Raw genomic sequence first — 72,089 nt, 5'->3', positions numbered from 1 at the left:
TTTATGTTGGGACAGCATGTGCTACTGACTTAAGTGTATTTTTCTTTTCCCTTCTTTTTTTTTTTTTCCCCCTGGTCTTAAATAGTGTTAGTTTGTTTAGGCAGATGTAACAAAATACCACACACTGGATGGCTTAAACAGAAGAAATTTATTTTCTCCCAATTCCGAATACTAGAAGTCCAAGATCAAGGTGTCTGCAGGGTTGTTTATTCTGAGGCCTCTCTCCCTGGCTTGTTGATGGCCCTGTTCTGTATTTTCATATGGTGTTCCCTCTGTCTGTGCTGTCTGTATTCTAATCTGCTCTTCTGGAAAGGACACCAATCATACTGGATTAGGGCCAACATGAACCAACTCATTTCAACTTAACCGTCTCTTTAAAGGCCTTATGTCTAAATATAGACATATTGTGAGGTGCTGAGGGTTAGGACTTTAACATATTAGAGTTCTGGGGGGACACAGTTCAGCCCATAAATAAGACAGTATAGTCAGTAATAGGGAAAATGCATGACTTGGAAAAGGCCTTAAGATACTTTTCTTTACGTAGTCATCATATTTTAATTAAATAGTAGTTCCATCAAATTAATCCTTTGGAATTCATTTTATTACAATAATTGGAATGTTCATTCTTCATCATTTTAAACAGAATCACTCTGTTTTCTTTGAAAAACCAAAAATGGTGGGATAGATTACACATTGCTTTATCATTTACAAGGAGCTTTCCTATATTTATTCTTTTTTGAGTCTAGCGACCCTGTGAAATTGGTACTCATAAAAATTTAGAAAAATATGGCTAGGTCTAAAACTTATGTCTTCCTATTCTTCACTCAAATGGCCATTTAAAAGGTCTCACTGTGATGTCCAGGCTGGTCTTGAACTCCTGAGCTCAAGTGATCCCTCTGCTTTGGCTTCCCAAAGTGCTGGGATTATAGGCATGAGCCACCACATCCAGCCTAATTTAATGTTTTATTTTACTTTATCCCTAATTGTGACTGCTTTAGTTTAAATTTGCATTTTAAATTATGCTATACGTGAAAAAGAGAATAGCAGATGGAAATTTACGTGCGTGAGAATTTGGAAGACTCAAAAAATCAGCATAAATTGTAAGGGATTTTCTAGAAGGCTGACTTAGGCCTGAGCTCATCATTGCACAATGCTTTTTCAAGTACTGTAAGCATGGCTGCCTGCATCTATAAAAGGTAGAAGCAAGGTGAAATTAAGGAAAAAGGATAGGCTTATTTTGTAAATAGGACCAAGCTACCTTTCTGACTACTTACATTAGCACGTAGTTTATAATCAGACTTTCCTCAGACTCCAATAAGTTATTTTAAAGCTTTTCACAATGTATAAAACTTCAGATGACTCCCAGGAGGATAGTGACTATGGTCAACTAAAATTCTGTATTCACTCTTAATACTGCAATTAACGGCAAAGCCACATTTCACAGGATCAGAGGCAAACATATGACATTCCTTCTCCTCTTCGGGGGATATCCCCAAAGATCCATCACTCAGCTTGATCAAATTAACTGAATCATTGTTCCACTCATTGAGCCAGTGTGTTCATTGCCTAAAAATTCATAACTGTGCCAGCTGTGGCTACCACTATTATGGTGTGTTTTTTCCTGTTGGCTAATACCATGCTTTTCAGTGAGCAAAACTGTAAGATTATAATTGAGTTTGTCTTCAATTTAGGAAAATTCTTCATGCTTATTTTTTCATGTTGAAATCCCTAAAGTACTATACCTTGGGGATAAACTCATGACCTGGCAAGAATAATGAGCAGAAGCATCTTTAAGAAGGGAATCTAAATTTATACTTCATGAAGTAAGAAGGAAACTTCTGGTTAAACCTGCCTCTATTTCCTCATCCTCCTGAAGTCACCCCTCAAAAAAATTAAATTAATAAATTTACCGATCTTTTACTATTTCTAGAAAATAATCCATCAATATTGGTAAAATTAATTTTTAAGAAAAAATGCATTTTATCTTGGGACAACATGTGCCACTGACTTAATTATATTTTTCTTCCTCCACCCCCTTTGTTTTTTTTGGTCTTATATAGTATATTTGTTTGGGCAGTTGTAACAAAATGCCACACGCCAGATGGATTAAATGGAAGAAATTCATTGTCTCCCAATTCTGAATACTAGAAACATGATTTTTTTTAAAAAAAGAACAAAAAATAAAACAAAAATGAAGAAAAAGAAAGACGATGAGAAATTTCAACAAAATTCTGGAGATAGAAAGCTGATGGAGAGTAGTGCCCAGTAAAGGAAGCTATAACCCAGTGCCTATATAGAAAGTTATCTACAAGAAACATCCTTTCTTTCCTTTTTCTTCTGTTTTCTTTTTAGTCTTATTTGCCCTCCAGACACCCAGAAAGGTTTAAGACATGGAGACACAACGTGCTGGAATGTTGTAGTGAGGTTTGCTGAAAACAACGAGAATGTTTGAAAGTGGCTAGGTTTCCAGATTTTGTCTCCTGTCTCACAACCCTAAGCTAACTATTTTTTTCCCTGTTTTCTCCTGACTTTTCACTCTGCAGGATACCAATGTCCTAACCTCTAGTTGAATTATTAGATATGAGAAGCTCTGGAACAGGGGCATTGGTCAGAGTGAAGTACGAGCAGGGAAAAGGGACTGAAGCCAAAGGGATTAAGTACAAGTTTTCATAGTGATTATTGGAACACCAGCCCCATTCCTCTACATTGCTCCTGGAACACAAGCACTAAGAGAGAATGTGATGGTTAATACTGAGGTGTCAACTTGATTGGATTGAAGGATGCAAAGTACTGATCCCAGGTGTGTCTGAGAATGTTGCCAAAGGAGATTAACATTTGAGTGAGTGGGCTGGTAAAGGCAGATCCACCCTCCTTAATCTGGGTGGGCACCATCTAATCAGCTGCCAGTGCAGCTAGAAAAGAAGCAGGCAGAAAAACGTGAAAAGACTAGTCTCCTAGTCTACATCTTTCTCCCGTGCTTGATGCTTCCTGTCTGCAAACATCAGACTCCAAGTTTTTCAGTGTTGGGACTCAAACTGGCTCTCCTTGTTCCTCAGCTTGCAGCCAGCCTATTGTGGGACCTTATGATCCTATGAATTAATATGTAATAAACTCTCCTTTATACATATATCTATCCTATTAGTTCTGTCCCTCTAGAAAACCCTGACTAATACAGAGAAGAAGAGAATTCTTCTCTGAGGAACCAAATGACCGCTAAAGAAAAAGATCTATTAACAACAACAATTATAACAATATACTGTTTACAATTTCACAGACAGAGGGTTCATTCTTACTGTAGATCCTAGCAACCTCAGCATACAATTTTCTTTCCTTATTGAGTCAAGAACTTTCACCTTTTCATCTAAGGGACACACTTAAAGGTTTCTCTTTGGCATATCTGAATGGCCAGCATCATTATGCTTGCTCTTTGGGACAACTGTTAAGTAAAATAAGGGTTACTACAACACAAGCACTGCAATACTGAGATAGCCGATTTGACAACAAAGAAGGCTACTAAGTGATTAACAGGTGGGTAGTACGTGCAGTGTAGATACGGTGGACAAAGGGATGATTTGTGTGCCTGGTGGGAGAGAGCTGGATAGCATGATACTTAATCATGCTACTCAGAATGCTGTGCAATTTAAAACTTATTATTTCTGGAATTTTCCATTGAATATTTTTGGGGTTGACCATGGATAACTGAAACTGTGCAAAGGGAAACCATGGGAAGTCGGGGAACCACCCTACTTTATTCTTTCTATTCTCTTTCTGCAGGGCCCACAGGGACTCTCATCTCTTCAACTTTCTATGTGCCTGATTCATTACTCTCTTTCTCTACAGAATAGATGTCTCTGTGTTACTTAATCAAACCCAAACATAGCCATTCCAAGGTCAACTTAAGTGATCTCCCTAAATAATTCAAAATTGCTGACTAGGATTTCTAAATTCCAATTCCAAATGCTTGCAAGGGAGAATCCGATTGGCTCAGCTTGAGCCAATCAGCTGTGTGAGAGGGTGTGTGTGTGTGTGTGTGTGTGTGTGTGTGTGCGCGCGCCCATGGAGGATGTCATATGACCTAACCATTTGCTCTACCTACTCAGCTCTCTTGATAAGGACTCAAAAGGTTTCTTTCTATCCCTAGCCCCATTTCCCAACAAAGTGGACACTCAATAAATACGGAGTGATTGATAAAGATTTCAAATGAGGTGGAAATGTGAAAAGTGTAAAGAAAGAATGTATGTTTCTCTTCTCATTTTTGAGTAACTTTTTTTTCACATGTATGCCTGGGAATTCTAAATCAGGGGTGTAACAGGAACCTCCTGGTCCCATTCTATTTTTTTATTTCCTAGAGATATTCCCACAATTGACCAGCATTTTAGGCAAAAATGATTCCCTGGTGCTGTGAGTTGTTACTTAATTTTCACTGTGGCTACCAGTGGTATGAGAAAAGAGTCTGTGTCATGGGAAAGGTTTCCAGAAGTTATTGTTCATGAGTTTGTTGCTTTGCCTATTATTACAGAACATAAAAATTACACATATATTTCCTGCTATATAAAACCAATTCTTACATCTCTATCCATTTTATACTGTATGCAGGCAAACAATAAGGAACACAGTTAAGATAATGAGTGATGGGCTGGAAGAAATATATTAGATTCTAAAATGCAAGATACTTGAACTAGCATGTTAGCCCCATTAAAATATCATAAATATTCATTTCTTGAAAATTGTCATTTCCTTCTAAAGTTGAAAACAATTTTAAATTACAATTATGTTAAATGACACTCATATCTTGGCTTTCCCACCTAAGGATATTAAGGGAAAAATTTCAAAAAGAAGAGTGAGAGGAAAACCCCTGTGTCTTAGCAGGGTTTATCAGCAGTGTTTTTATCGGTTAAAGAGGTTTCATTTTAGGTTATAATTTGTGGCAAAAGACATGAAACAGTGTGTTTACAATTTCATTTCATTTCAAGTATTCATAGAAAAGATAGTTTAGAGTAGGTAAGTGGTTATTTTATAAGGGTAGGAAACCATTTGGGCTTCCTGGATATCTGGCTGAAAATTCAAGACAACTGTCTTTAGATTTTACAGATATAAAGTAGGTGGATTAAAGTGCGGATAAAAATGTAACTAATAAAAATTACCTTTGCTTCTTCTGAAATATTATTTCAAATATACATGAGACTTCTATTTAACAGTCACCAATAAAATATTACACAGTTTGCTAGATCATCTTGTACTACAGCTGAATGATGAATGGAAAAGAAAATAGAAATCATTCATGAAGTGATGACTTCATTGCAGTGATTATTTTTAACCACTTAAAATTTATTTTAAATGGTTAAAACATTCATGTTTATTTTTAACCACTTAAAAATCAGGTAATATGTGCTTTCAGATATTGTCACATTTAATCTTCTTACGAACCTTCTGAGATAGGTATTATTACCTTCTATCAAATGTGACAGTCAAGGATTTATGCAAGATCACATTGTTAATAGCTGATGTAGCCAGAAATCAAGTCAAAGTTTCAGGATTCTAAGAATATCAGTGTTTTAGTATGTTGGCTACAATTGAAAAAATAACTATTTCAACACAGTTTCTCTTTAGCAGTAACTGTGAGAAATGGCATGTCCTTATTTTTGTTATGTATTCATTCACATCATTATTTGCATGCCTACAATTTCATTTGGGTGTCTATTCCTTAATGACAATTTCTTCAAAAACAACTGTCTCCTTATAGGCTTGTCCACTGGTAATTCAAAGATATATTTCAGAAGCTCAGCTACATGAGTCTTTCAGCAAAATACTTTTATATTTTACTGATTAATATTATAATTTTTCTTCCTCAAATTAATCATTTCTTTCTATCTTCTCACTTAAAAAACCTGCCTATTTAAGTTAGTTTCATGTAAGTAATCTTAAACGATCATAATTTGAAGCTTTACAGAAAAACTCTCAACATCAGACTAGTGCACTCTGGTTGAACTTTTGTTTTTCAGTTAATTGTGCTTAGTGTGCAGCTCAGGTTGATAATCTTGTCTGTGTTGACACTCAAATATCTACTCATTGATATTATGCTGCCAATTATAACTATTTTCATAAGTGATAAACCAAATTTAGCTCCTGATAGTTCCAAAATATTTAACTACTATCATTAACACTTCTCAAAAAATGATACCAACATCATTTTTGTTTTTCATTTCCTAGCATTTTTAGAATGAGAAAACTCATGCTCAAAATTAATGGTTTAAGATGTTACTTGTGTGTTTATGAACTAAATGACAACATGCAAGACCACTTTATATTTTAAAAATATATAATCTGAGTCTTCATGTTCTATGCTCATGTTAAAACAGGCTAGATTTAATAGCAATCATAAATACCATTTCTATTAAATTATTCCTTAAATTGGCCAGGTGCGGTGCCTCACACCTGTAATCCCAGCACTTTGGGAGGCCGAGGCAGGCGGATCACAAGGTCAGGAGATCGAGACCACCATGGCTAACACGGTGAAGCCCCATCTCTACTAAAAGTACAAAAAATTAGCAGAGCATGGTGGCTTATGCCTGTAGTCCCAGCTACTCGGGAGGCTGAGGCAGGAGAATGGCGTGAACCCAGGAGGCGGAGCTTGCAGTGAGCCGAGATCATGCCACCGCACTCCAGTCTGGGCAACAGTGCAAGATTCCGTCTCAAAAAAAAAAAAAAAAAAACTTCCTTAAATTAACAAATTAGGTATTGCCTTAATTAGGGCAACCAATATATTAAAATGGATTATCGCAAGTTTGATTGAACATGTTGTATATTTCAAAAGTGCTATATTCTTTTATTTTCAAAGAATTCTGATGAGGCAAAAAACACTAGGTTAAGAAAAGGCATAATTCTTCTTGAAAGTCTGCAGTGTATAGAGCTCTATAATTCATGAGATTTGTAACTTTTCTTCCTGTATATGAATGTTGTTTGATTTACTATTTTACTGAGAACTTTAGCTGGGAAATTTGCCAGCAAAATTATTTTATAACAGAAAATAGCATGCTTTTTTTTCAACATGACTATTGTAAAAAAATTGACTGAAACTAGACTGTTAAGGCCTCTTTCCTCTTTTTTCCTAAAGAAAGTAAAGAAGTTACGATATAAAGTAAAATAAAAATATGGAGAAAGCATAGATTTGTGAAAGGACAAGTCAGATTCAGAAATTTCTCCTAGCCTAAAGCATTACAACAGATACTGCACGCAGGCAGAATTTTTTTTTTTTTTTTTTTTTTGAGACGGAGTCTGGCAGTCTGGCTCTGTCGCCCAGGCTGGAGTGCAGTGGCCGGATCTCAGCTCACTGCAAGCCCCGCCCCCCGGGTTCATGCCATTCTCCTGCCTCAGCCTCCCGAGTAGCTGGGAGTACAGGCGCCCGCCACCTCGCCCGGCTAATTTTTTTTTTTGTATTTTAGTAGAGACGGGGTTTCACCGTGTTAGCCAGGATGGTCTCGACTCGATCTCCTGACCTCGTGATCCGCCCGTCTCGGCCTCCCAAAGTGCTGGGATTACAGGCTTGAGCCACCGCGCCCGGCCGCAGGCAGAATTTTTAAGGGAGTCTCCTGTATCATCAAGGGTCTAGATTACATCATCATTGATTTAATCTTTTCCATCCCCTAATTTTGATGGTTTTGCTTTCCCAAAGGCTGTTGTAATTTATCCCATGAGTTCTCAAAATAAGTAAAATTTAAAATAGAAACACTGCTTCTGTGTTATCTTTATTGTCTTTGCCATTTCTTAAAACCACACCTATTTATAGAGGTAACAGTATCTTCTGCTCCAGTTCCAATGAAAATGCTTTTTATATATTCACTATTTTGTCACTGAGATCAAGAAGAATTTTTGCAATTTGTAAAATGAAAAACCAGTAACACATGTACTGTGCTTTAGTGTAAAACTTAACCAAATGGATTTTGCTGAATGCATGAGACAAGAGCCATATCCAAAATAAATTTGCCAGAAATGGTTTGCATCATGAGATACTTCAAGTATAATTTTATTTTTCTTCTTAGATCAGACTTTAGCAAGCCTTCCCCAAACGTTTTAAAAATAAAAAAATTACAGTAGTTTGTACTTCCTAATATGTTCACTTCTTCAGAGATTTACTAGGAAAGAGAAAAAATTCTTGAAGAGGATAATGAGTCCCAGCTGAGAATCATGTGCCAAGATGCTCAGTGACTCTTTTTCTTTAAAGACATAGATAATGAGGATAGGAAACAAGTTTTAGTTAGTTGGAAGTGTTTCTTTTTTTTTTTTTTTTTTTTTTTTTTTTTTTTGAGACGGAGTCTCGCTGTGTCACCCAGGCTGCAGTGCAGTGGCCGGATCTCAGCTCACTGCAAGCTCCGCCTCCCGGGTTCACGCCATTCTCCTGCCTCAGCCTCCCGAGTAGCTGGGACTACAGGCGCCCGCCACCTCGCCCGGCTAGTTTTTTGTATTTTTTAGTAGAGACGGGGTTTCACCGTGTTAGCCAGGATGGTTTCGATCTCCTGACGTCGTGATCCACCCCTCTCGGCCTCCCAAAGTGCTGGGATTACAGGCTTGAGCCACCGCGCCCGGCCTGGAAGTGTTTCTTTAAAAAGAAATTTAACATCTAGAAGTTGCCACCTTGAAAACAGATGAGCTACCATTTCAAATTTCCCTAATTTATCTAGTGGAAGGGATTTAAGAAGTTGTCAGCCATTCTCAAAGCCATGTGGTGCCAATCTAGGTAGAAGTTGTCACTGGTCTCTGGTAAAAAAAAAGTTAAATTTCCTCTATTGCAGGGACTGTTGTGTAGTGAATCCTTACAACTCCTTTGGTGTTAAATTATAATATTTTTTTACTATACTTTTAGTTCTAGGGTACATGTGCACAACGTGCAGGTTTGTTATATACGTATACATGTGCCATGTTGGTGTGCTGCACCCATTAATTCATCATTTACATTAGGCATATCTCCTAATGCTATCCCTCCCCACTCCCCCCTCCCCACAATAGGAACCAGTGTGTGATGTTCCCCTTCCTGTGTCCAAGTGATCTCACCGTTCAATTCCCACCTATGAGTGAGAACATGCAGTGTTTGGTTTTCTGTTCTTGCGATAGTTTGCTGAGAATGATGGTTTCCAGCCGCATCCATGTCCCTACAAAGGACACAAACTCATCCTTTTTTATGGCTGCATAGTATTCCATGGTGTATATGTGCCACATTTTCTTAATCCAGTCTGTCACTTTTAAGATGAAATGATGTGAACTAAATTGTAGCTGTTACTTTTAATGTCGTCGCTTAGCAAAATAAAAAATTGGCAACCTTTATTTTTTTCTCTTCACGCTTTTCCTTAAAATTTTACTGGTTCACAAAGCCCCCTAATAAGTGACCACTGATTTAATGGTTCTTCTTTGTCTTTACACAAGTACTTATTGAAATACTCTGGCAAAGATCGTCAGCATGACATACAGGTGTCAAACAGAAATGAGAGTTTAGTGACCGACACGTGTAATAATTATAATTGATAAGATGGGTGTTTTTGGAGTGAGGGAAGCTGAGCATATGAGAAGGGCCCATAACCCCAATCTGGGGAAGTCAGGTAAGGATTTCTAGGAAAGAGATAAAAAATGTAAATAGGGGTATGTTGTCCTCATGACCCATTAACTCGTCATTTACATTAGGTATATCTCCTAATGCTATCCCTCCCCACTCCCCCCTCCCCACAATAGGCCCCGGTGTGTGATGTTCCCCTTCCTGTGTCCAAATGATCTCATTGTTCAATTCCCACCTATGAGTGAGAACATGTGGTGTTTGGTTTTCTGTTCTTGCAATAGTTTGCTGAGAATTTAGGTATTTAGGGTTGGTCCTCTAGCCCCAGTCAAGCCTATAGACTCAGATGACATCTCCATTGATATACCTTGAGCCAGAATCACCCAGATAAGCTGGGAACCGTCTTGAAGGCTCCTATGACAGTTGGCGACCTTGCCTATAGCTTGTTAAATATTTTGAATATCACTTTCACACATGAGTCAGAGTAGCCTGGAAAGAGGTGAAGGCAGCAGGATAAGGCAAACCCCAAACTGAGATTAAATTTTTGTCTTCCCCAAAGAATGGTACCTCAAATAAAAATTGAGCTTTACAGACAACCAAAAGAATGTGAGAAAATATTTACAAAGCATGCATCTGACAAAGGTCTAATATTCAGAATCCATAAGAAACTTAAACAGCTGAACAAACAAAAAACAAGTAACCCCATTAAAAAGTGGGCAAAGGAGATGAACAGACACTTCTCAAAAGAAGACATACAAGCGGCCAACAAACATATGAAAAAAAGTTCATCATTACCAACCATTAGAGAAATGCAAATCAAAACCAAAGAGATACCGTCTCCCACCAGTCAAACAAACAAAAACAAAAAAGCAGATGTTGACAAGGCTGTGGAGAAAAGGGAACACTTATACACCATTAGTGGAAATGTAAATTAATTCAGCCACTATGGAGAGCAGTTTGGAGATCCCACTACTGAGTATATACCCAAAGGAAAATAAACCATTTTGCCAAAAACATACCTGCACCCCTATGTTCATTGCAATAGCATTCACAATAGCAAAGACATGGAATCAACACGGGTACCCATCAATGGTGGACTGGATAAAGAAAATGTGGTACATATATACCATGGAATACTACAGAGCCACAAAAAAGGATAAAATCCTTTGCAGTGACATGGATGTAGCTGGAAACCATCATCCTAAAAAAACTAATGCAGAAACAGAAAACCAAATTCTGTATGTTCTCATAAGTGGAAGCTAAACATTGGGCATATGTGGTCATAAAAATGGGAACAGACACTGGGGAATAAGGGGAAATAAAGGGAATAAGGGGAAATAAAGGGAATAAGGGGAAAAAGGGGATAGGGAGGGAGGGAGGTAAGACTTGAAACAAACAAACAAACAGGCCGGGCGCGGTGGCTCAAGCCTGTAATCTCAGCACTTTGGGAGGCCGAGACGGGCGGATCACGAGGTCAGGAGTTCGAGACCATCCTGGCTAACACGGTGAAACCCCGTCTCTACTAAAAAATACAAAAAACTAGCCGGGCGAGGTGGCAGGCGCCTGTAGTCCCGGCTACTCGGGAGGCTGAGGCAGGAGAATGGCGTAAAAACCCGGGAGGCAGAGCTTGCAGTGAGCTGAGATCCGGCCACTGCACTCCAGCCTGGGCGACACAGCGAGACTCCGTCTCAATAAAAAAAAAAAAAAAAAGAAACAAACAAACAAACAGAAACTACATATTGGGCTGGGTGCAGTGGTTCACATCTATAATCCCAGTACTTTGGGAAGCTGAGGCAGGCGGATTGCTTGAGCCCAGGAGTTTGAGACCAGCCTGGGCAACATGGTGAAAACCCATCTCTACAAAAAATACAAAAAATTAGCAAGCGTGGTGGCATCCACCTGTAGTCCCAGCTACTGGTTGGGGAGAGTGTAAGGCAGGAGGGTTGCTTGAGCCCAAGCTCAGGAGGTCGAGGCTGCAGTGAGTCTTGATCATGCCACTGCACTCCAGCCTGGGTGACAGAGTGAGAACCTGTCTCAAAAATAAACAAAAACAAAAACAAACAAAAAAAACAACAACCACCACCACAAAACCTCAAATTATCTACTGGGTACTATGCTTACCATGTCGTGGCTGGATTCATTTATACTTCAAACCTATGTAACAGACCTGCACATGTACCCCAATTCTAAAATAGAAGTTGAAAACAAATTGTTTCATAAAAGTGCAAATTTTGTTCTTGCACACCTGAGTTTTTGTACTGAGATTCATAACTACTGTGTCCCATGTAACTGTGTCCCAAGAACTGCCAAAGTTTTATTCTGCTGCTTTAATTCTTTAAAAGAGATCATCAGCAGCCCTCTTCTGTTGCAAATATTTTAAAAAGAGACAATCCTTCTCTTTGAAACTTAACTTTACTAGTCACGTGAAGCCTAGGAAGCACTCTGTCTCCACCCATTAGGCACTGATTTCATTATATTATTCCTTCTGGCAGTCCAGAGTACAGACCTCTATTAATTACCTTCCCAGAAAAGCATCTGTGCAGCACAGCAGATGCTAACTAAGGCTGCCTTGGCATTCAAAAGAGAGAACAGCAAGATGACATTGGGGGGCTGCATATTTACGCAGCATTCATATTTCACACCTGTAATCAATTATCTACTGTTGGAAAATACTGATAAAATTTAGCCTTGCTTAAGTTTATTAACAAGCAACCATCAATGATATTATGGCAGCTAGCCATTGAACTATCTAGGGGCATTCTGAGTGCAGTGTCTTTGGAATTTTCTAGTATTTCATGGACACCTTGAGTTCTAGAATTTTAGAAATGCTGCCATTTTTCAGAGTTATACTGTTATTCTTGGAAAGACATTTCTAAAATTCTAAATTACTTGGATATATTTGGCATCTGAGTAAAAAAAGGAAGAAGAAATATGAAGTTCTAGGTAATTTACCAATGGTAGTAGTATTAGTCTCCACCCATAAGAAGAATGAATGATTCCTGATTTATATCTCACAAAAACAAGCCTCTGTGGATTATAGGTATTCTACCATGTCTTTTCTTCAACACAAGGCAACCATTGCTGAGTTATTTATTATATACTAGAAAAAGACATTTTGACTAAAATGGGTAATTCCCATGTCAAATCACTAGTGACTTCTGAAGAACACAGACCCCTACCTCTCATCAACAATTCTTTATCTAATAGTGTTAGGGTAGTGCACACCTAGAACAGAAAGATAATAATAATGGCTACGATGGCAGCCATGAGGTATACTGCTTGAATCTCCCTTCAAAAAAGAATTTGCTGAAGTAGTACAGGAAGTTGACAGCCTCCAGCTATTAAAACCTTCAGGATTAATCTCAGCTTTTAAGTGGGGGCCATGCCCTTCTGGGTAGTCCCCAGCCAATAAATGAGCATGTCACTACACAAGGCCTGGTAATTTCTGTCAATTGTGGGTCTCCTCTAATAGGCAATCTTTGTTCAGAAGCTTCTCAATGAGTTGGCTGATACTCTCTCAAATCTAAATCATGGTCTACGGCTCTTCCTGCTCAATCATTCTTCCTACCTACTTGTCTTACACAGGCATTATATATGCGTCATGGTGTAAAAGCTCTCTATAACCAATTTTGCTTCCTCTTTCTCTTATATTTCATATAGAGTGCTCCCAATAAATCTCTTGCCTTTCTAACTCCATCTCAAAGTCTGCTTCCCAATGGACCAAAATGATACAGCTACTGTTTACTAAGAACCTACAATGTGACAGAATATATCACAAGATATTTGGGGAAGTTATTTAACCTCTCCTAACTGTTCCCTCATCTATAAAGTGGGGTTGTTTAAGAATTAAACAAAATAATCTAGAAAGAGGAATTTGTACAGTTCCTGGTATACAGAAAGTACTCAATAACTGATATGTACATTGAAAATATTATTATGCCAGACTCTGAGGAATTTTGTGTTTGTTACTTGTAATCCTTTTTATAATTGGCAAGTATTATCATGCTTGTTTTACATAGGAAACTAGCATTCAGTGAAATCAGCTTGCTCAAGTTACTTAATGTACATTGCTAGAATGTATAACCTGAGATTAAAACCCATTAATCTCCACAGATGAGAGGAATGTAGATGTATGTAGGCAAAGAATCCATTGCTGTCACCTAGAATGTAAAGGTGCTCCACACCCTCTCTGGCATGGTATGTATAATGTAATTAACATAAACTATTTTGGAGATTCTTTCATAAATTTAAGTCTATTCTTCTAATTTCATCAAATATATGAACTTAGAATCTATCAATGGGTGCTTAAGACTAAGCACTTGTCTAAAACTCAGTTAAGAGGAATATAGAATGGCACTGCTACCCCATGATGAGTATTAGTTATTTTTGTAGAATGGCTCTCAAATTGTGTTTGTCTGATGTTTTCTAATAACTCAATTGAGGTTCTACTTAAAATAATCTTGCATATTGCTAGAAAAATTTTATCAACTGAAACCACCCCCCATCGCACCTCCATCCCCACTGAACACACATTCAAATTTATTTAAAGATCCAAAAGAAATGTGTAATAGAAACATAATGAACAGAATGAAATTAAAATATTCTATTGGTGAAAGAATTTCTAGAGAGGTGGCAGCAATTTAAGTGGCGGCTTTTGAAGCATGTCTCTATTGTTCCTTACTTCAAAGTTTTAAGATAAACAATTTTAATAAAATTTTAAAAATTATGTTACATAAAATTTTGAAAAATAGAGATCATGCTATTTTCTCAGGAGGGAGATGGTGATGCATAGGTCTAATAGAATGGATTTGGGGGTGGGCAGTTTTGTTAGACATTCTGCTGGGAAACTAGTCTTTTTTTCCAAATAAAACCGTGGAGTTGACCAAATAGGCCCTCTCAGGTACAAAAGAGAGTGTGATTTATGATCTAGAAGAGAAGATGACCACATTATGCTCAATGTGGCTATTGTCCTTTAGGCCAATTTAGGCCAAGTAGTCAGTACGACCATAGAAAAAGATGGCCAGTAAAGAAAATGACATTCTGGTCTGGTGACCAGAGTAAGATAGCTGAGAACTACAGGTCTGAACAAATGACTTGGCCACTTGTAACTAGAGTAATGCTACCAAACTACCAAAGAGAGGGACTATTCAAAAATAAAAAATTACATCAATAATAGACTAACATGCATAATGTGACATTCAGTATATCTGCATGAGTTTGCCAGAACATAATTTATTTATTGTGAATAAACACCTTTTTGAACATCTTTTTCAAGTAAAGGATTCAGTTATAGTCCTACTATAGAAAGTAGAGTCTAGATGGTCTTCAGGGACCATCAGGTCACATTAATAGTATTTAGGGACTCCTGGATATTTGGTAACCAAAAGAGATGTTTATGAAAATACATTTTTGCACAAGGAGTTACATTTACACAGATTTATGTGTGTATCAGAATAGAATATGCACTTTGGGGAAACTAAATAAATATCATTTGAAAAAGTAGACTCTTATGTATGGTTATAAATCTCAAAGAGAAACATCTAATTTATTGCCCATGTGGGGGAATTCTGGGTGTACTCTTTCTGGATGTACTTTCCTTTTCACTGTTACAACTATGGCACAGAGGGGTAATTATCAGTTTGTGAAATCTACTGTGAAAGTACCAAAGCAATCTCACTGGAAATGTTTCCCAGAAACTCCCCTTTCCTGTCTAAAATATAACTGGGTATGAAATGATGGCTGGCACATTTAAAAACATATATATTACAAATGATAACAAACTTTAAAAAAAATAGACCTGCCTAAATGCTACAGTTGTGCCAGCAAAGGGGGGACTGGGTATTGATTTTGGGGGAAACATATTAATTATACAATCTTTTAAAAATGTAATAAAAACAATGTTCAGTAGATTCCTAAAACAATTCCATATTAATCTGGTTTTTGGTAAATAAAATTCTAAGAAAAATTTCATTCTGAACAAGATGCGTCACAATGAAAGTCTGTACTCTAAAGTGCTCTGTGGACTAATTTGGCTTATATCCTGTGAAATAATGTACGTTGTATAAATGCCACAAAGTTTATTAAATTTAAGAGGTTGCTTTAGTCTTTCACAATGTCTGAAGATATTGATTGATTTAAGTAAACCACAAAAAGATGTACTCTAAAGTGCTCTGTGGACTAATTTGGCTTATATCCTACCTCAAAGAAAATGTGGGCTTATTTGAAGTTTTTCCTGTATCACTCTAGTTCATCCCGATTTATTGTCATTCCAACTCTTCAAACATAATCTTGCAAGAAAAAAACCAAATCACAATTTAGCTTCACACAAAAAAATTACAGACATTTTCATTGTGCTGTTGATATCACTAAGTGAGATAATGCTTCCGTGCTGTCTGACACATCTTATTCATAATGTGAGTACTAATATAACCTAATATTTGGATGCCTGGATATTTCCTTGGTATTTGTCACCAATATTGGGCAATGTTCAGTCAGAAAAACTGGATTAAATATTTTAAACATATGTGAATGAAAATTTTTCCAATGAGTGAGAGGGTAAGAGGCAAAACTTTGAAGACATCTTGTAAAGGAGGAGTTACAGAAGGTAAGATTGATGTTTATGTTTTCAGTGTTACAGTTCTATTTATAGAAGGTATTTTTTTCATTTAGTTATAATTACATGTTATACAATGTTAAAGAAGAATATAGAATTCTTGTCACTGACGTACCAGTTTTTTCCTAAGTGTGCCTGAGGAAGGTAAGTTTTATTAGACATCTAAAATGTTGCAATCTATAAGCAATAATTTTCCCCACTTCAGAGTACTGTTGGTGACAAAATTTCTACTAAATATATTTTTCTCAATATTGTATCTTTCATCTATGATATAAACAACTGATCTCCATATGAATCACCTATCTTTGTTACCTGCTAGTGGCAGAAACTTGGGCAAATCATTTCACGCTAGTGTCTCAGGTTAGGAAAGATGATATCCATTGGTGTTTTTTAAACTATGAGTCATGATCTCATTCCTGTGCCACACCAGTAGTTTTATAAAATAAAATGTAGCTGACAAAATTTGAATACAAAATGTAGAAGACAAGACACATGACAAAGCTAGTTTGTAAATTTTGTTTCAGTTTTAAACACATGTACATATACTATGTGACAATGCAAAACATATTCCTTTAGTATGAGTTGCAGGAAAAAGAAGTTTGAAAAATATTGTTCTCAAGAATCATCAGCCCATTCTAACTCAAAAATGAAATTACTCTATTTTCCAGCTTAGAAATTCTGAAAATGATGACTTTTAACTCAGTGTCATATGGCTTACTACTTGACAGACAATAGTAGCTAGCTATGGGATATTTAGTTGAAGTGATTAGAAAATATGTATTCCCTCAATTAGTTGTAACCTTTAAAAACCATTGCAAGGCTTTAAAAAAGAGCTCCTTGGGCTTTCCTAGAGGCTTTAGACCCCTCAAACAAATCAACAAAATGTTAAGTGTCAATAATTTTGTGAAAATATTAAGTGGCTCTTGTACGCAACATATTTTAGTAAGCACTGAGAGATATAAAAATGAACTGGTATGGTTGCTGAATTCATTGAATTTATAATTTTTAGGAAAGTATTGGCTATAAAAAGAAAACATCCTATGCTTAACTAGAGTTCATATGTGTACTATTAAGAAATGTTATTCTTAATAATCATTAATATAAGCTGTCATTTTTAATCTGACTCATTCATTCAAAAAACATTTTTACTGTCTCCAGGTGTTTTTCTAGGCTTGATGTTCTAAGGTTAAAATAACAAAGTTGGTACTCTGAAGCAGCTTAAAGTGGTGTAAAATACAGAAAGTAAGCAAGTAAACAAAAAATCCAATAGTGATAAGTGTCATGATGATGGATAGGCATTACCTAAGGGCTACTTTTTATTGGATGGTCAAGAGAGGTCTATGAGTACATACATTTAAAACTGAGATATGAATGACAAAAGAAGATGGTTTCTAGGAAAAGGAAACAGCTGGGCAAATGCCAGATACAAGGCAGATAGAATCTTGGTCTGTTTGAGGAATAGGAAGTAGATGAGAATGGCTGCGGGCTAGTGAGGAGAGATAGAATAGTAAGAGATGAGGTAGGGGAGGTTGAGAGATGTCACCTGGCTGAGTAAAGCCTTGTAAACCATGGTAAAATGTTTGAAGTATATTTTTATTGCCATGGGGAGCCATTCGAGGCCTATCATCAAGGGACTTCTGTAGTCTTTTTTTTTTTTTTTTTTTTTTAAAGACCAGTAGCATTGTTGTATAAAAAAACCAGATTTTTTTTTTTTTGATTGCAATACTCCTTTATTATTTCAAATCTGCCAAAGATAGAAAAAACTCTTAATGACCTGCTGATGTTGAAGCATCTCTGTGATGGACACAGAGATGAATCTTCATCTGGTTGATCTTTGTTTTCTACAACATGTATGGCTAACCACTGCACAATCCAATTGCATGAGACATTGGTTGGATGTGAGAGTGAGTAAAAATGCCTATTAAAATGCTAAAAGAAATTCGTATACAACAACAGCATTGTTGAGTGCAATGATAATGGAACAATTCTCATAGTAAAAACCAGAAAAATATACCACTACTTCAGCATAACCTGCTATAGGTTAGAATCTAATATGATGACACTGAATTATTTTTAGGGGAGTGAATTACCCTAAGTAGTAGAACTGTTTACAAAACTATTGACACTGATACTAGCCCATGTATCAAAATCCAAGGATTATTTTAATAATGAGAAGTCAATATCTTATTTTTAAAAATTTATAACTTTATCCAGTCAAAAGTATCTAAGTGTCTACATTTAACTTACATCCAACAAGTATTTATTGAGCACTTATTATTTGCCAGAAGCCATGCTAAGTAGCAACAATAGAAAGAAGATGGGACAGAAATACCTCTGCTACAGCATGCAATCAAGTGGAAGGCTGATATTTTAATCTAAATGGTTTTTCTTTTTTTAAAAAAAAAACAGATTTTACACAGCAAGAATGAAACAAAGGTGGCTAGGAAACTATCACAATCATTCAGGAGAGACATGGTTGTGACTTAGATTAAGGTAGTAGCAATAGATATGAAAAGCAGATGAACTTTGGGAAGTGCAATATAGAATTTGCTGATAGACTAGATATGGGGAGTGGTGTCAAAAAAAGGAATCAAAGGTACTTCCAATAATTTTAACTTGTGCAACTAGGTAAATGATTTCCTCACCTATGACGGGGAAAAGCAAGGTGGGAATGTGCAAGGTAACAGCAGGAATCCAGAGTTCTGTGTGGGCTATGTTAACTTTGAGATGTGTATCAGCTAGCCATCTGAGTATGTCAAGCAACCAGACTAGGTTTTGGGAAGGTTTATCAGTTTGGGACTGATCAGCATATAAACAGTATTTCTAGACATAGGATGGTACTTCCATGAGAGTGCCACGCTGGGGCTTTAGCTGCAGCATCTGTTTTCATCTTGATTAACAACACAAGGTCGTAATTTTCTTTTTATACAGACAATATTAGATTTTTATATATGAGCCTTTTTGATGTTTAGAGAGAAATACAAGCTGAAAGTCACCCAGCTACTAAAAGGTAGAGCCTGGATTCAGATCTGGGAGTTCTTGTTCTTCCTGTTGCACCAGGTTGCTTTATTGGAGCATTAAAACATGTGAATTTCTGAGTAGAGTATTTTTTAACTTTTTGAATGAAAGATTTTTAAAAAGTCTGTTTAGAAAGAATGCCAGCTCACTCAGAATTCAATCCAAGTGTATAAATTCACTAGTCTTTTCTGTTGTTAAGTGACTTCTCTGGGGTAGATGACCTGATGTCTTTTTTTCCCTTTTTTAAACAAACAAAAAAACTTCTGTGGTTGACAGGAACCGACAGGTGAGGAATGGAGAGACGTTGGTCAACTAGTACACACTTTTGGTTGTAAGATGAATATGTTCTGGAGATCGAATGTACAGCATGGTGACTATAGTGATAATTCTGTATTGTACACTTTGAAGTTTGCTGAGAGATTTTTAAGTGTTCTCACCACACACACACGTACGGGAAATATGTACGGTGACGGATGTGTTAATTAGCTTGCTTGTGGTAATCATTTCACAATGTACATTTACATCTAATCATTACTTTGTATACCTTAAATATGCACAATTTCTGTCCATTATACCTCAAAAAAGCTGAGAAAAAAACCCCTCCACTCTTTTGACTTGTGGGATACGATTATTTCTACTTCTCAAATCAAATGCCCCTTCTTCATTGACCCATAACTCATGGCTGCATTGCAGTGATTTTTAGTTTTTCCTCAGCTTACATATTCCTCCTCTACAATCTCATGTCCCCCTTGCTTCAAATACTAAAAATATGCTTATCATCCTCAAATTTTTTGCCTCCTGTCCAAACACTTCTCCTTAAGTCTAGGAGATGACGTTCAAAGTTTCCTAAAAGCAATTAGTCTGGTGGGAAAGGAGGCTGCCCCGTACACCCAGGAGTAATGAGGAGAGAAGTTCAGGAACTGTGAAGGTCTCATTCTTACATACTCGCGACAGTTTCAAACCTAGTGTGGCATGCAGACATGGATGAAGCAATTACAGGCACGAGGAGCGTTAAAGAAGGGTACAAGCTAGCACGAGGGCATTCAAGGGAACTTCAAAGCTCAAAGGAAGAATCCCACTTACTCCCTCAAAACTTTGGAGTTTATCCATTTAGTCGATTAAAAAGTGAACGGAAAGCAAATCCCATTAGGGAAGGAGGAAAGTTGGGGACAAATAAGGAATTCGTGCAGAAGGCTACACTGCGGCCGGCCAAGAAGAGAATAAGGGTACTTAAAGGAGTGTGAAGAGAATGAACACGCCTACGTAGAAAAAAACTGAAAAGCCTGGATTGGCGGACACTAAAAACCCAGCATTTGTTAAAAATCCACAGCAAAAAACACAAACAAAAACAAAACACACACGCACATACACACACAACAAAACACTCACACACACATACCCCTACCCCTCAAGCCGAGCCAGCACCGTCGCCCTGCCAGCGGCCAGAGTATTCTCAGATTCCGGGAGCACCGCGCACCGCCCACCTCGCTCCGCCCACTGTCCAGTTCGCTCCGCCCATCTTGTTCCGCCCCCTTCCCCGAAAGCCCCTCCGCAGAGCCGCGTGCACGTGTGTGGCAGATACCGCCCCCACAGCTCTCTTGGCCAATGAGAAAAAGCAACGTAACTCTCCACCGCCCGGTGGAGCGTCACGTGACTGCGTCTCCCCGCCCTCTCACCCCGCTGCTTCTAGGTTCTGGGAAGATGGCGAAGGTCTCAGAGCTTTACGATGTCACTTGGGAAGGTAACTTCGGGTGGGGACGGGTGCGGAAAGACTAAAAGCGCTGGGAAGCCGTTCGGGAGTACCCGCTGCCTTCGGAGAGCTGGATTCGCCGGTCTCTTTTTGGTACCAGAGCCCTCAGTGGACGGGCCAAGCTGAGGTGGAGGCTGAGGCTGACCCCTTCCTTGGCCCGGGCGCGTACTCCGCGGCGTTTCCCACGGTGTCTGCTCATCGGTTGACCTGCCTTCCTCCGCGCCAGTCCAGCGGCCCAGGGCCGCTTTTATTTATGAGGCGGGCGGGAGGGACTTGGGGCTAGGGTTGTCACACTCTAAGCGTGGTTGCTGGGCGGTGCGGAAGAGGCGGAATAGGTGGTTACTGAAGCTTCTTTGGAGCCAAGAAACACAGGGCCTCTAAGGCCCTTTACTAAGTGCTATGTGAGGATTACAGCTCTTTGCAGAAAAGCTGTGTAGAAGTTGCGTGAACAAATGTGATTCTCATATGCCACTCTACATTTGGTTTTCTCCTTAAACCTGGATTTCCAGTTTCTTTTCCTTTTAGTCTAGTCTCTGTCCCTCTCCATCTCAAAACACGTTTACACACACAACACAACTTCTTACTCCCTACTAGTAGATTTTTTTCTGAAGGGAAAAATAACTGATTAACTCTGGTCTACGTACGTGCTTACGTGTGATGGTCACTTTTCCCTATCCTTAGTTGATCTAGAGTGGGATATATTCTTTGAATCTGGGAACAGCCAAACCTTGGATCAATTCTGTGTGCTTAAGAAACTTGAGTTTCATTAAGGCGTGGAATTTGTGTAATTGGAATTCATATTTCCAGCATTTAGCATAATACAGGAGACTTCAGTAGCTAGTTTGTTCAACGAATGCCTTCTTGGGATGTTTTAATAATGACCTGAAAACGTGAAAGTTACATTTTCTGTTTTATCGTGAATAAATGTATCAGGTATTATAAAGTTGTAAATCCGTTACAAATAAAGCAAAATTCCTTTATAGTTGAACTGAATTAAATGATTTGTTGGCTTTGCGGCCTCTAGCACGTTGTGAATCTCAGTATTTATACCTGAATTGAGGGATTCCATTATATTAAACAACAGTGTTGATTTCTTAGTGCAAAATCTTGGATCTATCAACACACAGTCCATACTTCCAAGGAATTCACAATCTAATGGAGAAAACAAACCTATAAACACAGTTTTGAAAGGCTTGTGTCAGGGTATCTTCCGTAAGCTGGATGGTAGATAAATGGCTGTTATTTTTAATGCTTTTAAAAAACTGTTTTAAATATTATATAATTTTTAGAAAGTGCTATTATGAAGGTATGTTCATTATAGCTTTCCTAGATGATAGTAGCATATGTAAAATCCTGAGGGGCGAGTAGCTGTATGCTACCAACAGACAAGGTGATTTAACTGAGTAACTTGGACCTTACCCTGTGGTCATTCTAAAGAGGATTGATGTAATTGATTTGGAATAAATAATTACTACACAAATTTGTAGGAATAAAAGAGAAACATTTTTAAGTGTTTCGTAAACTGTTAAGTACTATATAAAAGGAGGTGTTATTATTAGCTAGTACTAATATGATTATGCCCCTCCTCTGTGATCTGGCCGTTGTCCGTGTCTCCACCTTTATTTCGAGCCATTCTCCCTCTCTCTCTGTGAGCTGCCTATGCTGGCCTTTGTTGAATGCCCAAAATTGCTATGCTGCTTCTTAAAGCTGGCACATGCTAGTCCTTCCACTGGGAGTGTTCTTCCCTCCTTGCCTCACTCTTGCCCCCATTAAACTTTATCATTTTATCAATTCCCCACAAAGCTCACCTAGTACAAAAAAGCCTTAGTTGAACACTCTACTGCCCAATTCCCTTTCCTCATCTCCCACCAAAATTGAAAAAGAAAAAACCCAAACAACAAAATCAAGCAACAAAACACACCTGTAATCCTTCGATTATGTATTCTGTTCTCATACTATTGAAGCACTTACCCAATTGTGTTTTTAAAATTTTGTCTCTTCTAAGATGAAAGGGACCAGGCCTGTTTCTTCACTGTCACTTCCCTAGAGCCTGACACATGGGGACGGAGCTCAGTAATTATTTGTTGACTAAATGAATTGTTAGTGGGATTAATAATAAACACTAACACATTGTCAGAAAATATTATAAACCATTTTTCTAGCGTTGAAATAATTTCTTTAGTATCTTAAAGATTTCAGTATCTTAGATGAAATTAGGCAACTTGCTTAAGTAATAGGATACAGTGTGCTCACTAGTAAAGTGAAGGTTTAGACCTTTCCAGAATTCAAATTCTAACTTAAGGGACTTTTAAGAAAAGAGTATTCTAGATTTTTATTTCAGAGACTTATGATAACAAATTTTTAGGATGAAGGGTAATGGAAAGATTCTCAGGGATAGTGTTTTCAGATTTTTTTGGGGCGTGTGTGTCAGAGGTGTGTCCTTAGGAATTCCACTGAACATTGTTGTGAATTGGTTAGTTCAGAGTGCTATAATTCTTGTGATAGGAAAATTTATCATTTGTTTATAAAAGACCTATGTAGTAAGTTTAACACTTCCACATCTGTGTTAGACTCTACTAATAGACTATTTGGTTTGTTTCTTCAGCCAGTTGAAAGTGACTAATACTTATTACGTAGGGAAGTTATTAGACATTTGGAGGTGGGAAAGAGAATTTAGACTTGTAAGGAGAGTATATTCAAGTTTCTTGAGAATATGATATTTGGGCAGGACATGGATAGGATGCCTAGAACAATGCCAGGCACATAATAGGCATTAAATGAGTACTTGTTGAAAACAGAAAATGTATGAGAAATGTTTGAGAGCAATTTAGTTGTTTATGTTCACTGCCCCTACTTCCTCTCTTTTTATTCAGACCTTCAACCTCAATTTGATTTCCATGCCCTACCACTCCACTAAGATCTCTAGGAGACCTAATAATAACATGTATTTTGTATACTTCTACTACTTTTGCTATTGTAGAGCACTCCTCTGTGGAAAACTCTTTCTTTGCTTTCTTAATGACATTCTTCTTGTTTTCTCCTTTCTTTTTGGGCCTTGCCTTTGTTGAGTTCTCTACATCCATTTGCTCATTTTTTGGTGTTTCAGTGTTTCTTAGTCATCGTCTTAATCTGTTATTGGTGGTTTTTAAGTTTGAGATCAATAGACTTTAAATTGATGCAAGCATAAGTGTCATATGGTCTGATGAAATCGGGCAAAATTTAGTGCATGTGTAAACATACATAGTTCTGGGAAAAGATGGTTCAAAGTTCTCATTAGCTTTGAAGATACCTAAAATAGATTAAATGGTATCTGTGGGCAATCTTATCCACATCCAATTTTAGCTATCAATTAGCCTATATAGTAAATAACACATTAAACATATATTTGAGTACTTTGCACCAGGCACTGTTGTAGTTCTTGAGGGTATAGTGCTAAGTAAGACAGGCAAGGCCCCAGATTTCAAGGGACATACCCTGAAATTTCACTTGTAAACTGAAGATCCATATTTCCAGTGTTCTACAGGGCACATGTAATGGATGTTTCACAATTAACAAAACTCAAAACTGAACTCATCATCTTCCTTTTGCCTTCTGCCTCCAACATCACTGCTGTCACCACTTAATTCTTTTCTGCATTTTCCCTAGAAATGTAGATAACACTGTGTACCTCCCCTCATTCATAAAACAACTTCTGCTCACCTTTTAAGATATAGATCTATGAGACTTCAAAGCCTGGAAAGTACAGATATGTATGGGAATGAAGTATATGCTTTGCAACGTCACTAGACGTTTCCAGTAAAATGTCTTTCTAGGTAAACTAGAAAGGTAGGTAAAAACTAGAAAGGTAGGTTGGTGTCTTGAATGCTAGACTAAGGAGTTCAGAATTCTTTTTTGTATATAGATGGGAGGCAAGGTCCTAAATTCAAAAAGAAAAAATCAATGGCTCCTTTCATTAAACTTTTGCATGTTGATATAGAACAGGGCCTTTTCTTTGGTAGAGATCTGCTGATTGAAATTCCTTGTCATGTTTAATAAACCATGTTTGGTTTTGCTTTCTTTAATGTGGAGCAGGAACATAAAGTCCCTAATATAGAAGCTTCAGTGCATAAATCTTTTAGATTTTTGTTATTTTTCTCATAATATTTTAAATTAAGTCTCCATATTTAATATGACAGCAGTTTTTCAGAGCTATTTACTTTTATGGAGTCTTTTCAAAGCATCCAACTTTGTTTTTTAGAAACCAGTCTCTTTTCGCACTTAAGTTTTCTTTGGCTTATAATATTTCATTATACTATATAATTAGATTAAATTTAACTGGCATGAACTGGTTTGGATACAGGTAGCTAAATTTTTAAAATGTAATAACTGTTGGAAACAGTTAACCAAGAGCTAGCTGATACGACTTATTAGCTAAGAGCTTCTAAAATCTTAGTGGCCACAATTATTAAGTTTTGTAGAAAGCAATTCTTTGAGTTGATTCTAACCGGAAGATGATTAAGAGAATTTTTACTGAACCTCATTAATCTCTCCATCATATTTTAATTACTTGTTTACATTCTTTACACACAGAGATCTTCTCAGTCCTTCCGTTGACCAGCCATAGTGGTGAGAATCAGAAAACAAGCTCTCAGTAAATGCTCGTTTGTTCAGTGGGTGAATGCTAGGACATGAAGCTTGTTTTTGAAGTTTGACCCACTAGTGTATGTAGTAATGGTAATAATAATGAAAATAGTATATGAAACATTTTGTGTACATTGTCTCTTTTAATCCTCACACGTATCTTATGAAATAGGCTTTATTTCCAGTTTATAGATGAGGAAGCAAGGGAGAGGTGAAACGACTTGTCTAATATCCCACAGCTAGTAAAAGGGAGTCCTGTGATTTGAGCTGCTCTTATACACTTCTCCCCCACTGAGTTATTAACTAATTAAGTTCTTCCACCTAAGCTGTCATTCTCTTATTCTTGGAATATGCCAGATTAGTTTCTTTTTCCAGAATTTAGATTTGCTGTTTATGGTTGGCTCCTTCTCATTCCTCTCTTAGCTTGAAAATGACCTTCTTAGAGAACCTTCTCTGACCACCCTTTCCAAAAGCTCCTCCTTTCTCCCAGTCTCCTAACTTTATCATACGGTCTTTTAGTTTTATTTGTGTAATTTCACTATCTAAAGTTATGTGGATTTTCATCTTTTTACATATTAGACTCTAAGCATTATGAGTATATAGGATATCTTTTTCTTTCTTTATCCTCAATGCCCAGATCAGCCTGACACGTAGTAGGCATTTAGTAAATATTAGTTGAATGAAGAAGAACAATATTTACTCCAAGAAGTAAGTATTAGTTGAATAATGAAGTAAAGTTCCAGTCATACACTATACTGCCTCAAAGAAGGTAGAAATCATTGGGTATCTTAAGAATTTAAATTGTAATGAAGTAAATCTTTAGAAATGTCTGCTAGTAATTTACAGATTGAATTCGGGTGGAGAGATCAGTTTGGAAGCTATCCTAGCAGTTTTAGCATGGGGTGATGAAAGCCTGGGGATGGATAATAGCAGTGGAAATAGACTAGAAGATGTAAATCTTAGAAATACTTCAAAAGAGTCCACAGGACTTAGATAACCAAAGTAGGAGTCAGAAACAGCATTCAAAAGTGGAATGTCAGGTAGTATTAACAGAAAGTAGAATTAACAGAAATGTGAACATTGGGAAGGGAAGCCATATTTTTGGGAATTGAAGATGACTTGATTTTCGGATGCTGTGATTTTGAGGTAATGAACTATCAAAGGTGAAAACGTGTTTTCTTCAAGACAGTTTTATTTTTATGAATAACTTTTTAGATAAATGTACTTAAGGCATTTCTAAAAATAGTATGTGACTAATAGTGCAACAAATGTATTTATTATAGCAGCACTCGAGTGTGGCAGGGTCAGCTAAGTAAGGTATGTAGCTTAAGGTGTTTATAGGTAAAATGTTGCTTGTTTTGTAAAAGTTATATTTTCATACACAAACAGTGTTTCTTGTTTTGTGTTCAGCTATTATATTTTAATATGTTTGTGACTGTGTATCAGACTGTTGTTTTTAGAAGTTATACTTTTAAAAAGTGTTCTCTTTCCTCCAAGAGTGTTTTTCCACAATGAGAAATACCTTTTACAAATTAACTCGTACTCAATTAAGTATACATATACATGAATCTTTGAGTGTATGTATAAACTGAAACCAAAGTTTCATTTACAAACTATTCTTATGAGTATTGCATTCTGTTCATTTTGTTTCATTCTCCCCCGCACCCCCTCCCCTACCAATATATTCTGGAAGAAATCCACTAAATTGATTTTATACCTTATTAATGGATTGTAATACACAGTTTGAAAAATACTTCTCCTGGAGCTCTGTGTGCATTAAAATAACGCTTTCCTTTTTCAAATCAGATTGCCTTTTCTTTTAGAATAGCTGTTCCCAACAGCCTGCAGCCAATCTGACTAGATACTTTTATGGGACTATGAATAATTTAGAATTTATTATCCTGTAGTTATCAACCTTTTAAAAGAATATACTGGTTTATGAAAATGAATCTGTAAGTGGTATTTCTGAATATATAACAAAATGAAGTGGAAAAGATACAGGATTGGCGGAAGTAGTTTTGGACTAAAGAAATCAGCAGAATTAAGTAGCTGACATATTTTTCCATCTTTCAGAGGTCACCTCACTGCAGTGGCACCTCATGCAAGTTGTCATGGAAGGAATAAACAGAACAATCATAGCCACTCTCTTAACCTTTGACCTTTAGCTCATCCCACAGGGTTGCACAGTAGTTAATAAAATGTACAAGCAAGCAGTGAGCAGCTTACTTACATAGTATGTAATAAAATGACCTTGGCTTTGAGGAGCAGGCCTTTTGCAGGAGGGTGAAAGGGTAAAATGAAAATTTTAAGCCACCTTTGAGGAAAGAGTGAGGGAAGAGCCTTTATTTCTTTTGAGAGACTGAAACAGTTATCAGATTTTTTTTTTTTAAATAAAGATGACTAGAATTTTTGTAGGACTTCACATTTTATAAAATGCTTTACATGAATTTTCTAGTATTTGGTTTCCTAAACTCAAAGGCCAAGCAGATGAGGAAAATACATGTAGCTGGGTGAAAGACAGTAGTGGTGCCTATGAAGAACTGGTAAGTGTATATACCCTTATCTAAGGGTAATCAAAATCAACTTAAAAACAAAAATATCCAAACTGTTGTACTAACCAAGCAACTTTATATATATATATATATTTTATGTAATCTTAAGTGCTCATCCCTGAGCTAAAGGTAATACTATCTATTCATTGTTATTGGAAACTAAGTACAGATTCAGTAAGTTATGTAAGGTCATGTAAAAGATGGAGTTTAGATTCAAACCAAGTGTATCAAGTCCATGTTCTTTCCAGTAGACTCTACGTCCTCCATGACCGGAGATATGGTTTAGCTGTGTGTCCCCACCCAAATCTCATCTTGTAGCACCCATAATTCCCATGTGTTGTGGAGGAGACCCACTGTGAGATGATTGAATCATGGGGACAGGTCTTTCCCATGCTATTCTCATTATAGTGAATGGGTCTCACAAGATCTGATGGTTTTAGAAATGGGAGTTTCTCTACACAAGCTCTCTTTCTTTGCCTGCTGCCATCCACTTAGGATATGATTTTTTCCTTCTTGCCTTCCGCCATCATTGTGAGACCTCCCCAGCCACGTGGAACTGCAAGTCCAGTTAAACCTCTTTCATTTGTAAATTGCCCAGTCTCAGGTGTGTCTTTATCAGCAATGTGAAAACGGACTAATACCACCGGTTTCTTTTCTTTGAACTGTTTACTCCTTTCCAGTTTATCTTTTGGGGCTTTTTGTTTTTGCTTTTGTTTCAAATTTATTTATTTTTAAAATTGACACATAAAATATAAAATTCTAGGTTTTTTTTTTTTTTTTTTTGCGTCAGAATGATTTTCCTGTCAGACAGCTATGATTGTGTTGCTTTTCTTTTGCTCAGTATTTTTTAGTTGTTCTGTACCTTTAAAAACAAACTTAAACGTTCTTTAGTATAAAATAAACGTCTTCCAAGAAACTCACTCACCTTGTTGTACACTCATTTCCCGATCCTAGTGTGTTTATTTAATTCTGAACTACCAGTAGTTCTTTCTGTGTAGGATAACTTACTTTGTTATTTGCCTGTTGTCGTTTTTCAACTTTTAAGAGACGGGGGTCTTGCTCTGTTGCTCAGAATGGAGTGCAGTGGTGCAATCACAGCTCACTGCAGCCTCAACCTCCAGGCTCAAGTGATCCTCTACATCAGTCTCCTGAGTAGCTGGGACCACAGGCAGGTGCCATCATGCCTCTTTTTTGTTGTTTTTTTGTTTTGTTTTGTTTTTGAAACAGAGTCTTGCTTTGTCACTCAAGCTGGAGTGCAGTGGCACGATCTCAGCCCACGCAACCTCCACCTCCTGGGTTCAAGCTGTTCTTTCTCAGCCTCCTGAGTAGCTGGGATTACAAGTGCTTGCCACCACAGCTGGCTAATTTTTGTATATTTAGTAGAGACAAGGTTTCGCCATGTTGGCCAGGCTGGTCTTGAACTCCTGGATCAAGTGATTCTTCTGCCTTGGGCTCCGAAAGTCCTGGCATTACTGACATAAGCCACCATGCCTGGCCCATTCATCACTTCTAAAGATAGTCGTAATACCAGTTGTAATGCTGTTTCAGCCTTCTAAAGGATGTGTTGCCTTTGTTCAGTTAATTTTCTACTTTATCAAATTTGAGCTACCACAGACTTCTACGTGATTGTGAGTTTATTTTCCTTACCTAAAAAGTTGATTTTGTCTTGTCAGGTTTTTGACATCTATCTGGTGTGTATGCGTGTGTCTGGGTACATATACACTTAAATGTCATGTTACTTTTTTCAGAAATGCGAGATAAAATGAGAAAATGGAGAGAAGAAAACTCACGAAATAGTGAGCAAATTGTAGAAGTTGGAGAAGAATTAATTAATGAATATGCTTCTAAGCTGGGAGATGATAGTAAGTTCTTTTATTACATTCAGGCTCAGTACATGTCTCATTTATGGGCCTTTTTTTTTTAACTATTCTTTCATTTATGATTTTTCTACTTGTCATGCTAATCTTCTTTGTGACTTTTCGTCCCAAGACTTTTAATGATAGTTTATTTTGAGATGGATTTATAATTGCTTCTTAGTAGTAAGCTATCAAATAGGCATTTTGTTTTAAAGCTCAAAGGGCTGCCAAATGTCTGACCGAAATGTATTGTCTAAGGACTCTTGTAGAACAGTAAAAGTATTAAATCATTGGAGATTTTAATCTTATATTAACATATTTTACACTGCTGAAACATGTAAGAATGCGTTCTTTCCTTAGTTTCAGAGATAATACAATAAATCAATTTTCAGTTGTAAGTAATATGTTCTAGAAATATCAGAAACTAGAATTCATTAATTTCCATTTGTTTTATTTTTTAATATTAAATTTAGTTTTTTTCCCACCTCTGTATGTTTCTAGTTTGGATCATATATGAACAGGTGATGATTGCAGCACTAGACTATGGTCGAGATGACTTGGCATTGGTAGGTATTTAAATGAAGTATATATTTAATTTGCTTCATGAATTGTATACCGTAGTTAAGACTTAATGTATGGCTTATATGGAATGCTTTCTATAGCTGGTTTTGAGTGCTACTCTGAACAGTAAGTGGAACTAACTGGGTATTTTAGGACAAAGTATCTTAAATCTTTTTATTAGTCCTGAGAAGTAGCTGTTTAGTATCCTAGTTTTACTGAAAAGATTTAGTTACTGAAATTTGTCTGCTTAGTAGGTAACTTATCCTATTATATAGAGTTTAAAGTAAGAAAGTTTAAAACAATTTTATCTTTTGTGTTATTGAATGACTTTCATAGAATGTAATGTTCAATACTATTACACAATATTATAAACATATCTGACATAAGAAAATCCTGATGTATAGAACATAACTTAAAATACTAATAATATTTGGCCAGGTGAGGTGGCTCACGCCTGTAATCCCAGCACTTTGGGAGGCCGAGGCAGGCGGACCACCTGAGGTCAGGAGTTCAAGACCAGCCTGACCAATGTGGTGAAACCCCCATCTCTACTAAAAATACAAAAAATTAGCTAGGTTTGGTGGAACATGCTTCTAGTCCCAGCTACTCTGGGGGCTGAGGCAGGAGAATCGCTTGAACCTGGAAGGCAGAGATTGCAGTGAGCTGAGATTGTGCCACTGTACTCCAGCCTGGGCAACAGAGCAAGACTCCGTCTCAAAACAAACCTAATACTATAGTTTTTAAAATAACACTGTAATGATAGCTGTGTTTTTGGACTTGTGCTAGCAACGAAGCTAAATGCTTTACTTCATGCTTTTATTGAGCCTTCATAATTATTTATTGATTTGATTTGTGTTTGATGTTATTATTATATTTATTTTATAAATCAGAAAGTAGAGGCGTCTGTTCTGTTGTTCCTATCATCTTGAATTCTTAAGTACCACTTCATGCTGCCTCTGTATTTAAACTGAAAGAAAATATACAAAAACAAAAAATTGAAATACCTGAAAAAAAATCACATCTGAATTAGTATTATCCTTTTCAAGGTTGGGTTGGCCATACATGTAAATCTAGTGGAGCTGTTAGTGGTGAAAACATTCCACAAAACCTTTGTTGGATTACCTTCAGTACCTATGAGACATAGTCTTTTGAGTATTCATAGAGGTGGCAGTTTTACATCTTGAGAGGTTTTTATTTTTATTTTTTTGAAATAGCCAAATATCACTTAATAAAGTAGGAAGTCAAATTAGAAAACACTGTTGATTAATAAAGCAGTATATCCAGTTAAACAGTAACTTTTTAATGGTTAAGATTATTTATACAGTTAGCTTGCTTGACTGACCAAGTAATATGATTTTGCTTGATATCAAAAAAATAAATGAACATATCTTCACTTTTGACTAACTTGAATATTTTTCTTACTGTGGCAAATTTCAGCCACAAACTTTGAAGCTGTATTTCCAATTCATATTAAAACTTATTTTATTACCAGTTAATAGTTTCATCGGTAGTTAATAGCATTATTTTGGTCACACATGCATTAATATGCTTCAGTGGACCATTTGTATAATCTTTAACATTTCTAGGACTTCCAAAACTTATAATCCTTCATATGTTGCAGAGAATGTAGTTACTCAGTAAATATTTGATTATTTAGTCAAGTTGATGAGTCAGTTATGGATACTTGTTCAAAAAAATTGGTATTCCATCCGTTTAGTGTCTGCATTTTCTGACCCCCAAATCGGGATATGTTGATTGAAAGGATGATTGATTGACTGGGTGCAGTGGCTCACGCCTGTAATCCTAGCACTTTGGGAGACTACCGCAGATGGCCACTGCAGGTGGATCACCTGAGGTCAGGAGTTCGTGACCAGACTGGCCAACATGTTGAAACCCCGTCTCTACTAAAAATACAAAAATGAGCTGGGCGTGGTGGCAGGCGCCTGTAGTCCGAGCTACTTGGGAGGCCGAGGCAGGAGATTCGCTTGAATACGGGGGGTGGATTTTGTAGTAAGCCAGGATCGTGCCACTGCACTCTAGCCTGGGTGACAGAGTGAGACTCCATCTCAAAACAAAAAAAAAGGGAAGGTTTATGGATTAATATAAAATTTCAACAGGACAAAATTAAACACTTAATGTTATTTGCTAGGAACTTGAGATGACTACTAAAAAACTTAGTTCTTACCAGTAGAATGCTTATGCTGCAATTAGGAAGAAAATGGCAAGCGCTGTTATCATTTAAGTAGGAGGCTGACACATAGTAGTAGTTTTTAAGGAGGAATAATATGATATTAGTACTTGAAGAGTTATTAGCGGTTCTCATAATCTGCTTATTTTCCTGGTTAAGAGCATGATCAGTTTCTAAACTGATTGTTGCCTTCACTGTAATGTCGTAGTTCTTCTGTCAATCCATTGTTACTGATTAATTTTACTTCATGTTATTAGATGACACTAATGAAATTATTCAAGAAAACACATTGAAGACTATATAGGCCATTCATTATAGCCCATTTAGTATAAATAATGTAATTACTACTCAACTCTTGTTTTTTTTCAGTTTTGTCTTCAAGAGCTAAGAAGACAGTTCCCTGGCAGTCACAGAGTCAAGCGATTAACAGGCATGAGATTTGAAGCCATGGAAAGGTAACCAAATCTTGTCAACAGTGTGATCCTATTAAAACTGGCAGGCATGGAGCTTATTAATCATGGTGGTGTTAATTTTTTTTTTTATTTCAAACATTCTAGAGTGTGTGAAATACTGTCTCATGGCTTTAATTTACATTTTTTGATGACTAATGACGTTGAAAACCTTGTCATGTCTGCTTAGATATTCAAATAACTTCTTTTTGAAGTATCTTCTTTAGTCTTTACCCATTTAAAAAATTGGGTTGTTTCACCTTTTTTACTGCTGATTTGTGGGAGGTCTTTATATATTCTGGATAAAAACTTTGTCAGATATATGTGCTGTGAATATTTCTCCCTATTCTCCTGCTTGAATATTTTATTTTCTAAATGGTGCCTTGTGAAGTAGAGAAGTTTTTAATTCCGATGAAGTTTAGTTTATCATGTATTTTTAATCGTTAGTGATTCTTTTGTCCTGTCCAATAATTGTTTTCTAATATCTCAACAATATTCGGTAGTGTTTTCTAGACAGTAGGAACAGTTAAATTATGATTATTTTTAGTTCGTAAGAGTGCTTTCAGACTATTTTTCTTTTTGCTGTCTTTTAAAATTTTATTTTCAGTACTTCTGGATGATTGTGCTGTACAGTTCAACTGTGTCCTTATATTCTGCCTATTATGTCTATTACTAACAAAGGAGTATAGAAGTCTCCAACTTTAATAGTGGATTCATCTATTTCTCCTTGCAGTTCTATTAGTTTTTGCCCCACATATTTTGATGTTCTGTTGTTCGTCACATAACATTAAAGGTTGTTGCATTTTTCTTGAGAATGAGCCCTTATGTAATGCCCCTCGTATATCCCTATTTTCCTTGTTCTGAAGTCTGCTTTGTGTGAAATTAATATAGCTCCTGAGCTTTCTTTTGGTTAGTGTTAACAGCATATCTTTCTCCTTCCCTTTATTTTTATTCTGTTGTATCTTTGTATTTTGAGGGTTTTGTGTAGACAGCATTTAGTTGGGTCATGTTTTTAAATCCACTTTGATAGTCTCTGTCTTTTCATTGGTATACTTAGACCATTTACATTTAAAGTGATTATTAATATAGTTGTTTCATTATCTGCCATATTCATAACTATTTTCTATTGATTGCTCTTTTTTCTTTTGTCATTTGTTTTCTGCCTTCTCTGATTTAATTGAGCATTTATAGAATTTCATATTTTCTCTCTCTCAGTATATCAGTTATACTTCTTTTTAAATTTTTTAAATAGCTGTCTGAGAGATTGCAATGTGTATTTAGAACTATCCAAGTCCACTTTTAAGTAACACTATACTGATTCACAGTTAGGGCAAATCCCTTACAATAGAGTATTTTTAATTCCTCTCTTTTGTCATTTGTAGCACTGCTTTCATTCATTTCACTTATTCATAAATCATAATCACCAAATACATTGTTGCTGTTACTATTTTGAGAAAACTTATCTGATCAATTAAGAATAAGAAAAAAATTTTATTTTACCTTTATTCATTTTCTAATGATCTTTCTTTTTTTATATATTAGAAACTTCCAAAGGTTCTAACCAATATTATTTTCCTTTTCTCTGAAGAGCTGCTTTTAACATTTCTTGAAAGGCAGGTCTGCTGACAGCAAATTGCTTTAATTTTTGTTTGTCTGGAGTATATTTCTCCATCACAGTTAATGGACAGTTTCTCAGGATACAGAATTCTAAGTTGGTTTTCTCTCAGAACACTTCAAATATTTCCCTTTACACTTTTCTTGTTTGCATGGTTTCTGAAGAGAAGTCTGATATAGTGCTTATCCTTGTACCTGTATAAGTAATGTGTTTTTTTCTTCTGGCATCTTTTAAGATTTTCTCTTTGTTTTTGATTTTCTGTAATTTGAATATGTGTAGGTGTAGATTTTTTGGTATTGTGCTTGATGATCTTAGAGCTTACTGGATCTGTAGTTTTGTGTCTATCATAAGTTTGGGAAAATTTTTAAATGTTTTCTATATTTCTTTCTTTTTTCCTTCTAGTATTCCATTACATATATGTTACATCTTTTGTAATCGTACACACTTCTTGGATATTGTGTTCTATTATTTTTCTCTTTTTATTTCAGTTTTGAAAGTTTGTATTGATAATTCTTCAACCTCCTGACTCTTTGGGGTTATGCCCAATCTACTGATAAGCCCAAGACCATCAAAGGCATTCATCATTTCCTTTGCATTGTTTTTGATTTCCAGTATTACCTTTTGATTCTTTTTTAGAGTTTCCATCTCTGTTTACATTACCCATCTGTTTTTGCATCTTGTTTACTTTTTGCATTAGAGTCGTGAAAATACGTATCGTTGTTTAAATTCCTGGTCTGTTTATGCCAATACTTCTACCATATCTACATCTGGTCTCCTGGTGCTTGTTATATCTCTTCATAGTCTGGCTATGTGTGGCTAGTTTTTACTTTTGTACTTTGGACAAATTGAGTCAGTATTTTTTTAAGGGAAATTTTCTGTAAGTACTATATACATGATCTGCTTTACTTAACAAAATAAAACTGTAGTAAACGTTTACTGTTATATGAAGATGGAAGACTTTGGTAACGATATATAAATGCGTTTAAAGCAATTATAAATGCATTTAAATTAAAAGATTAAAGCCAGTTTAATTTTTTTCTGTATTTACTATTTATCACTATATTTTTAAGGTAATAATTGTAGATGTTTCTTTTTCTTTTTAAATAGATATGATGATGCTGTACAGCTATATGATAGGATTTTACAAGAAGATCCAACTAACACTGTAAGTTGGCAGATTGTCTTGAAAAAAATTTAAAGTTTAATTTAAAAGATAAAATTAATTAATTGAGGAAATAATGGAAAGATACATAAGGAACTAGGTTTTATATTTTTAATTTTTAATTGAAAGATATTTTTATTTTTAATTTTAAATAGTATGTGATGGGCCACATTTTATTTTATATAGATTTAAGACTCTCCAATAAAATTTGACTTCTCAGCCTGACCAACATGGTGAAACCCCATCTCTACTAAAAATACAAAAATTAGCCAGGCGTGGTGGCACGCGCCTGTAATCCCACCTACTCAGGAGGCTGAGGCAGGAGAATCCCTTGAACCTGGGAGGCGGAGGTTGCAGTGAGCTGAGATTGCGCCACTACACTCTAGCCTGGGCGACAGAGCAAGACTTTACCTCAAAAAAAAAAAAAAAAAAAAAACTTCTAGAAGATATCTTATTAGAAAAGGGGCTAGTTATGATTTGGAAAGAGCAGACTATGTGTTTGCATAAAATATTTTGAAGTTTATGAAATACTAAATTGTTTAATTTGTGCAGTTACTTTTTAGTTGTCTTAATGAAAAATAAAATAAGCCATTTCAGTAATTAGTATATGGAATTAATGAAGGCATTTTATTTTGTTTTTGCTTTTTTCTGTCTTATACATGAATAAGAAGAAACATACCCTTTTAATTTAGTGTACTTTTGAACAAGTATATTAGTTTATTGGATAAATTATTTGTTCTAAAGGTACCTATATAGTAGTATTTGTTTGAAAAATACCCTGGTGAATTCTGTTTTTAATGTTGAGAACATTATAGTTTATTGCCATAATAGCTTTCCTCAGACTTAACCTGTTAACTAAAAAGTTACAGAGAGACTTTAGATAATACGTCAGTCATTTTAATGTTTTATGTCATTATTTCCATGCGCACATATGCCTGCTAAAAGAAAATAAGTATTTTTAAAATTTTTAAACAAAAACCAGGTTGAGTTTTTTTTCTTTTATAGGAGGAGAAATTGTTATATTAACACAATAAAGATACATGAAGTTTTTCTCTTATTTGGCAAGTATTTCTTTAAAAATAGACATAAAAAAAACTTATATAATGTCTGACTGTAGATTTTAAAATGTAAAATGCTTAGTAATTGAACAACAGTAACTCGATGTCTGTAGTTTCTAGAGCACATTTATCTCAGGCATTGATCATAAATTCCCTATCTCTGCTTATTTCCTTTGATAGTCTGTAATAATACTTACGTATTACAGTAGTTGATATGTTTCTTAAATGATAGTTGCTTACTTTTAATCTTTTCCCACCCCAGGAAGATTTTCTGTGGAAATTTCTTAGGGTTTTGAGTGGGTGTGTGGGGGTTTGTGTAGGGATATGTGTGTCTGTGTGTTTGTGTGTGTAAGTTTTATTGGACTTACAGTTTCTCATGGCTGGGGAGGCCTCACAAACATAGCAAAAGGTGAGGAGAAACAAGTTACATCTTCTGTAGATGACAGCAGGCAAAGAGAGCTTGTGCAGGGAAACTCCCATTTTTAAAACCATCAACTCTCACTATCAGAGACTCACTCACTATCACAAGAGCAGTGCAGGAAGCACCCACGCCCATAATTCCGTCACCTCCCACTGGGTTCCTCCCATGACGTGCAAATTGTGGAAGTTACAATTCAAGATGAGATTTGGGTGGGGACACAGTCAAACCATATCATTCTGCCCCGACCCCTCCCAAATCTCATGTCACATTTCAAAACCAATCATGCCTTCCCAACAGTCCCCCAAAGTCTTAACTCATTTCAGCATTAATTCAGAAGTCCACAGTCCAACATCTCATCTGAGATAAGGTAAGTCCCTTCCACCTATGAGCCTGTAAAATCAAAAGCAAGTTATTTCCTAGATACAATGGGGGTACAGGCATTGGATAAATACAGCCATTCCAAATGGGGGAAATTGGCCAAAACAAAGGGGCTACAGGCCCCATGCAAGTCCGAAATCGAGTGGGGCAGTCAAATCTTAAAGTTCCAGAATGATCTCCTTTGACTTCATGTCTCACATCCAGGTAATGCTGATGCAAGAGGTGGGTTCCTATGGTCTTGGGCGGCTCCACCTCTGTGGCTTTACAGGGTACATCCTCTGGCTGCTTTCACGGGCTAGCGTTGAGTGTAGATTTTCCAGGTGCACAGTGCAAGCTGTCGATGGATCTACCATTCTGGTGTCTGGAGGACGGTGGCCCTCTTCTCACAGCTCCACTAGGTGGTGCCCCAGTAGGGACTCTGTGTGGGAGCTCCTGCCCCACATTTCCCTTCCACACTGCCTTAGCAGAGGTTCTCCATGGGAGCCCCACCCCTGCAGCAAACTTCTGTCTGGACATCCAGGCATTTCCATATACCCTCTGAAATCTAGACAGGGATTCCTAAACCTCAGTCTTGACTTCTGTGCACTCACAGGCTCAACACCACATGGAAGCTGCCAAGACCTGAGGCTTGCACTGTCTGAAGACATGGCTTGAGCTCTGGGTTGGCCCCTTTCAGCTACAGCTGCAGTGGCTGGGATGCAAGGCACCAAGTCCCTAGGTTGCACACAGCACAGAACCTTGGACCTGGCTCATGAAACTACCTTTTCCTTCTAGGACTCCAGGCCTATGATGGGAGGGGCTGCCATGAAGACCTCTGACATGCCCTGGAGACATTTTCCCTATTGTCTGTGGAATTAACATTAGCTGCTTGTTACTTATGCAAATTTCTGCAGCTGGCTTGAATTTCTTCTCAGAAAATGGGATTTTCTTTTCTATTGCATTGTCAGGCTGCAAATTTTCTGAACTTTTATGCCCTGTTTCCCTTTTAAAACTGAATGCCTTTAACAGCACCCAAGTTACCTCTTGAATGCTTTGCTGCTTAGAAATTTCTTCCACAAGATACCCTAAATCATCCTTCTCAAGTTCAGAGTTCCACACATCTCTAGGGCAGGGGCAAAATGCCACCAGTCTTTTTGCTGAAACATAACAAGAGTCACTTTTGCTCCAGTTTCCAACAAGTTCCTCATCTCCATCTGAGACCACCTCAGCCTGAATTTCATTGTTTGTGTCATCAGCATTTTGGGCAAAGCCATTCAACAAGTCTCTAGGGAGTTACAAACTTTCCCACATTTTCCCATCTTATGAGTCCTCCAAACTGTTTCAGCTTCTGCCAGTACCCAGTTCCAAAGTTACTTCCACATTTTTGGGTACCTTCAGTAACTCCCCACTCTACTGGTACCAGTTTACTGTGTTAGTCTGTTTTCATTCTACTGATAAAGACATACCCTAGAAGACTGGGCAATTTACAAAGAAAAAGGTGACTTACAGTTCCACATGGCTGGGGAGGCCTCACAGTCATGGCAGAAGGCAAGGAGGAGCAAGTCACATCTTACATGGATGACAGCAGGCAAAGAGAGCTTGTGCAGGGAAACTCCCATTTAAAAACTATCAGATGTTGTGAGACTCATTCACTATCATGAGAACAGTGCAGGAAAGAGATGCCCCCATAATTCAGTTACCTCGCTGGGTTCTTCCCATGATCCATGGGAATTGTGGGATTTCCAATTCAAGATGAGATTTGGTTGGGGACACAGCCAAACCATGTGAGTGTGTGTGTGTGTGTGTGTGTGTGTGAGAATGTGTATGTGTGTGATGTGTTTGTTTTGTTGTTTGATGTGTTTGTTTTGTTGCTGAGAACTTTCATTATTTTGTGAAGATTATCAGAATATAGAAAGTTCAAGGAAAACTTTTGACAGCTGCAAACCTGTCTAATAAAAAATAAAAATAAGAAATAGCTTCTATAAGCTTATATAGATACTGAGAATAAAAAGTTAAAATTGGAAAGTTTTTGAATAATTTCCTAATCTTACAATTCTAATAGCTTACCATCTGTCTTAGTTCAACAGTTTCTTAGAAAAAGCACCCATTTTTTTTTTCTGAAGATTTTCTCATGTACTTATTCTTCACTTATAAGACTTCATTGTGGTTTCAAAGATACTCATTTTTCACTTAGCCATAGATTGAAAAAACTGAAATCAAGTTTTTGAAAACAGCTTCTGAATTTTATTTTTCTCATCCCAGGTTAAAAATCAATATAATTTAATTTTGGAATTAGGAATACAGTATTTTAATTCTGTCTCAGTTTACACTGGAAATTTTTAATAAGTTATTTCACTTCTTCAGAATATAAGATAATGTATAATTATTGCTCTGTCTTTGTAGTACCTTTCATATTTTATTGCTTTTTGTGACTTTTAAAACTGGCTGAAAGAGAAATCCAAATGTTTCCTCCCATAGAATATGTGTGAAGTGGTACAAATTGAACATCCTTACGCTGAAAATTTGTAATCCAAAATGCTTCAAAATTCAGCACTTTTTGAAGAATGAAATAATGTCACAGGTGAAAAATTTCACCTCTGATCACATGTGATAAGTCACAGTCAAAACACAATGAAAACTTTGTGTTCTGCACAAAATTATTTAAAATATTGTATAAAATTGTTACCTTCAGGCTATGTGTATAAGGTGTATAGGAAATGTCAACCAATTTTGTGTTTAGAGTTGGATCCTTATCACTGTGATATCTCATGTATACAGAAATATTCCAAAAATTGAAAATATCTGAGATGTGGAACACTTCTAGTTTCAAGCATTTTGTATAAGGGATACTCCCTGTAGTAACTAAATCCCCTACCGGTAGGTAAACATTTGAGAGCAAGGCGACTTAATTCAGCTTTGCTAAATGTATTATTTTTTTTAATCAAACATGATCTAGTCTTTTCTCAGTCCCTTCTTTCCTTCTGTAAACATGTATTGAATACCTCTCATGAACCATCAAAGAGTTGCCCTTACTAAGAGTAGAGATACTGTTTTTGTTCCTGTGTCCTTAGGAAGCACTGTGCTAGACATTGAAGGAGAAAACATAGCTGTAAAACACCTAGAACTAATAAAGTCTATAAGCAGGCTCACTGATATGCAACGGTTAAAGTTACTGTGTAGAAGACATCACCGTTTCTTTTTCCAAAGCAACTTAGTATCTCAAAGGCGGGAAAGTCCAGTTTTATTCTCATTTACTGTTCTCTGCGTTGTCAAAAAGTGATCACGTGACCTTTTATTTGTCTTATGCCTCTGTGTTTCTGGATATCCAGTATAGAAATGAAGTTGTTCATTGAAGCTTTAAGCAGCTGTACTTCCTATTCACATGCATTCATTATTCTTTCAGAGAACATTTGTTATGCTTGCAGTGTGCATGGTAGTGGGTACAAACACAAGGATGAATAAGCCTTTTCTATGCTTCTGGTGAGGTAGCATGATGTGATGAACATGCTGTAGACTTTGAAACTGATTATTCTCTTTCTTTGGTGACTTGCATGAATTTTGAGTCTGGAAGGCCTTAAAGGAATGAGTGTGACTTAAATGATAGAAAGACATTGTATCCCAAGTGAATGCATGAATAAGCCTTAGCATTATTAAAGTACAAGGCCTGCTTAGGAAAAAAAGAATAAGGTAATTAGAATGGAAGTTCCAGAATTTTTTATTTGAGAGAATGGTGGAATGGCATACCTTCTCACCATCTTTTTGAAAGCTCTGAAATACTCTATTGAGAAAGTCATACGCATGTTAAAAATTGTGGACAATAGGCCGGGCGCGGTGGCTCAAGCCTGTAATCCCAGCACTTTGGGAGGCCGAGACGGGCGGATCACGAGGTCAGAAGTTCGAGACCATCCTGGCTAACACGGTGAAACCCCGTCTCTACTAAAAAATACAAAAAACCAGCCGGGCGAGGTGGCGGGCGCCTGTAGTCCCGGCTACTCGGGAGGCTGAGGCAGGAGAATGGCGTAAAAACCCAGGAGGCAGAGCTTGCAGTGAGCTGAGATCCGGCCACTGCACTCCAGCCTGGGCGACAGAGCGAGACTCCGTCTCAAAAAAAAAAAAAAAAAAAAAAAAAATTGTGGACAATATAAAATGATATGGTAAAAAAAAATAAGTCTGTTCCTCTATCCCTGAGTTCAGGTTTCCTCTATCCCTGAGCTCAGGTACTCCTTCTCTTAGGGAAGCCCCGTTTTTTGTTTGTTTGTTTTGTTTTTTTTTGAGAGTGAGTCTTGCTCTGTCTCCAGGCTGCGGCTTAATGCAACCTCCCGAGTACTTGTGACTACAGGTGCATGCCACCACACCCAGCTAGTTTTTGTATTTTTAGTAGAGACGGGGTTTCACCATGTTGGCCAGGATGGTCTTGATCTCTTGACCTAGTGATCTGTCCGCTTTAGCCTCCCACAGTGCTGAGGTTACAAGCGTGAGTCACCACGCCCAGCCAGGCAAGCACTGTTAATGATTTTTTTATGTGATCTTTCAGATATATTTTTTCATGCACAAATAGGTGTGCTTGTGTGTGTGTGTGTGTGTGTGTGTGTATGTGTGTATTCCTCTGACAGGGAGAATGGCTAGAATTGCAAATGTGGTATAGTCTATGTAACAGTATAGTTTAAAGATCATGGCATGTCATCACATCCTTTACATTATCCTGTTGAGTAGGATTGCATTGCATGGATATATATTCCCTTGTCTTAATGAAAAAATTTCTTTAACTGAGTCCCCTTGGTGAACCCTTAGGATGATTCTGGTATTTCCTCTCAGAAACAGTTTTTCCATGGATGTCATTGGTGGGATGAATCTTTAGAGGTGAAATGTCTGGGTCAGGAGTTCCATGGATTTTAAATTTTGATTGATGTTACCAAATTTCCTTCTGAAAAGGCTTTTTATTCATCTGTACTCACTTTCTGTGGCATATGAGAGTGCCACTTTCCCCATATACTGCCACGTGATATATTATCAGCTTTTTCCTTTTAATAGTTGCCTAAATGGTTAAAAATGTTACTTTGTTTTAATTTGCATTATGAGTACTGCTGAACATCCTTTAATATTCTTTTTTTTTTTTTTGGACGGAGTCTTGCTCTGTCTCCCGGGCTGGAGTGCAGTAGCGCGATTTTGGCTCACTGCAAGTTCCACCTCCTGGGTTCACGTCATTCTCCTGCCTCAGCCTCCCAAGTAGCTGGGACTACAGGCGCCTGCCACCTCGTCCGGCTAATTTTTTTGTATTTTTTTAGTAGAGACAGGGCTTCACCGTGTTAGCCAGGATGATCTCGATCTCTGGACCTCGTGATCCACCCGCCTCGGCCTCCCAAAGTGCTGGGATTGCAGGAGTGAGAAGATCTTTTAGTATTCTTAAACAGCCATGGGATTACAGGAGTGAGAACATCTTTTAATATTCTTAAACCACCATTTGTATTTTTCTTTCTGAGCTGTCTCCTTTTACACTTTTTTCAAATTTCATTTCTCTTCTGATAAAGAGAGGGCAAAGTTCTGGTACTCTGCCTAGTTAACCTTCTTCTCCTCCGCTGATTTACTTCTAAGGAAGATAGTATTTTATACCTCTGAGTTGATTCATTGTACAGAGTAGCTAGAAGTACAAAAAGAAGGTCTATATTTGTTAACAACTTGGTAATTTTTAATTTTTATTCTTAGAGAATGGAGTATGAAGTCAAATTTTGATTAGGTAAATACCATCAGTTAGTTTTAGAGATAATGTGTCATCGAAATAGGATATATTTTGAAGGAGATGAGAAGAGATAAGTAATTTGGAGGCTGTTCTTAGGCTAGAGATTATGGGAATCTAAAACTAAGACAGGTGGAATTGGAGGGGACTGGGCTACTGACAACTTTTGTTATTTATATTACTCCAGTACCAGTTTTGCACTTTTTTTTTTTCGGCTTGCGTTTTGAAAATGATTGACTTTTCATACTTTGAATCTTCCTTAAGGGGAAAAAATTCTATCCATTGAGTGGGAGAGTGCCCAGCATTTGGTAGGCTTCCAGTGAATACTTGTTGAAGGAATGCCTTTCAGAAAGCAGAGTAATTATTGTTTTTTAGTTGATTTCATACCTCAGAAAGAGCAGATTTTGTCCTGAATTGTGAACTCTGCCTATTGTGATATATCAAATATTTGTAGTTTTATTTATGAATTAGTTGTAATTTTCTCTGTGCCAAGGGTAAAGATTATTTTTATTTTTATTTTTTGGTGAGGGGAGGTGGGGAAGGGGGTTGATTTTTATTCAGGCTTCTCACAGTTGTTAGAGCCGCTCTGTCTTCAGAACAGTCACAACACAGGAAGTGCACCACTGAGACTGCCTAGGAAAGTCTGACCAGCTAAATCTTACTGCTTAAAATACACATATTTACAAAAACTGATAAACGGTAACATGCCTCACACAGGAATGTATTTGAATTTGCAAATGTCCTGACTAGCTGTAGTACCAAACCCTCCACCAACCCCTCATTCACCTTGAAAATCAGTGTCAGTCACATCTCCCTGGCCCCCTAACTGTTCCTTCAATTCCCTATTAAATCTCTTGTCTCAGAAGGGTAGCCTTCTGTAGCAGGAACCAGACTGTGACGTGGGAATTAAGCCCAGCTCTGCAGGTTGCATTTTCATCTTGTTCGTCTTCTCGTGTCTTGAGGGTAAGATGGTATAGTGAATCCCACAATTAACACTCAGCCAGTTCCCCACTATAACTAGGGAAAGAAACTTGAGAGGGTCCGAATACATCCATTTGATGAGTAGTTAACTGAAAAAGGGTTCATTTTGGTAAAACTTTTTCGCCTTTGAGTCATTTCAGTGAGTTATTTGGGATTCTTTTAAAAAGGTAAAGGAAAGGCATCAGAGGGCTTTGACACACTCTGGCCATACGCCAGCCTGCTTGTGCCTATTGGACTCAGCAGAGGGAGGCGGGCCCTGCGTTACCTCCAGGGCCAGCAAAGCTTTCTCCTGGCAATTCTGGGCGGGGCCAGTGTCTGGGCTACAGCTAGTCCAAGTCTGTCATTTAAGATCCAATCAAGCTCCTGTCTGAAATTCCACCTTCTTCTGTCCGAAGTGGTTGTGGACACCCCCAGGGGTTGGTATGGAGGACCAGGTGCAGCCGCGGGAGGCAGACAGGCTCAGAACATGTTTCCATTTACAGGGAACAGAACACAGGCCTCTGTGTGACTGTGGATCAGTGTGCAGGTTGCAGTGATGAGTAGAGTAAAACCTCTTCTTTGAGCTCAGTATCTCTGGTAAACACAGGGAACTGCAGGCAACAATGCTGCTGAATACACCCGAGTACACAGTCAGACATTTGTTCCATAAACAATAAATGTGTAAGACCAGTTACCTTGAGAGGGTGTCTTGCTCTGGAAGATGGTTTTAAAATGCCACATTTTTCAGGCTTCTAGGTATAAACCTTGGAGGCAGGGAACCTGGATTCTGCTTTCCTTTTGCTGGTCAACTGTCCAGTTCCTTCTGGGTCACTGAGTCTGGAGTGAGGCAAGAGGGAGGTTCTAGATTGTATTTTGCCTTAATCCTTTAATCCTTTTCTAGGTAATATCTCTTCCCCCAGGTAGCCTATTTAAAATAAAAAAAAAAAAAGTATGTCTTTCAAAACAAATTGCTAACTAGCCCTATTCTGTGTAACATTATAGAAGGCATGTAGCCAGTTGGATGAAGATTTATTCATGATCTTTAAAAGTTTGAAACAAATTATATAGGTTTCCATTTATGGTTTGGCATTAGTGTATATATATATCTCTTCAGTTGGAAAAATCTTACAGGAGCATGACTCTTCCAATTCTAGTCTTTATTCAGGGTCTAGCTGTCCTGTAGCTACATCCCCTTTGATTGTTTTAGTAAACATCACAATAACCTTTATGCTCACTCCACAGTTTAAACAATACAGTACTTTTCAGTTGTTCCTTATCAGCTTTATTTATATTATATTTAACACATATTTCAGATAAAAGAATGTGAATTCTCTGAAGCCAGGGATTGAACCTTATGTATTCAGTGCTCTTTGAAGAAAATAGAATAGGATCCATGTTGTTGGCCAGTTGATTTACTTTTGGATAATGGAGTACATTGCTTGTGATTCATGGTATTCTTTTAGTAGCATGTTTTTCACTATCATACATGGGTTCTTCAGAACTATTGTTGCGTTTCTTAATACCTCAAGATTGTTTATTCAGAACATCAATTAGGGCTGCAGACAAATTATTTGAATTGGTGTTGGCTAAAAATCTAAACTTTGTGAGATCAAAAAATGTAATTATTAGCATTGATTAAGGGATGATATAATTTGTTTAGCGAGCTCTGATTTTGTGAATTTTTGAAAACATGTAAGTAAAGTATGTTCAGTTAAAAGAACAGCTTATATGATCATCCAGATTTATTTTCTACTTTACAACTGAGAAAAAGCTGCAGCTTTCTACAAAGCAGAGTATAAATATGAGGAAAATGGTGAAAGGAGGAGTGGTAGAATTGAAGAAAATGATGATGACGTGATAATGAAGAAAGGTAATGTTTATCAAATATTTACTATGGGCCATCACTGAGCTAAACACTTTACATATATTATCTCATTATCATAATCCTTTCAGATATTGTCTTTATTCTATAGGCACACAAGATCATAGAGAAGTTAAGTGACTTGCCCGAGATTGTACAGTTAGTAAGAAACTCTGGATAGGTACTTTGATTTCAGAAATTAAGGCTCTTTATCATGAGGAAAGAAGCAATGGTAATAAATGGAATTGAGAGGAGGTAGTTAACACATGACAACCAGCTATTACTCCTACAGAAATTTTATTATTTAAATTTAGTCATTTAACAAGACTGTACTTGCCACTATTGAAGAGTATGTGAAGATGAATAACTTGTTTTTATTTTTAAAAATCTAAGCATAATTTTTATTGTATAGAATATTACGCTAAGGAAGCTATGATAGAATTATTATTTTTTTCTTGAGACAGGATCTCGCTCTGTTGCCCAGGCTGGATTGCAGTGAGGCGATTGTGGCTAACTGTAACCTCTGACTCCTGGGCTCAAGCAGTCTTCCCACTTCAGCTTCCTGATTAGCTAGTACTACAGGCGTATACCGCCATACCCAAGTAATCTTTTAAAATTTTTCATAGAGACAACATTTTGCTGTGTTGTCTAGGCTGTTCTGAAACTCCTGGGTTCAGGTGATCCTCCCGCCTTGGCCTTCTCAGAGTGTTGAGATTACAGGCATGAACCACTGTACCTGGCCAAAATTGGTTTTTGTTAAAATCGTTTTTTGTGTGCTCTAAATGAGACTCAACAGCCACAAGAAGCCTTGTTGAGCCTCATTCTGGTTGCTTGATAATCACTCATAACCTAGGGTTTTGTGTGGCTTTTGGGAGATATGCTGCTTGACTCTATTCACAGTTAGACATTATATGAATAAGGAGTTGTACAACTGAGTAGTAAATGTCCAGAGAGCAAGAGACTGTGGCAAAAAAGAGACATGAACAGATTCAGGAGCCCCAGGATTTGCAGTGTAAGACTGCGCTTTGGTTTTTGTCTACATAAAATGAAGAGAGAGAATTATCACTGCCTGCTCCTCATTTCTTTCCAGCTGTAAAATTTGTGATGTATTCATTTATTCTGCAGATAGCTACCAAACTGCAGTATATACTTCCTTCAGTGCCCATTACTGCTCTGTATGAATGCACAGAAACTAAGATGTGTGTTTCTATTTTTATCTTAGGTTTTTGAACCAGTGTATTTGTTATTATAATTGCTTTTTTTATGTATGATACGTTGTATATTGTTGTTTAAAATTTTACATAAGCTTTGAATTATGTGACAAAACTTTAAGACTCGAAATGGCTTTTTTTTTTTTTTTTTGAGACTGAGTCTCGCTCTGTCGCCCAGGCTAGAGTGCAGTGGTGCAATCTTGGCTCGCTGCAACCTCCACCTCCCGGGTTCAGGTGATTCTCCTGCCTCAGCCTCCCAAGTAGCTGGGATTACAGGTGCACACCACCACACCCAGCTAATTTTTGTGTTTTTAGTAGAGATGGGATTTCACCATGTTGGCCAGACTGGTCTCAAACTCCTGACCTCAGGTGATCTGCCCGCCTTGGCCTCCCAAAGTGCTGGGATTACAGTCGTACAGGCATAAGGCCCACACCCAGCCCTAAATGGCTTTTAAAAAATAATTTATCCTATATCATATTGAGTACTTTTTGAAGTTTTGTACTTTATAATAGATTTTAGCTCCAAATATTAGAATCACTTATGCAGAAGTTTTCATTTTTAAGACTCTTAATTCACTTTTGTAAAGATAGATCCAAACCAAATATTTAGAAAAAATGAGAACTTTGGCAGGAGAAAAAGTAAAAGAAAGAAATGCAAAATCGGCCTGGCGTGGTGGCTCATGCCTATAACCCCAGCACCTTGGGAGGCCAAGGCGGGTGTATCACCTGAGGTCAGAGTTCTCGAGCAGCCTGGCCAACATGGTGGAACCCCATCTTAACTAAAAAAATACAAAAATTATCCAGGCTTGGTGGCAGGCGCCTGTAATCCCAGCTACTTGGGGGGCCGAGGCAGGGGAATCGCTTGAACTGGAAGGCAGAGGTTGCAGTGAGCCGAGATAGCACCATTGCATTCCAGCCTGGGGGACAAAAGCGAAGCTTTGTCTCAAAAAAAAAAAAAGAAAAAAAAAGAAATGCAAAATCAAAGCTGTTAAATATTCAAGACTATTAACATGTAGTCTTCTTAGCACTAGTTTTTAACTGCTTTCACATGTAATTGACATAGAATAAATGGCACATATTTAAAGTGTACAATTTAGTAAGTTTTGATGTTTGTATACACCTGTGACACCATCACCACAATCAAGATAGTGAACAGAGCCATGCTTAAAGTGTGCTCTAAATGAGACTCAACAGCCATGTTTGCCTCTCTTTCCATGTTTGTATTCCTATATTCTTGAGCTTTCTTCTGGGCTGCAGTTAAGTTACTTGCAAATAGTTTGAACCTTTGAGTGTTTGCTAGACCTGATCCAGAACAGTGTTTAGACCAGGGCTAATTATACCCCATTACTGAAGCAAGATCCTTCTGGATACTCTATTCAGTACCCATGAATCATGACATTTTCCAGGCTGACTGGTAGAAGAGACTGTTTCCAGCCTTGTATCAGTGCTGTGCACTGTTCCCCTTAACCCTTTCTGGTGTTTGTTTCCCTGGCCTTGGGTAGTTTCCTCACCCGCATGCACTGATCAGTACAAAACTAAGTACTCAAGGGGACCACTGCAGAGCCCCAGAGTCCTTATTCTATATTTTTCTCTCATTGGCACTCTGTCCTATGAAGTCCAGCCTCTTTGATCATCGTGGACTTTCAGCTCTTTCTCCTGAACTCCTGAACTTGGCTCAACCTGGTTTTCCCCTTCCTGCACAGCACCCTTGAAACTGTCAAAGCAGTGAGCCAGGGTAATAAAAATGGGACTCACCTGGTTTGTTTCCCCACCTCTCAGGAGTCACTGCCCTTCATTGCCTAATGTCCCATATCTTAAGGCAGGAGGAGTAAATCTGGTCCTGTTGTGTCTTTTTGGCCAGGATTAAATTATCTGCTTAATTTAATACAATTATGATAAAGATTGGTTCTTATGTCAGGATAGTATGATTTTCTTTAGAAGAACTAACCTGTAAAAGGCTGTTATTTAGTAAAAAGTTTGTGACTTAATAATATACCTTTGCTCATATGGTAATGATAGTTTAGTAGGGTTTTTTTTTAAGCTACCATGTATATTTTAATTAGGAAGACTGGCTTTGCATAGCTGAATGGTTACCACTTAAACGTTTGTTTAAAATTTTAGAATAGTAGGAGATAAAACGCTGTATCTTAGATTTTACATGATTGAGAAATATATTGCTCATACACTAGGGATTTGGGGACATGCTTCTCTAATTAATAAAGCATAGTATTTATTTATTTTTATTTGTATTTTCTTTTATTTTTGTTTTCGAGATGGAGTCTCACTCTGTCGCCCAGGTTGGAGTGCAGTGGCACAATCTCGGCTCACTGCAACCTCCGCTTCGCAGGTTCAAGCAATTCTCCTGCCTCAGCCTCCCGAGGAGCTGGGATTACAGGCACCCACCACCATTCCTGGTTTTTTATTTTTAGTAGAGATGGAGTTTCGCCATGTTGGCCATGCTAGTCTCGAACCTCTGACCTCAATTGATCCTCCTGCCTCAGCCTCCCAAAGTGCTGGGATTACAGACGTGAGTTACCGTGTCTGGCCAAGCCTAGTATTTAAAGTCTTCTATCTTCCTGAAGTTTTTGTCAGATGGAATTGGTTATTACAAAATTAATACTAAATTTCTTTTTTGCATAATTCTTAGAGTCATACTAGCCACCACAAATGGACATAATTCAAAATAATAATGAATTATTTACTTTGTAAGAAATCTGCTTCTTTCTTTTAAGAAGTCTTTTTTTTTTTTTGAGACAGAGTATTGCTCTGTCGCCCAGGCAGGAGTACAGCAGTGCAATCTCTGCTCACTGCAGCCTCTACCTCCCAGGTTCCATGATTCTCTTGCCTCAGCCACCCGAGTAGCTGGGATTATAGATGTGCGCCACAACACCTGGCTAATTTTTGTATTTTTAATAGAGACCAGGTTTCATCGTGTTGGCCAGGCTGGTCTCGAACTCCTGACCTCAAGTGATCCACCTGCCTCAGCCTTGCAAAGTGCTGGGATTACAGGCATGACCCACTGTGCACAGCCTCTTTTAGGAAGTCTTATAGAAGAATCTAGGATGAGAATCAGAAATTTCAGATACCCTAGTTCTCCCTCTTGACACATTTCAGTTGGATACACATCTATTTTCCATCATTTTCAAAAGAATTCTCTTTTAAAAGTTATTTTTAAAGATTAATGATCTTTGAAACAGTCTAAAATATTGCTTTACAAACTGTATTCTGCAGAAAGCTGCTGACCTGAAAACATTGTGTTTGTATGTGTTCAACAGTAGAGGAATGATTCTGTGGTCAAATAACTGAAACAGTGAGTCAAAGTTAGGTGTTTTCAGTCCACCTTCATGAAACTTATTGTACCTAAGTGTCCAGGACAGTGTTCATGCCACTTATTACTATAGATGTGTTAGTTGCTATCATATTTATACTTTGATTTTTTTGTTTGATTTGTGGCATTTGTATGCAATATTTTCTTTTTAAAAAAATGTTTATTTATTTTTATTTTTGTAGAGACAGGGTCTCACTATGTTGCCCAGACTGGTCTCTCACTCCTGGGCTCAAGTGATCTTCCCGCCTCAGCCTCCCAAAGTGCTGAGATGACAGGCATGCACCTCTGCTCCCAGGTGAATCCAATTGTTTTCAACAAGTTTTCACTGCATACAGTATCTCATCTCTCCTGTTACAAATCCTGTAAGGATTGGGACAAGATATAAATATCAAGTAAAGCAAGTCTGTTCCAGTCCTTTAAATATTGTTTGGTTAGAATTTTGTGGCAAGATTTAACACATAAACATTAAGCCTGGAACCAAATGTTAAAAAAGGAAGATAACATTTATTTAATATTATTATATGCTGTGTTAGTTGTTTTATATTGATGCTTGAAGGTAGATGGTATTACTGACGTTTGCAGAGGTTAAAAAAGCTAGTAAGTGATAAGAATTGGGATTCAGTTTCTTGTCTTTTTGATTTCAAAACAGACTTTTTGCTCTGCATATTGTCTGTGGAAGAAGTAGTGTCATGAAAAATGAAAGATTAAATTAATGTTTCAAATTTTGGTGAAATCAGATATGGCCAAAAGAAAGTTTCTTGATTACATGTTAATTTATCCCTCATCTATTGGGAGGACTAGGGACAATGCTCCCATTTTAAGTCTAAAATTCTTAATGGTTTTAGGGTTTGAGTTACTTTCAGAGCTTTACTTTTACTTCTGAGTTCTTGAGACTTTTAAAACTTTTCATTTATTGTGGTACATTTTTGTTTTACTTAGTAAAATTCTAAAAATTAAAATATATTAAAATATTAAATAATTTAATTAATTAAAATAAATAAATTTAAAAATTAAAAATATTTGCCTGTGCCTACTGTGTGACAGGCATTGCACTAAGGCCTTTGGCATGACCTGATTAAGGATATAGATTCTTTTTTTATTTTTTTTTTACTCTCAGGATATGCTTAAGGATATATATTCTTAAGACATCATTTTTAATTACCCAAATATTACCACAATTATTATAAACATTGCTCTGACCCTTGTTTATTAGTCTCTTGATTTCTCTAAACTTTTACTTTCATTTCTTCAGAGCCAAATCACTCACTCGCCACCCCATAATGAGTAGCTCTTGATACTCTAAAGAGGCCATATCCATTTTACTTCTGTCTGCATCTTGTGGAATATTATATAAAACAATAAGAAATTTTATTCATAATTAATAAGTTTAGCTTGGCCTCAGTTATAGTATGTTTCATTGTTTATCCTTCTGTATTTGAAGCAAACATAGAGGGGATGTAAATTTAATAATTTATACAGTGTGCTCCGGTTCCTGACTGTTTACCTCAGCCTCAAACTTGTAGTCTTGGATTACATACAGTACTGCTTTCTCCAAGGCCTTTGCTCGTGTGTTCTTCCCACTATGCACATGAGTTTCCATAAATAACTTCCTATTTTGATTTTTAATGTCTACTTACTCTTTGTTTCAGTACAGGTATCACATGTGGGACCGTCTTTGCTTTCTGTCTTTCCACTTTGTCCACTCTGCCACAGCATGTGTCAGGATCTCTTCCTTATTTTCATAACACCCTAGATATCTCTGTCATTGCTCTTACTGCATTAAATTTTTTATTTGATATGTTTTTGTCATGAGAATGAGCTTCTGCAAGGAATTATCATTTCTTTTTTATCTTTATATTTTCATTGTGTAGCACAATATTAGCAAACAGTAGAAGTCTGGTACATATTTGATGAATGCACAATAAATGGCACTGATTTTTATGTTTATCATTTAAAAAACTTTAGAATACAACTTTTAATTGTTTTACTTATTATACAATTTTTATTTCAGGACTGTATTATTCTTGTGAAAGACTCATGGGTAGATTTTCTCTTAAAATTGTGAAAAAGTTGTCAGAAGCCATATTTATATAATGATATTCAAAGGCCATGCCATGGTGAGATTTTTTTCCCCCTAATCTCCACCATTCCTCCACCTCTTAGGATACAGATCTTATGAATGAGACAGAGTAAAGGACTTTAAGTTGGATAAAGATTAGGATTCCCTGCTGGCTAGTAATTATCAGAATCTGGATGGTTATTTATTTGGATGAAACGGTGCATACATTGTGTGCATCAAAAGTAAAGCATATGTGATTGTTAGAGGAATGTTTGAATTCCCCAGTGGGATGTCATGGGGTATGTTTATAAACTCCCACTAAGCAGTAGTTCTACAATGGAATTTCTCTGGCATTGAGATAATAATTTGCACAGTCAAATTACCTTCTTTACAAAACCCCAAGGAATCATGAGGGCCTAATCCTTTATTAATGTCAACCCACAGGCTGCAAGAAAGCGTAAGATTGCCATTCGAAAAGCCCAGGGGAAAAATGTTGAGGCCATTCGGGAACTGAATGAGTATCTGGAACAGTGAGTGTTTTACAAGAGGATCGTGTTTTGTTATTCTGATAAATCTTTTTTAATTAAAATGGAATTTGCATTTGATTTTCCTGTTTGTCTTCATGCTGTTCATTTGCAGAATATCTACACACTTACTTTTTTTTTCTTTTCCTCTCACCAGATTTGTTGGAGACCAAGAAGCCTGGCATGAACTTGCAGAACTTTACATCAATGAACATGAGTAAGTTATTAAACACACTTAACATTTTGTTGAGTGCAGTTTTCATCACTGTAAGTTCAGAAAGCACTGTGGTTTCCAGAGGATTGGTGAGAAGGTGTGAATCATGTTGTTTGAAATGAAAAACAAAACAAATCAACAATTAAATGAAAATAAATCAATAATTTGCTGGTCATAATATGTGAATAGCTTTAACTGGGTCATTTGTGTTTTGCCATATTGTTTATGTTTAGGAAATAAGTTTTTCTTTCAAATATAGGTGACATTCTTTGGAAGTAAAAAGGCCTGCATTTGCTAAGCTAAATTTATTTTTGGTGAATCAAAAATGTGAATTTTTAGAGTTCAGATTGTTCTTATAATACAAAGAGTATTATACTCCCTGCTGTTTAAAAATTCTGTCAATTGTATGCATGTATTAGCCTTAGTACTGAGAGAATCAACTCTTCCAAAGTAGAAGCATTCTGTTGCCTGGGTAAAAAACTGAGAATAATCAAGAATGTTGAATGCTGTAGGATCTTGCTTATTGGATGTTTAATGTTTTTGTTAGCTTTTTTATTGCTGTAGTGACAGGAGGAAATCCCAGTGTGAGAGGATTAGTCCAGAGTCTTAGTGCAAGTTTGCTAATATTACAGCATTAATGCTAACCTCCATCTAGAGGCATGTTTTTTATTTTTTTTCTTAGTTCTTCTGAATCTGAAGTATATGACATTGCTTCTTTTCCTTCTTTTTTGACAGAATAGAATCAGATTCTTATGCACGTTTTCTTGTGCATGAATATTTAACCTTGTTCTCATACTACAAACAACTGATGAGAAATAGAATGAAGACATTTGTCTGTTGTCTGTGGTCTATATATATAATGTGATAGAGAGGATTGAAGTCTATTTGCATAAGTCTAAGAAAAGTGGGAGCTAAAATAAAAGTAATAGCTGTGATTTAATGAATGTATACTATATTCTGGGAACATTTTTGAAGTTCTCTGCTATACTCTGAAACAGATACTCTGGTTTTGATTAGGAAATTATTTCCTGAATCACATTCAGTATAGATGATATGCTTGTTTGTACACATATGTAAACATACTTATGCATGTGAGGCAGTGTATAATACTTATATTTAAATACATGAAATTGAATCTTTAGAATATAGTAAAAATAATTAGCATTAATTTTATTTTGTTTCGAAAACAGTTGACAGTCATTTAACTTTTTTTTGTACTTTTTAAAACTTTTCTAACTGAAAGCATTTTTAAACATTTCAAATTAACAAGGATTTTTTTTTCAAGTTAAAGGAATACCTAATGCAGAAAATTTGAGAAACACAATAAAGCATAAAGACCAAGACAAAAATTACATGTAATTCCAGCATACTAAGTTAACTATAGTTTGAATTTTGTCCTTCCTTACCTTTTAAAACAAAAGCCCAAAATAAAACTATCTTTCGTACTTTATACTTTCCCTTATATTTTGTCAAAAATTTCTTGTCACTATAACAATCTGCAGTGTGTTTTGAATGGTTTTATATTATTTCATCTTACCAGTTTACCCTAGTATTTTTAACCAGTTTCCTAGGGAGATATAAAGGTATTTTTATATTTTTATATATAATGCTGTAGTGATCATTTTTATTTTGTTTCCTTGGGTTAAATTCTTTGAACTAAAATTGCTTGATTAAATAAGATGTACGTTTTCTGTGGTTTTGATGATAGTTCCTGATTGTTCCCTAGAATGTTAACATCAGTTTACCAGCACACCAGCGTTTACTAGAGTCCCTTAACAATATTGGATATTGTGATTCTTTTTTAATCTTCACAAGTTTGATAGGTGAAATTGGTTCTACCTTTTTAGTTCATTTTTAAGAGCTCTTTTTTGTAAAGGAGAGTAACCGTATGTCGAAAGTATATCCTTGTTATATGCTTTTTAAATACTGACTTCTTAAAATTATAGAAACTTTACATTTTTAGAAAATCAGATTCATCAGTTTTTAACATCATGTCTGCTACCTTTAATAGCTTAAAAAATATATCACCTTTTTTCCCCTACTTCATTTGCAATTTTATTTTTTTGCATGTATTTCTAATATTTATTTCATCATCAAATTTAGGTTATACCTTATTTTTAACCTACCATTAAATTTATTTATTTGTTTCACCATGTGGCACCATGTTCAGTTTTGCTTTATTTTGAATCTAAAGAGTTTATTAAAATAGAGGTGAATGTACACTTAAGAGAAATGAACTGAGAAATCTCAAAAAATCAAGAAATACAAAGATGTAGGAGCACCTGAAAAAAATTTTTTAGACGAAATGATAACAATGGTCAGCCTACCCTTTTATCTAGTATCACGAAAGTCTTTTTGGTCTTGAAGGTAGTTACAAAATGACCATTTATTTTTTCTAATTGAACACGTAGAAGGAATATTTATGTTTAGGTGAGTGGAAATACATATCTACAGATTTTTTGAAACTGAAAATTGCAGTCAGTTCATATGATTCATTTGACATATTTGAGCAAGTCATTATAGGAGGAGTTTTTTGGTGGAATGTTAAATTATCGTAGGATATCAGTTTTAGCACCAGTCTCGTGGACACAGTGGCAAAAATGTAGCAGTTTTCAAAATGTTAGATATATTTAACATTTAATATTCTTTTCTGCGTATGAACAGTTATAAGCTTTTTTAAGTATAATAGGTCACAGGCAGCTTTGGTAGCCTAGATCTAGAACTATTTTTTTTTCTTTAAGAGACAGATGTACGTTTTCTTACAACATTTCCCAGACTAAACTTGAGCTCCTGGGCTCAAGTGCTCTTCCCATCTCAGCCTCTTGTGTAACTGGCACTACGGGTGTGTCACTATGCCCAGCTCTGGAATTTTTTTTTTTTTTTTTTTTTTTTTTTTTTTTTTTTTTTTTTGAGACGGAGTCTTGCTCTGTCACCCAGGCTGGAGTGCAGTGGCCAGATCTCAGCTCACTGCAAGCTCCGCCTCCCGGGTTTACGCCATTCTCCTGCCTCAGCCTCCTGAGTAGCTGGAACTACAGGCGCCCGCCACCTCGCCTGGCTAGTTTTTTGTATTTTTTTAGTAGAGACGGGGTTTCACCGTGTTAGCCAGGATGGTCTCGATCTCCTGACCTCGTGATTCTCCTGTCTCGGCCTCCCAAAGTGCTGGGATTACAGGCTTGAGCCACCGCGCCCGGCCAGCTCTGGAATTTTTAACTCCAAATAAATATCTGTAGTATAATTTTCATATAGCCCTATTTAATGTTTTTATAGAGAGAAAAAGGGATATAGAATTATGCCACATAACCGTTTTATATTTTTAAGTTACTTTTATAAGTTCGTTTCTGATTTATAAATTATAGTTTGTTTTTAGTTATTCCAGGGGTATATGTTACACCCATTGACCATATTGAGACTCTTGTTCTAAAGTTTTAAAACTACAGTTAATTTTTTGTGTGTCAGCACTACCAATATGTATTATAGGTTAAGTATCCATAACCTGAAAACCTGAAATCCACAGTACTCCAAAATCTGAAACTTTTTGAGTGCCAACATGATGCTCAGAGGAAATGCTCATTGGAGCATTTTGGATTTGGGATTTTTGGGTTAGGAATGTTCAACCAGTAAGATAATGCAGATATTTTAAAATCTGAAAAATTCTGAAATCTGAAACATTTCTGGTCCCAAGCATTTTGGTTAAGGGATACTCAACCTTTGTGAGCAAAAATACATTCACATTATGAAAGACAAAATGTTTTTACTCGATTTGTAATTGAAAGTAGATACTATACAGCAAGGAACAGTTTAGTATAATACATTTATTATGATTGTGATTATAGTTCCTTTTCATAGGTCCAGCCTTTTAAAATTCCATATCAAAGGGAATTACCACAATTCTGTAAGGAAAAATCGTGATGTTGGTAAAGTAACACACATTACCAAATACTGTAACCTTTAGTTATATATACTTTTGTAAGGAAGAGAAGAAACTTTATTTAGTCCTAGTACTGACTCTAACATTGTAATAACAATTGTTATTCTGTTTTAAGTAGATTCAAATTATTTTCACTTCTCTATTCTTAGTCTTGTTGAGTCACTGTATATAATGAATTGACTTTTCTATGCACCTAGAATAGTACTGGCTATGTATTATCCCTGACAAGATTGAGGAAATAGTCACTTTTTGTGTGGCCTAACAATGGCCTAGAAAAGCTGGACTAGACCATATCTTGAGCTCCTTCTAGCCCTAATTTTATTTAATTCTATATTTTATCCACAAAATTAGTTTGATACCATACTTTGTAAAATTGGGGGAAGGAATCCTTTTCTCTATGTGATGCTAATTGATTTTTGATAAAATATCTTGGTATTCATTTTACCCTAAGAGCTACTACTACCTGCCCATTTTATCTTGCTTTATGCACCAGTGTCACAGTTGTGCTCAACCCATTTAAAGCTCTAAGAACTTTTATTCTTAGTCTCAACATGAATTTTTGGTATCATACTTTATACTTAAAGGAACACGTTTAGAAGAAAACTGTCTTTTGATAAAGTGTTTTAAGGTAGAGACAAATTTTCCCTTTTCTTTTAGAGTGATAAATAGATATTAAGTAGGTAGTCATAATACATTTGTTTTAGACATTTATTTAGTCATTTGTTCAGTCTTACTAAATACCTATCATGTGTCAAGAACCAATGCTAGGTTTTGAATTTAAAAATGGAAAGGGCTAAATAGCTGCATGATCTTAGATGAGAGTATATATATATGGTCCTTCATAAATCTAAAATGCTGTAATTATTAGGTAATCTGCAGGGTGTATTTTTCTCCTCAGTCCCTTTGGGTGTGACTGCTGTACACATTTTCATGTTACCATTGAGATCTTCAGTTTTTCAATGTTATATGTAATGCATATAAACAGCATATGTAGTGGTTAAAGAGTACAGGCTGTCTGGAGTGGCACAGCCTGGGATTCAGTTTACAGCTCTGTGCCTCAGTATTCTCAGCTCTAGCATGGTGATAATAATTTCCTTCTTCCTAGGATTTTGGTAGGATTAAATGAGTTAATACATGTAACACACATAGAAAATGCATGACACCTAATAAACAATTAGTAAAACTTAGCTTATACTTGTGTGAAACAGGAAAATAATTTTAAAAGTATATCAGGCATTAGTGTCAAGGTAGATACTTTTGTATGTTGGTAACAAATGCCAAAAATAACTTTAGGTAACCTCTTTTTGTTGGGTAGTGTCATCAGTTCCTCACTGGGAAGAAATCTTGTAACACCTGTGTTCATTAGGATTTCCTATAGATAGTGAGGATAGTCACATGGCATTAAACATTTAAAATATATTTAGTGAATTATAGTCACGTGCTTTAAAATGTTTTTCCAGAGCTCTTTCTGGCAGTTCTCTTTCCTTAGGTTTTCAGCAAGATTTTTGTTTATTCTACCACAAGATTAAATAGTAGCACAGTGTATATCAAAACCAACTTGATCTATTTTTCATGGGCTTAGAAATTTATAACTTTATTATAATTTGGCATTTGACAGTAAACTTAAGTAATGAGAGAAATCTTTGTAATAGAATATGTTGGTAAATATATGCCTGTGAAGAATTTTTAGTGAGTAGAGAATATTTAATAAAGTATTTATTTTCTCCTTATACATTAGCTGTTTGAATATTTTTTTAAATGATCAGTCAACTTTCAGAAGTTGTTCTATATACAACTTGATCCAAGGTCTTGAAGCCTTTCTTATTAGTAATGATGAGATGTAGTAGGAGTGACCCAATTTTTAAAATGCAGTATCTATTGATTGTTTACAGGCTGCTTTAAGATTTAAGCCTGTGTTTATTAATTTCATGATAAAATTTAATGTCATTGATATTTATGAATGTCAGATGACAAATATTTTATTAATAAAGCTATGTAAATTATTTTGTGAATAAATTGTTTAACATCACTAAAGTTGTTTTTAAATTATTTCAAGGTTTAACTAAAATAAAAATTTGTGACTTTTAAAATTAATTTCTCCTCTTGATGTGTTTTTAGCTATGCAAAAGCAGCCTTTTGTTTAGAGGAACTAATGATGACTAATCCACACAACCACTTATACTGTCAGCAGTATGCTGAAGTAAGTGTTTTCAGAACAATGGCATATAATTTTATTTTGGTTGCTATTCGGTATTATTATGGAACTAAGAATATTTCCTTCATGTTAAGCAAGTATATGTTTAAAACATCTGATGAACATTACATTGTGGGAATAAAAGTTTAAATTTTTTAACATTGCAGTGGTAATACTGACATCAATTAAGACATACTTAAAACAGTGAAATTCCTTGTATTTTTATATTTGTGTACTATTTTCTTTCCTAATTATAAGTTATATCACATTTGCTACCACTTAATGGCTTCTGAGACATTTATAGTGATTATGATTGTTAAATCCATATTCAGGGAAATTTGTATTAAAGCCAGTTGGGACATAGGAAGTATTTATTTAATTTGCATACTGTTAAGAATAGCAGTACAATTGAATGCTATAAGGCTAGAAGGGATTCATTATTAAAGAATGTCCGTACAGATTATGAAAGGACAATTCAATATTTAAGTCCACATTTATAATGCCAGTAATAGAAAATACAATGTGAAGTGAAGCATTTGTGAGGCAGCTGAAATAGAAATTATTCTGGCTTTTTATTGTGGCAGCATTTTTGTTTTAAAAACTACTCAGTCATCTCAATGTTCGTAGAACAGAATAGCTTTTTGGGGGAAGGTTATGTTTGAAATTTTAGATTAGCTTTAAAAACCTTTAGGTGAATTCTTTTAACATCTTGTATTTGTTTTTAGAGAGAATATCTGTTTCGATTACTTAATGCCTGTGGTATGATGAAACCATGCTATATTTCAAAGTAGTAAAATAAACGGTTTTCAGCACTTTGCAATTTTTAACAGGTTAAATATACCCAAGGTGGACTTGAAAACCTCGAACTTTCAAGAAAGTATTTTGCACAGGCATTGAAGCTGAACAACAGAAATATGAGAGCTTTGTTTGGGCTTTATATGGTGAGTTGCGGTGCATGTTTAATGTTATTTTTAAAAATCTGTCACCTAAAATCCATTCAACTATCCCCTCCAATCATTCCTCTCCTGTTTTTTGTATTTTATTGATAAGCATATAATATTTTTCTGTAATTAATTCTGAGCAATAGCTTGTAAGCCAGTTTTATTTTTGAATGTTACTACAGCCTGTTTGACTTTTTTTTTTTTGTAAACTATCTTTTATCGTATCAGAATTGAAATCTGCCCTTATAAAATTAAATAGTAACAGGAAAAAAAACATGATTTCTTGTTTTGATATTCTTGGGTTTATGCCCAACATTATTGTATTTCTTCCCTAAATTATAGTTGTATGACGTATTTTTAAACTATGTCAATAAAATACATTAGAAATAAAATCCCTAATATATAAAATTAAAACATTTTTTATGGTGTAGAAAAACAGTTTGTAAATTGTGGGAAGTATATAATGATCTCTTGTTTAGGTATGCCAAATGCAGAGTTTAGAAAAGTCAATTAGTAAGAGTATGGGAAATGGAGGAATAATTTGCTGACCTTTAAGACATGTATATAAAGTGAGCACCTCTCTAAAATAAGAAAGGCTGGGAAAAATAAACTTTAATATGTCAGTTAGTTCTTTGAATTTTTTATTTATCCTGTTCTTTTGACAGACTTCTTGATAAGTGTCTTCTAGTTGCAGCTCAATGAAAAAGAACTGATTGAAGAAATGGAGATAGGAAGAAATAAAAATGAAATAATTTTTAAAAAGGAATGGCAAAATATGATTAGAAAATGGTTCAAATGTATTTCAATAAAATTTTCCTGGATTCTAGCAAAGCGAATTGCAATGGCTTGAAAATATACTATAGTAGAAGTATCTCTTTATCAAATACATACTAATTTTAAAAACTATATAATATACAATATATTATTAATAATAGTTTATACATAGCACTTTATGTGCTGGGCCTTGTTCTGACCTGTATTTTTTATTTTAAATCAATAAATCCTCACATCAAGTATTTGAGTAGGTGCTCTCAATACTATTCTCAGGTGGTGAAACTGAGACACGGATTTAATTAATTTGCCCAAAAATGGGCACAGAGCTCCTAAATGATTGAGTTGGGTTTCCAGCCCTGGAAGTTAACTCCATAGTTTTTCTCGTAACCACTGCATCTACTAAAATTCATAAGAAGAAGGTAACATTAAAGTCATAGAGGTATAAAAGTGAGATTTGGGGATATAGATTCTTCACTGGCAGAGACGGAGACATAGGTGAAAGAGGCTATAGCACAGCCTGGCATAAAACAAAGGCTTAACCTTTTTTTGAATCACATGGTCAGATTCTTTTAAGAGTAAAATATATTTAAGAATAGGATTAAAGTTATATCTTACTCTTCACAGTAATATATACATTTAATAATTAGCATATGATTTTGGGGTTTTATGGATTCTTTCACAGATCCCAGATTAAGAACTGCTCATTTAAATACATTTTTAAAAAGGAGAGGGTGGATCAAATTGCAGGGACTAATTGGTTCTCTGAAACACAGTTTGAAAACTCATGGTATAGTGAAAAGAGAAATGGATTAGAGATAAAGATCTTCTTTATTTCAAAGACCCATTATTTTGCTTTGGTCAAGTTAAATCTCTCCTATTGGACTTAAATTTCTTTTATCTATTAATGTAGGATGTCAGGCTAAATTATTTTTGAGTTTCCTTTTTCTATAAATATTCAATAATTATGTGATTCTGACATAGGCAAGCTTATGTAATTCAATAACAAGAAATAGTACCAGTAATATCCTACAGTGGTAAAGTGCTTTTGGTTTATAAAGTGTTCTTCTATAGCTTCTTTATTTAAACAATACGGAGTTTTACCTTTAAGAGCTGTTACAGATACATAATTAAATAATTTTAGGTATTATTTAAAATATATTTTCCCTTTCCACTATTTTGGATTTATACTATATTTTAAAATGTATTTTCATTTTTAAGCACTAATCAATTTTATGTTTATATTAAAAATTATTTTGGTACAGTTTTTAAAAATTCTTTATTATCATCCCATTGCAACCATGTCCCTTATGTTTTTGATTGTCTTGACTAGCAAAAAAGGAATTTTGCTTTTGATGTTATTGTTTGTTTGTTTTTAGTCGGCAAGTCATATTGCTTCTAATCCAAAAGCAAGTGCAAAAACGAAAAAGGACAACATGAAATATGCTAGTTGGGCAGCTAGTCAAATAAACAGAGCTTATCAGGTTAGTATTTATTGATCATTTTGCTATGTAGGTCAGTTAATGTATTTCGTAGTTTTGTTTCTACAAACTACAAAGTCAGATGTCTGGCATTGGACTTATATGCCTTTGGGGCTTTATGAAATGTATTTTGTGTAGAATTAATTTGTGGTTTTAAGACTACCTTTTTATCCCCTCAAGAGGAATCTGTTAGTATTATTATTTCATAATTGACCTTACAATCTGGAAATCTCAGTGGTTCTGCATTTGGCAAACGCAAACTAATTCTAAAAACTCAGGATAAATAAATATGTCGCATTTCAGAAGCAGATGGGGTATGTGAGTATATTTTTAATCATAAGTATCTCAAGAAATAGAAGGCCGGGCATGGTGGCTCAAGCCTGTAATCCCAGCACTTTGGGAAGCCGAGACCGGCGGATCACGAGGTCAGGAGATCGAGACCATCCTGGCTAACCCAGTGAAACCCCGTCTCTACTAAAAAATACAAAAAACTAGCCGGGCGAGGCGGTGGGCGCCTGTAGTCCCAGCTACTCGGGAGGCTGAGGCAGGAGAATGGCGTGAACCCGGGAGGCGGAGCTTGCAGTGAGCTGAGATCCGGCCACTGCACTCCAGCCTGGGCGACAGACCTAGACTCCGTCTCAAAAAAAAAAAAAAAAAAAAAGAAATAGAAAAGAAGGAAGAAAAGCCTTAAAGTAAACTAATCAAACTGCGTAACAAAGTTTGTGCAGTCTGCTTATACTTCAGATCTTTTACTGAAACTTCTCCATTTGTATCTTCGTTTTCTAAAGCTCATCCTTAGCAGATTTTTGGGAAATTATTTTTCATGAGAAATTTACTCATGGGAAAACACATCTTCTTATATCTTTAGCCTTATTTGTCTATAGCCTTTATATTTAAAGGACAGTTTGACTTTTTATATACCCGTTGATCCTTTACCTAAGTATCTTAAGCATATTGTTCAGTTGGTTTTTTTTTTGTTTGCTTTTAATATGGACGAGATCTTGCTACATTGCCCAGGCTGGCAGTGAACTCCTGGCTTCATGCGATCCTTTTACCTCAGCCTCCTAAGTAGCTGGGACTACAGGTGCAGCCATCACCATGCCCCACTGTTTCATTCTGTTTCAGAATAAAATGTTGCCGTCAAGAAGTATGATGCCATCTTGACTTGCTTTTTGTCATAAGTGATTTTTTGTCTGGTTACCCAAAGGAATTTTTTCTTTATCTTTAAAATCCAGTAGTCTTACTACGATTTGTTTTATTGATTCTTCTTGGGTCAGTTTTCCCAAATACACAGTACACCCATTTAGTACATCAATTTAGCCCTTTTAGTTGAGAAAAGTTGCTTATAGAATTACAAGTATTTTTTTCTCTGCTTCGTTTTCTTTTTCAGGGTTTCAGTTACAAGTATATTAGACTTCATTTTTCTATGTCCTTTATTATTCATTTTCCTTCAAATTATTTTGTCATTTTCTGTATTTTATGTTTTCTCCATAATTTTTTATGAAGTTGATTCATATTTTTCTTGTCCTCCATGTTTAAATGAGGTAGTGTTCCTGGACTATTAGGAGGAGATGTTTATGGAATGGCAGGAAGTTGGAGATAGATTAGGGTAGCTTTCCCAGCTTGGCTATTCTATGGCTACCTCCTTTTTTGGCTTAAGAGAACTCAAATATGACCTCTTTGTGTAGCCAGTCTTTCTTAGAACTGAGTGTGAATGGAGAGTCTGTCTTAGAACTGAGTGTGACCCAGAAAGATTTTCTGGCTTCAGCCCACTGTTCTGTTTCTAGAGCCCTCAAGATCTTGAATTCTGAAGTGTTGCTGTCAGCTTTAAATATTACATATTGTTGTTACAGTTTGTGTTTCTTCCTTTTTGTTTTGTTTCCTTCTGGGATTGCTGCCTCTGGGCATCACTCCTTTTCTCACCTCTCCTTATCTGAACCATCTCTCCTTCTTGCCCTGATGTTTCTGCCCTGTTAGGTTTGGTTTCAGTTTTTAATTGTTTTTCTTCAGGGTGTGAAGTTTTGTCCTTCTGGAAGAGGATGTTTGCTAGATATTTTAGAGATTTTAAGATAGTAGATAGTTAGACTTGTCTAATCTCACATTTGTGAATAGTTTTTTACACTTATCTTTGTTTTGGAGCTTATGAAGACTTCTAGGCCCTTGGCAGATGCATCATCTCAGGTTTTCTTGTTTCGTGGATTAAGAATTCATGATTTGTTTGGTTTCTGGTTTCTTGTAGAGTAGTAGGTTGTCCTCTATTTCTATTTCTCCTACTACACAGTTGTTAATCTTTTGTAGGTCGTGCTGCTCTTGATGCCATAGTCACATTCTAGGGTTTAGAAAATTGGCACCTAGTTTTTTTGGAAATGTCGTCTGTGGGCTTGGGTTCTATTATGTTGGTTTTGGTGCTGGCTTTTTGTTGTTCGTTTTTGCCCTTCTGGTTGGAGAAAATTGAGGAGATTTAAAAAATGTAATGCCTCCATAATCACATCATCGAAAGTCACCTTTGTGTATTTTTATTGTCTGTTATAGAGCATGTTAGTTTTGTTGGCATATTGTAAGTCAGCGTATTTATAAATATTAGCGAGACTGTGCTTCTTCAAATGTAGGATAGCTCAGATCTGTAATGGAGTTCCACACAGAGTAGGCTTGGGAGTATGTGGAAGTGTGTGATTTAAAGGTAAGATTTGTATAATATAAAAGTAATGCTGTGCATACTACCTAATCGTTTTTAAGACATTTATGAGAAACAGCTCTTCAGAGTGCTTTTTTGACATAACTATTTTAAAATCAATTTTTACTAAATTACAATATAGAAATAAGAATTATAACAGAAAAAAAGGATGCAAGTAATAAATGTGCCTTTCAGTGACTAATATAAGGTAAATATATCCAGGCTAATAAATGTAAACACTGCAGCATCCCAAAGCCCTCTTGGTAAGTCCTCTTAATTTCTCCTCTTGTTTTCCTTAAGAGTACTCACTTATAACCCTGTAGTTTACGGAATCAGCCAGTATGTATTCTTTTTTGTCTTGCATATTTCTATCATTATTCAGTTTATGGGATTTATCCTTGTTTATGTCTGTAGTTCATTCATTTTCTTCTACTGTTGTTCATTGTATGAATGTTATACTTTGTCTAGTCAGTTATTGCTATGCATTTGGAATATTTTCTGTTTGGGCTATTTTGAATAAACTATACTGAATATTGCTGTACAGATCTTTTGGTGGACATGTATGTGCAGTTCTTACTGTATGTGCAGTTCTGTATATCTTTGAGTGAAAATACTGGGTCATAGAATATATGTATATTTAACTTTAGTAGTTAAAGGCAGTTTTCCAAGTTAGTTTACTCCCACCAGTGGTAAGAGTTCTAATAGTCCCACATCTTCACCAACACTTGGTTCTGTCAGTCTTTGTAATTATAGCCATTCTGGTACATGGTTTTATTTTGCATGTCCCTGATGATCAGTTCCATTTGGATATCCTCTTTCATGAAATATTTTTCTCATTAGTATTTGTATGACTTATTTATTTAGTTTTTTGCTTTGAGCCCTTTTTTAGTTATATATATAAGCAAATATATATAACTTTTTACTTTTTTGCTCATATGATCTTGAGGAATAGAAGTTCTGAAATGAAATGTGTTCAAATGCCTCAGTCATTTGTTTGTGTTTTTTGTGTTCTGTTTAAGAAATCTTCTGCTACTCATGGTCATAAAGAATTCTGTGTGTCTTCGGAATTTCTGTTTTACTTTTCATATTTAATCCACAACCCATTTGGAATTGATTTATTTTTAATTTTTAATTTTTATTTTTTTGAGACAGAATCTGGTTCTGTCGCCCCGGCTGGAGTGCAGTGGCATGATCATGGCTCACTTTGCCCTCAACCACCCAGGTTGAGTTATCCTCCTGCCTCAGCCTTCCAACTCGCTGGGACTATAGGCGCATGCCACTGTGCTCAGCTAATTTTTAAATTTTTTGTAGAGATGAGGTCCAGCTGTATTGTACAGGCTGGTCTCAAACTCTTGGCCTCAAGTAATCCTCCTGTCTCAGTCTCCCAGTGGAGTGCCAGGATTATAGGTATGAGTCACTGCATCTGGCCTGGAATTGATTTTTATGTATGATATGAAATAGGGGGTCAGTTGCTCCCCATATGGATATCTAGTGTTTCTGTCCATCTTGTATTCTATCATGAGTTCTGTCCATGGAAGCTAGTTCAGTGTAGTTAAAGAGAAGATTACAGATGCTGGACACATGTTGTCTGGGTTCAAATTTTGACTCTGATATAATTATTAGCTATGCAAACTTGAGTAAATTACCTAACATCTCTTGGCTTATCTTTTCTTCTGCAAGATGGCCATAATAAAATATTCTGAGAATTAAAGAAGTTAAAACATAAGTTATTTTGTTTTTCCTTCTCCTTGTCTCTTCAGTGTGACAAGACCCCCTTGAGGTGTGTTGAGGTATAATTTACATGTAATCAAATGCATATATTTTAAGTATACAGTCTGAGTTTTAACAAATATGTATACCCCCTTACCAGCCCCCCACTCAAAATGGCATTTTCATCACCCAAGAAAGCTTCCTTCTGCCATTTTGCAGTCAACCTCATCCCCCACTGGGAGATAAACAAGCACTGATTTGATTTTTATCACCAAACATTAGTTTTGCCTGTACTATAACTTTGTATAAATGAGTTTATAGGCTATGTGCTCTTCTGTGTCTGGCTTCTTTCACTCAGCATGTTTTTGAGATTCATTCATTTACAATCCATTTCATTTTTCCTATTACTTTGTCTACCCATGTATTTTCCACAAATTATATAAAGATACCAAGCAAGGTATCTCAGTTATTACAATGCATGAATCACTGACCTCTGAATTTGATAAGCAAGTTTTTATTATTTGGTTGTGTTTGTGTTTTTTCTGGTGAGTTTTCTTGTAGATCTTACAGAGAATTTTGAAAGATTTACTTAAGCAAAATCTAACTGTATGAAAACAAAAATACAGAATGTGTGAATCATGTAGAAGAGTATAACTTTCAGAGAATGACATTTTTGATAAATAGGTAAATCTTTGGGATCTCAGTGAGAATTTCTTAATCGTATCTAAGCATGTAAACCAGTATAGAGTATGTGATATTTAATATGTGATTTTTCTAGATATTTATAAATTAGGGAATATTAGGTTTCAAGAACTGCTTTTCTTTCTTTGTTTCCACTTAATGATGAAACAGAATATGGCTACTATTTGCTCTTCAATTAGGTAATTGGTTTAACATGTTCAGTAGAAGCAGACACATTTGATTAATGCACATGAAAAACTTTAATGTGAACTTACTCACAATGATTTTCCAGATAAATGCTTCTTTGGTGCACAGTTAAATCTGTGCTAGTGATTTATATGTTATTTATGATTGCAGCGGTGATTCTGTTACTGTCCTTTTGGGAAACAGAAAATTAAATCATGATTTGGGAGAAAAAATGATTCTGACTTAATCAGTTAAATTGCCATACAATTCTGGAATAGACAGAATAATTGCATGTCACATTAAATTTGAAGTGATAGATTTATATTTCCAACTTTCTTTTATTTGTTCTGACACAAGTAAATTCATTTGGTTTTTTCCAAATTGCACTGGTTGTGAGTAATGTTGACACCATTTTAGGTGACTCTTTAAAATTAGCTAATTTTAAAAGATCACACTGTGTTATTTTTATGTTTAAGTATAAACCAAGAAAAATACTGTATTTAAAAATACATGTTATGGTTTTAGCTCTACAGAATTTTTTTTATTTTTACTTTGCTATTTAAAAGCAATTAGAATAAATGTTATGTGGTAATGTTACTATGTGATGTCCTATTCTGTACCCCTAATTTTCTCAGAATCAGACCTTTAAGTATCTGATTAGGACCATTCCTATTTATATTTCATAAATGGTGGTAAAAGGAAAAGCTTTCTATTTCTGGTAAATCCTTGTGTATTGTGTAATTTATTGACTGGGTAGCAAAAGTAGTAAGCATGCCCCACAGCCTTTCGTCCTCAGGGGAAATTATAAAAGGACAAAGTTTTAAATGTGATATTGCTGTTACCGTATTTAACATATGAATTCCTTAAATTCATGATGCCTTTTGAAAGGCAAGGTGATATTGATTTTTATGAGAAGTTTTTTTTTTCCTCTGGCATTTCCACTAGAAACATCCTTTATTTACTTTTTCAAATCAGGATTCAACTACAGAAACTAATCTAATGGTTTAGAGTGTAGTAAGTGTGAGGGAATCATAATGTTAAGCTGTAGCCAGAGGGGTCAGAGACAGGTTACCAGTTCCTGAAGCCTGTTGCTTCTATGATGTTACCTGTGCTTGATCACTTAATCTTTCTGAACAGGTCATGAGAAGTTTTCCAAATTAAGGTAATTACAAAAGACAAGGAACACATCGTAAATCAAGTACTAAGTGCTTAAGACAGCATTGTTATTTGAAGAAATGATCAGTCACTTGAAAATGTATTGAGTGGTTTGATGTTAACTTGAAAACACTAGATGTTGCTAATACCAAGTATTTTAATCATATTTAACCAGGGGGAAAATGGGTAAAGTGTATATATATATAAAACAAACTTTCTCCCATCTCCAACAAGGAACACTTGCTTATCTAGTAGAGCTTTTGTTTTAAATCAGACTAATAAATGATGGGAATTGTCAGTGCAGTTAACAAACTCATTTTAAAATCAGCATGTGGTATTCAACAGTGTTTCCCTCCAGCGATTATGTGTACGATATTGAATTTAATATGCCATGGATTTGCTTTTAAATACACAAATATAGGGTATATTTTGTGTATGTATTGATATATTATATTTTGTTTTCATAGTAAAATCCAATCCCAATTAGTTTTATAATGTAAGTAAATTACAATTAATAAAGTAGAAATGCATACTTTAAAACATTTTTACATTGTTTTAATGTGTAGCGTAGGTTTTTACTTGACAGCTGTTTGCAGAACCGTATCATTTAGTTAACTAATAAATCTGGAAACTTAAATTATGAGCTACTTTAAATAATTTTAGAGAGTACTTGCAACTTTAAAATGTTTAGTGAAATAACTTGTATTTATATTGTACCTTTGTTTGAAATTGTAAAAATCTGTTTAGACACCAGATGAGTAGAAATGGTTCACATTCCTACATAAATGTAAGCTAAATTGCATTTTAAAATTATACTTTTTATTTCATGTTTTTTTGATCTGAGTAGGATAGTTTCAAATCTATGATTTTATAGGTTATTATACTACGTAAGCATTTAAAACATTTAAACTGGCCAAGTGTGCAGTGAAATCTCTGTACACTTCTACTGAAGGTAAGACCTTAAAGGAAAATGTCCTTAATACCCAAATTTTATTCTTACTGAAAATAACAAAGAATATATTTGATTTCCTACTAGTTATAAAATAGTCAATGTTAAGTTTCATTAGCAATGTGAAGGTAAGATTGTCATTTTGAACCTGCCATTGAAATTGAGCCTAATTGAGCTTTTTTTTTTTTTAATTAGTTTGCAGGTCGAAGTAAGAAGGAAACCAAATATTCTCTTAAGGCTGTCGAAGACATGTTGGAAACATTGCAGATCACCCAGTCTTAAGGTTTCAAAAACTCTTTGACATTAGATTTCACAACTGCACAATTGAACTTATTGGCCTGTAACTTATTTACTAAATGCCCAGTGCTGTTTATATACTACAGTGATTTTCTGTTAAGAAGGCAGTTGTAAAGAATGTGTTTATATAAACCTAAAAATGCCTTTTACTGCTAAGTGGGAAGATGGGGGAAATCCATGGAAGAGAGATTTAAGACTTATTGATTGTACATCAGTCTCTTCATATCACACACACACACATATATATATATATATATAAAACTCTAATGTAGAATAACCTTGTTAAATAAACCATGATGATTTATTAAACTTGCGTTTGAAGATTCTAACTTCATTTTATTATACTCACAGTGGATATATTGTTTAAGAACTCAGTTTCTAGTTAACTCCTTACTGGTGATAGCAAAGACACAGCATATGTAGCTGACAGAAGCAGATTATTTTGACTTTGTTTATATTGTTGAATTGGATTTTGCTGTACATTCCAGTGGACTATTTGAATTGTTTTATCTGCTGTAATATCCTTCTGATGAATCTTGCTTAAAACATGTCATTCTCCAAAGTTCAGCAATATTTCTTTGTAAAATTTTTGTTTTGATATAGGACATAATTGAGATTTTTACATATAAAATGCCTTAAGGTAAATATGTTATGACACTTAAATTTAACTTTTATGCAAGTTATATTTATTGAATCTTTTAATAGTAAATTATTTGAAAGAATATTCAAGAATCATATAGAGTAGGGATTAAGGGGTTTTAGTGGCTGAGTTATTTTTAATTTTGAAAAAATAAGAAAATTAAAACTATTCTTAGAAACGAAAATATTAAAATTTTCTTGTTCTATCATTACCTTAGTTAGAATTTTTTATTTTTCTCTTTTCATAATAAACAACCATTAGGCTACCTTCAACAGTATTTGACATGTTTCAGTAAAATAGAAAAGACTTTGAAAGTTAAATTTCATTTAGACACAAATCAGGTTTTAAAATGGCAACCGTTCATAGCAAATATTTATGGTATTTATAATAAATATATTTAAATTTATTTTTACTAAAAATATACAGAGGCATCTGCAGACTTGCCATTACCACTTTGGGCAAGTGGGGATTGTAGAGGAATTGACAATCTAGAAGTGTTTAGAAAGAAAAGTATTGTCAATATCAGCTGCTTTTAACCTTTTGAATAGTTCTGCTAATAAATTATTCTCCATATCTAGTCTAATTTTTCATATTACAGTCATTTTTGGTTTATTCTGCCATGAGTAATAGGCAGCTAATTAATATCTTCCATGAAAGAACTCTTTTCATATGAAGGTAATTTTCTGCTAATCTTTGTTACAACAAAGATCTACTCTTTGTACACATGAAATTAGTAACTGCATTTTCAACATGATGAACCATTTGAAATTTACATTTTCTGTAAAGAAAATAGTGCCTGCACGTTGTCTCACTGCCTTTTCCCCTTCAAA

At 35.7% G+C, this 72,089-nt stretch overlaps 1 protein-coding gene across 2 annotated transcripts; it reads left to right on the top strand.

The window, feature by feature from the left end:
* Positions 1-20,826: 20,826 nt before the first annotated feature.
* EMC2 (ER membrane protein complex subunit 2) lies at positions 20,827-70,933 on the top strand. 2 transcript variants are annotated; one of them, XM_050801386.1, is made up of 11 exons: positions 20,827-20,913; positions 29,843-29,956; positions 30,452-30,516; positions 33,069-33,154; positions 35,871-35,928; positions 53,359-53,444; positions 53,596-53,655; positions 59,699-59,780; positions 60,605-60,715; positions 62,866-62,970; positions 70,518-70,933. In XM_050801386.1, the coding sequence occupies exons 1-11, from the start codon at positions 20,874-20,876 to the stop codon at positions 70,602-70,604; spliced, it is 894 nt and encodes a 297-aa protein (XP_050657343.1). In that variant the 5' UTR covers positions 20,827-20,873; the 3' UTR covers positions 70,605-70,933. The 2 variants fall into 2 exon arrangements, with proteins under 2 accessions (XP_050657343.1, XP_050657344.1); XM_050801387.1 differs by lacking the exons at positions 59,699-59,780; positions 60,605-60,715; positions 62,866-62,970; positions 70,518-70,933 and adding an exon at positions 54,388-55,702 and having other exon boundaries at positions 20,828-20,913.
* Positions 70,934-72,089: the final 1,156 nt, after the last annotated feature.

This window comes from Macaca thibetana, chromosome 8 (assembly GCF_024542745.1).
Source record: "Macaca thibetana thibetana isolate TM-01 chromosome 8, ASM2454274v1, whole genome shotgun sequence".
NCBI lineage: Eukaryota > Metazoa > Chordata > Mammalia > Primates > Cercopithecidae > Macaca > Macaca thibetana.
The sequence above is the reverse complement of the archived record's forward strand: the minus strand, read 5'-3'. Positions and strand labels throughout refer to the sequence as shown.

What these genes read in the sequence shown, in the direction of transcription:
- EMC2 (XM_050801386.1), top strand. Translation starts at nt 20,874, where the DNA reads ATGGCGAAGGTCTCAGAGCTTTACGATGTCACTTGGGAAG. An exon ending in AGATTTGAAGCCATGGAAAG is followed by an intron (nt 33,155 to 35,870) that starts GTAACCAAATCT and finishes CTTTTTAAATAG; the next exon opens with ATATGATGATGCTGTACAGC. An exon ending in AAATAAACAGAGCTTATCAG is followed by an intron (nt 62,971 to 70,517) that starts GTTAGTATTTAT and finishes TTTTTTAATTAG; the next exon opens with TTTGCAGGTCGAAGTAAGAA.